The 72,089-nt window shown below is 36.9% G+C and overlaps 3 protein-coding genes across 7 annotated transcripts in view; 2 read left to right on the top strand and 1 right to left on the bottom strand.

The window, feature by feature from the left end:
* Window positions 1-31,863, top strand: part of quob (quattro b) — a 45,630-nt gene extending 13,767 nt beyond the window's left edge. The window contains exons 3-23 of one of the 5 annotated variants that reach the window (XM_079882934.1): window positions 18-1,932; window positions 2,750-2,905; window positions 4,498-4,621; window positions 5,510-5,603; window positions 5,707-5,793; window positions 6,727-6,843; window positions 7,407-7,502; window positions 8,614-8,762; window positions 9,793-9,931; window positions 11,735-11,857; window positions 12,164-12,358; window positions 13,290-14,299; window positions 15,413-15,662; window positions 17,867-17,956; window positions 20,104-20,334; window positions 25,368-25,538; window positions 25,620-25,797; window positions 28,999-29,115; window positions 29,934-30,140; window positions 31,161-31,351; window positions 31,504-31,863. In XM_079882934.1, the coding sequence (XP_079739060.1) occupies window positions 18-1,932; window positions 2,750-2,905; window positions 4,498-4,621; window positions 5,510-5,603; window positions 5,707-5,793; window positions 6,727-6,843; window positions 7,407-7,502; window positions 8,614-8,762; window positions 9,793-9,931; window positions 11,735-11,857; window positions 12,164-12,358; window positions 13,290-14,299; window positions 15,413-15,662; window positions 17,867-17,956; window positions 20,104-20,334; window positions 25,368-25,538; window positions 25,620-25,797; window positions 28,999-29,115; window positions 29,934-30,140; window positions 31,161-31,351; window positions 31,504-31,545 (5,682 nt within the window). In that variant the 3' untranslated portion in view covers window positions 31,546-31,863. Of the gene's footprint in view, window positions 1-17; window positions 1,933-2,746; window positions 2,906-4,497; window positions 4,622-5,509; window positions 5,604-5,706; window positions 5,794-6,726; window positions 6,844-7,406; window positions 7,503-8,613; window positions 8,763-9,792; window positions 9,932-11,734; window positions 11,858-12,163; window positions 12,359-13,289; window positions 14,300-15,412; window positions 15,663-17,866; window positions 17,957-20,103; window positions 20,335-25,367; window positions 25,539-25,619; window positions 25,798-28,998; window positions 29,116-29,933; window positions 30,141-31,160; window positions 31,352-31,503 lie in introns of all 5 variants that reach the window. The other 4 variants (XM_079882935.1, XM_079882933.1, XM_079882936.1 and 1 more) reach the window with 4 other exon arrangements.
* A 1,714-nt stretch (window positions 31,864-33,577) lies between these two features.
* On the top strand, window positions 33,578-55,996 carry tgm2b (transglutaminase 2b). Its single transcript, XM_079882954.1, has 13 exons — window positions 33,578-33,689; window positions 38,990-39,169; window positions 42,999-43,217; window positions 43,321-43,439; window positions 44,951-45,079; window positions 45,445-45,625; window positions 46,913-47,051; window positions 47,209-47,312; window positions 49,733-49,972; window positions 50,048-50,323; window positions 51,090-51,250; window positions 52,101-52,237; window positions 53,850-55,996. The coding sequence occupies exons 1-13, from the start codon at window positions 33,686-33,688 to the stop codon at window positions 53,998-54,000; spliced, it is 2,040 nt and encodes a 679-aa protein (XP_079739080.1). The 5' UTR covers window positions 33,578-33,685; the 3' UTR covers window positions 54,001-55,996.
* Window positions 55,997-58,896: 2,900 nt separating this feature from the next.
* On the bottom strand, window positions 58,897-71,762 carry vstm2lb (V-set and transmembrane domain containing 2 like b). The gene is made up of 4 exons (XM_079882969.1): window positions 71,556-71,762; window positions 64,043-64,209; window positions 62,012-62,059; window positions 58,897-60,762 (listed from the first exon to the last, which is right to left on the bottom strand). Exons 1-4 carry the CDS (start codon window positions 71,653-71,655, stop codon window positions 60,544-60,546), a joined length of 534 nt encoding a protein of 177 aa, XP_079739095.1. The 5' UTR covers window positions 71,656-71,762; the 3' UTR covers window positions 58,897-60,543.
* Window positions 71,763-72,089: the final 327 nt, after the last annotated feature.

The raw sequence follows: 72,089 nt of genomic DNA, 5'->3' as shown, positions 1-72,089 counted from the left end.
TCTCTCTCTCCCACTAGGCTGCATACTCCGATGTCCTATTCCGGTGTGAGGGTTGGCCATTGTGCTTGAGAGATCGTGTGGTGATCCAACTCGCCCCCATCAACCCTTTACTGCTCCGACCTGGAGATTTCTACTTGCAGGTGGAGTCTTTTGGAGAACAGTCAGCCCGAATTGTCCTCAAAAGTCTTCTTTTGGAGGAAGACCTTCTGGGGCAGGATAATCTGGTACTGCAAGCAGGTTCCAGGGTGCTGGATGGTCCTGCGATTGAGGGGACGCCAATCCCGGAGACATCCTATCCATGCATATTCACTGAGTCTTGGCTAAGGGAAATAAATGAAGGACGTCACGGAAATCCTCTATGTCAGTGTGTGCTTTCCTCTGACCAGGGTGTTGTAAAGGTACCTTGGACTGAAATTGCAAACCCAGAATTCCTTGACAGGCCCAAATCTAATATCTGGCCTGAAACAAAGACATGCTCAATTGCGACTCTCCGTGTGACAGATCTTAAAACTGAGATTTCAGAGAACGAGTCACAGTCACAGGTACCTGTGGACTTCTTACCACTTGACATGGAAACTAGGATCCTTCCAGCAAAAGATGGGATGGTGGTTTCTGTTCAGTTGGTGGAGGGTGGTAGCAGACTGGTGAAGGTTGATCAAGGACATCCAATCAGCAGTTTTGCTGGAAAACCTGTTGGCTGGGTCTCCCCTAATACCTGGGACAACAGGCACAACGGAGAGCTGGAAGGAGAATATGTGGATCTGTTGGAGTTTAACAAGGAGAAAGAGACTTTGGACCTCAACAAAATAGCAATCCCTACAAAACCATCAGGTTTCAAGCTAGTCAGGACAGCTCAACCTGCCTCAAAAAGCAACGGTAACCTGTATGGTGAGGACTGCAATCCTTGCATGCAAAACAAACAGCCATTTGAGATAATGCAAAACGATCCAGAATCCAAATGCAGGTATCGTCAATCTTATGTGGCAGCTCTCCGAAACCCAGTGAATTTTGAGAGATCAAGTATGCTGCCTTCTCTAGATGAAACAAGGACAGATGTAGAGGAGCCAAGCTGTGAGGGATATGGAGTTGGCCATAGACTTAAACCTTTGAGTTGTACATTTGGCCAGACACCAAACCAAGCAGACAGAAACCCGATGCAATTCTTTGAGAACTCAGCCCAACAAAAGCAAAGCACAAAGAACTCAACCCAGCCAAGTCAAAGTGTACCTCATGACTGTATTTCAAGGGAGAACGCAGAGTCTCTTGACCAACATATGACCCAACAGATCCCTAGCATGGTCCCAGCGAGACAACAACACAAGTCATTCCTCACTGGGCAACAGGATCAACATCAGACTGCACTAGGGACTAAGGCTTTTCCCGACAAAAGACTTTACTGTCTGAACAACTCTTTTAGACAAGATTCATTTCAGATGCGGATTAGCAGCCAGAAGCACGCCAAAACCCAACACTTACCCAAAATGGGACTCAGGGCTTTACCTGACCACAGTGGTCACAGACAAGATGCTAATCAATGTTTGCATGGTTTCAATCCAATTCAGCATTCACAAAACCAGCTAACACAGGCCTATGAGCAAACACCTGCTCTATTTCAGCCCCAGTGCAGTCAGATCCTTTTCCAAAATGAGAACAGGCATTTGGATCGCAAAGTCCCCTGTGATAACAGACATTGTGGAAGAGGCCCAGGTTCACCTGCACAGGTGATCAAAGGTAAAAGCAGGTCTAAATCCCGCTCATGCTCTTCAGTCTCGGAAACAACCAGAGAGTGTCTGCAATCACACAAGCCGACCAACAGAAGTCGCAGTGATGTCTATCCAGAGATCATCCCCATGTTGCCTGCTATCCAGGGAATAAAACACACAGCTAATTTGGTGTCCCCAAAGTTAAACAGACAACAAGAAACAAGAAAGGGTAAGTTGAGTCAGACCGCTGCATGTGAAAAGAACTTGTGCCTGTGATTTGTTACAAGCATTTAGAAGAGACGAATAAGGAGAAATATTCAAAAAATTCTATGTGTGGTTCCTTGCTGTGTGTCAACTAATTGCATACAGATTTTTACCCCACATCCCACTTTGTTGTTAAAAGAACATCTGAAGCAACATGATGTCTGGCCAACATGCTGTGTCTTAGATCTTTATCCTTAAATGAAAAGCTTGTTCAAACATGACTGATATGAAGTCATTTACAAAAAACGACTACTACAATGAGGCCATGTCTAGTTTCCGCATGCTATGACACATATCGACTGATTTACAGACGACCTTGACCCTGGTCCTCTGCTGAGGAGAAAATATACCATTCTGAAAGGTCATCTTAAAAGGGTGCAATGTGACACTGGCTAAAGGTCAGGAGCGTGCACAGCGTTCCACAGCGGAATTTCTGCAGTCCTTCATCTGATCTCTTTCTTCAGCAGAACAGAAAGAAAGCATTCATGAGGACCAAGAGCAAGGGCAGGGAACAGAAATAACTACATGCCCCCCGTTTATGGGGAAGCTGTTAGATGTCTTTGTAAATGGGAAGAGGAGGATCATGGCTTTAGCTTACAAATCATTTTTCCTAAAGTTTTTCTAAAGGGCAGATCAACAGCTCCATCTAGCTGTGACGCACATCTTAGATTTTCACTCACTGCAGTAAGTTCAAGAAAAGGTCCAAAAAGTTGAATTAGGCTTTTGTGTTGTAATATTTACCAATGTTGAAAATTAAAGTAAATTCTCCTCTTTTTAAGAAGTCTCCCCCTCTGGACAAGCTGGATCACCGGTTGTTAATGGAGTAGAGCTTCAGAAATCACACGCTGATCAATCTGAGAACAGAGTTCAGGAAACTCTACTTTCCCAGGACCCCACAATCAAGAGCCTTCTCCAGCTAGGCATCATCTGTCTACCAGGTATGCCTGTTAATCAACTTTTAATTATGAACAGTTGTGGTGTAGGCTAGTGGTTAAAGCTCAGGGATATGACTGACCCATGCAGACTAATCTAAGTCTAAGATAACTGTGCCCTTGAGCAGGACAGTACAGCAAGAACTGTTCATTGGAAAAACAAATTGTCATGTTTACTCAGTCTCATCAACAACAAGATCACCATGATTTTGCCAAGTAAGATATGTTCCTGGATCAACATCTTTTGTTGATCCTGGAACAACATACCTGTCTGAAAATGTAGTCCTAAACCTATCCCTACCCCTAAACCTAATCCTAACCATAACTTATTCCTAAAATCAGAGTGAAATGATAGATGAATAACTCTAATGTAGAAGCACCTAACCCTTGTTTTAAACCTAAACTTAGCATAAACTTGTTCCTCAAATCTGATTGGTTGATTGGAATGTTGTTCCAAAATAATCAAAGATGTTTATCCAGGAACATGTTGCATTTTGTGAAATCACATTCACCCAACAGTAAATAAATAAAAAATAATCCATATGTCTTCTGAAGACACGTGATACAGTAACTTTGTTTGAGGATCAGACACAAGAGAACCAAAAGTGCCATTGTTTAATTCAATACCAGCCTGAATAATATTTGAGAGCTCTGGTTGAAAAGAAGATCATCAGTGACTAATGTTTGAATGTAAGTCTGTTCAGAGACCATATGACTTGGAATATCACACAAACTGTGTGGACTACTGTTATCATGCTTTTTTACTCAAGCCTGACAATCATCATGCACTTCCATTGCATTTGAAAAGAGCACTTTGAAAATTCTGCCTAACATTTAATTTTGTGTTCAACTAAACAAGACAAAAAATACAGGTTATAAATAAGATGAGGGTACAGAAGAAAACAACTTAATGAGAAAACAACATAATAAAAGTCTTAACATAAAATTTGTTTTCTTTTCTATGTAGCTACTGCTAAATAATGATTAAGCAAATGCATTTTACTATGACCAGAGAAATGGTGAGCAACAGGCTTTTTCACACAGAAACTGAGGAAAAGCAACTAATGTTATGTTTAGGTCACCAAAAACAATTACATTACGCACGCACAAACACACACAGGATGATAATGCAAGGCCCTTTAAGGGCTTCTGTATGAGGGTGAGTAAATTATTCGTATTTGAGTGAGGTAATCTTTTAACACCCTGATTCATGAACCTATAATGTGAATCCTATATATCCTAGTTACTTTTGATAAAATTACCATGCTGCTAACTTTTTACATGCACTTTAACCGTACAGTAGGTTGCATATTCCACTCTAGATAAAGCTAAATGCATCAAATGTAAATGCTGTTGTCAGTAAAAAGGAAAAGTTAATTGTTTGAGTTCTCCTTCTCATTAATTATAGCGGTTAGCATCATGCAGCCATTTTCAATCCCAATACAGAACATACACAATTTTTGTGTCTGAATGTCTATATTTATCTGTTTGTTTTTGCTATTTTATGTTCGTTGCCAAAATTACAGAGCTATTTCACATTTAGGCGCACAACAGTGATTTTTTTTTTTTAACCCATTCTGTTCTCTTACCAACACAAGGCAGTCGTGACCGCGCTGGCCGGGCCGTGGTGGAGGTGTATGGCAGCAGGAAAGGCTGGGCCTCCTCTCAACTCTCTCCTCTGGAGTTTTGCAGACTTCTGCTTTTCCTACACTCCATTCCCAGGTACCAGTAGAGATCAGTCTGCTCAATCACCACAAGAGGGCAGTAAGAGACTATGTAATTTGGACATGAAGTATCAGTACCAAATACCCAGCGATGTGAAACAAGCGTCAGTAGGCTTGTGAATGTGTGCACTAGGCTATTTAGAATCGTATAATTAGTCAAATTTAATAATAAAAAAATTGAGTTGAATATGATAAACATACATTATAGGCTATATGGTTTTCATTCTAAGACCAAATTGAAATCCAAACATTTTCATCTGTATTTTAAACAAGCAGTTTTGCCGACTTGTATATCAGTCCGCTCATCCTGGTAAAATGAACCGGCGCTACTTTCATGTCTTTCGTATTAAACCTCTCATTTTGATACAAACGCAAACAGTTTATTTATTTGGTAAGTAGCTGTAATAAGGCCAGTCAGTCGGTCATTATAAACCATAGCAGGGTAATCAGTAAAATTATTTCTAAATGATAAATTAGGCTATAGCCTAGGCTATCAAGTAGCTATTTCGGCTATTTTTCCTCACATTTTCCTCAATAATTCTGAAAATGGCAGAATCTTATTTGTCAGTGCTGAAAAACCTACATACTTACATAATACATACAATACTTCTGTGGTTATAGCTCAATAATATATTTTAACAACAGATTTTTAATGCCAATATTTATTTCTGTAAGTATGAAAACCATGTGCTTGACATGTTGAATTTCTAAATTTCTGCATGTCAGAATTAAAATCTGCTTAATTGTTTTGACAGTATTAGTGCACTACAATTTAGTACAGTTGGTTATTTCATTCTCCTGCTCTTTCATTGCTCTGTATGTTTAAATATGACTAATTACTCTTCAACTTTTCGTTTTATATGTAATTTTTCCTCTTCTTCTCCAGGGCTGAGGTCCGAGAGCTGGGACTTACGGTAGTGATTGACAGCCGGAAGTGTCCTCTGCCCTCTGTGTTCTTCAGATCACTGCTCATGGTTCAGGTGAGGACACAGAAAACTAATCATCACCTCCAACATCTATACAAACCTGAACACATCCTTCATACTGTGTGTGTGTGTGTGTGTGTGTGTGTGTGTGATACAGGAGCAGGCCCTTCATGCAGTGCACACTATCTTGATGCTGGTTGATAAAGACGCTAATCCTCGCCCAGAAAAACATCCTGGTCTACAGGTAATTAACACCCCCAAACACACTCGTGCTACCCAGCAATTACACCTTCATGGAAACATGCAACCCTTTAATTAACACCTGGAATGTCTGCTCTCACTGACTTCAGTTATCCACGTCTGATGTCTGCCGGAACTAAGGGTTCTGGGAGACATCTTTTCCGGCAGACAACTTTGGCAAATCGTCATATTAGAATGATTTCTGAAGGATCATGTGACTCTGAAGACTGGAGTAATGATGCTGAAAATTCAGCTTTGATCACAGGAATAAATTACATTTTAAGAGTAATTAACAGCAGAAGAGACTTTTCAAAACATAAAAAAATCGTACGGACCGCAAACTTTTGAACAGTATTGTTTAATATCAGTGCTTGGGTCTCACACACACTTGTACAGTACGGTATGTTAGAGTGCATGATCATTTCTTTTAGATAGATGTTGTGACGACACTAAAAGCTCGTCATAAGACAACAAATACTGTTATTCATCAAGGATGCATTAAAATCAAAAGTGACAGTAAAGTTAAAAAATATAATATTATATGTTATATAAACATAATATGTTTTATGCTGTTCTTTTGAATGTTCTATTCATCAAAGAATCCGGAGGGAAAAGTGTATCGTGGTTTCCACACACACAAAAAAACTGTTTTCAACATTGATAATAATCATAAATGTTTCTTGAGCATCAAATCATCATATTAGAATGATTTTCAAAGGATCATGTGACACTGAAGACTGGAGTAATGATGCTGAAAATTCAAATGTGAAATATTTCACATTTTGTACTGTATTTCTGATTAAATAAATGCAGCCTTGGTGAGCAGAGGAGACGTACCGACTGCAAACTTTTGAACAGTATTGTTTAACATCAGTGCTTGGGTCTCACACACACTTGTACAGTACGGTATTTTAAAGTGCATGTTCATTTCCTTTAGATTGATGTTGTGACAACACTAAAAGCTCTTCATAAGACAGTTGACGGACAGCAGTTGACCTCTGACCTTGGCGGGACCTTCCCTTACAGTCATGAAGACTGGCTGCAGTTTCACCAGGTACTGCGTCACACAAACACCCAGTAACATCACCCTTCTCATGGGTGTCTGCAGCGTTTCAATGACACTGACGCTGTTAATGTGAAGGTTTAAGCAGGGATTATATTTCATGTTGATTCACAGGTTAAAAGTGCATCAAGATTACAGTTAAAGGTGTTGTCATGCCACTTGCTCACTCATGGTCACACATTTTTGTTTGGTTTCTATATAAGAACATGATCTTGTGTAATCAATCCTCTCAAACCATAAGGATACAGCTGTTAAAACACTTTTAAACAGATAAGTCAACTTGCACAATCAGTTCTAGTGAAGTAGACCACACATTTCTGACATCAACAAATGTCCTTTTTGTCTCTTTAACATCTGATAGACCCCGAAGGCACTTTAACTTACACATGCAACAATGCAACTTTTCCTGCACTTACGAGAATTGATTATAAACTACATTTCAACTTGATGACTTGCAGTTGAGTCTGGACACATGCTTTATATCCGTTCTGTTGAATCACATAGTATGATGAGTATCTAACGTGTGTTTTTGCATATATGTGTGTCTTTTTTAGAAACTTTCCCTCTTTCAACTCGACCTTCAAGCATCTTCTTCATTACTACAGACAGCAATCAGGAGACTTGATGTTAAAAAAACAGACACTGCAAAGGTCATTTTCATTTCTGAAACTTTCCGAGAATACAGTACACTTTTGTATCCCATTAAATTAAATATTTTCAGTGATATGATAAGGCGGTAATTATTTACATGTTATGGCAGACTACTGATAAATGGCTGATATTAAATTCTGTTATAAAAATAAAACACTACACACAATCATTGTAGTTGCTACAAATGAATGTAGGAATCAAAACTTAATGTACAGGATAAAAAATTAAATTACTTCTGAAATTTGGTAAAGATTGCATTTAACATTATTAGAGTTTTTAAATATTAACTTTAAGTAAGCATAAGGTGATGGAAAAGGTGATCTAAATCGAAAAATAGGGGAAATTAAGTTATATTGTACAGTTATATTGTGCATCCCTAATTAAAGGTACAATGGCATGTTTTTGTAATGAGAACTATTAGATATGTTTGATAAACTATTATGTAACAGAAAATGAACATAAATGTTGGCAGTAGGCTACATTAAATTTGCTTTCAATTTGGATACCACATGATTACCCCATAATAAAAAAAGTATGTGTATATATATATATATGTGTGTATGTATGTATATATGTATATATATGTATATATATTAAATGTTGATGTTTATTTAATGTATATAATAATATTAAAATGTATATAAAAATTATATAAAATGTATTAATGTAGAAATTTTAATGTAGGCAGTACATTAAATTTGCTTTCAATTTGGATAACACATGATTTCCCCCCTTTATAATTTAAAAAATAATAGTAATAATAATTATATATATATTTATATATATAAAATGTTGATGTTTATTTAATGTATATATTAACATAAAATTGATAAACAATTTATATAAAATATATTAATATTTAATATATTAATATAATATATAATATATATATTAATGCAAAAATTGCAAACCTCATTTGAAATAAATGCAAAATAAAACGTTTTACGTAACACAGAATGAGCATACATGTAGGCGGTACATTGCTCTCATTAAATTTGCTCTCAGTCCAGATACCGCATGATTTCCCCCCATTAAAAATAAAAAATCTCATTTATTTAATTTGACCTCTTGAGGAATGCTGCTCCTAAACTAACCAATCCAATCGTTCAGGATGTCCAGTCCTGCATCCAGGAGCAGAGGAGCTCCATGAAGATGGTGCTCGAGGACACCCGATTGGTCGCTCTCCAACGAGAGGGCGGGTCTATTCTCGCCAGGATGAGGAAGGAGGAGTCTCGATTCACTCAGTCTGAAGACTTCAGGTATTCCCCTCAGTGTGTTTGAGTCTCAGCATTGATCATGATTAGAGATGTTCGGTCCACGCTGATCCTGTTTACCCGACAGCAAGAGCCTTCATACACACAATGGACTCCAGTGGAGAACCAATGTATAATTTAAAGGGATAGTTCACCCAAAAATGAAAATTCTGTGATCACTTACTCACACACTCATGTTAGGGCAATTAATCGAATTTTAATCGAGATTACAATTACGAATGCCACAATTATGTAATTGTTCAAAGGTGCAATTACAAAAAAAAAATTCTGTGTGCTTAAGATGTGTTTTTTTCTTTCTACAGTTTATCTTAAGGTTTTTTTCTATTGTTTTCATTTTAGTCTTAGTATAACATTACAATACCATGCATATTTTTACTTTGGTTTGGTTTCTTTAAATAAAAAATAAAAAATAAAATATATATATATATATATATATTTGACATTTGAGACTTCAAGCTGTAGAAAAGCAATAAAAGTATTTCAGGAAGAGTGTTTTCAGCTTGTTGATTTTGATATTACAATATGGCATGCAGTCGCTTCAAACAATGGCATAAAGCTATTCAAAGCATCATTCAATGTAAATTGTGATAATCGTAATTAATAATCACAATTACAATTTCAAGGGAATAATCGACAATTATGATTTTTTTTTCATAATCGTGCAGCCCTACCTCATGTTGTTCCAAATATGATTCCTGTATGAATTTCTTTCTTCTGCTTAACACAAAAGAAGATATTTTGAAGATTGTTTGTAACCAAACAGTTGATTTTTTTCAATACTAGGAAGTCAATGGTGTTCATCAACTGTTTGCTTATACCCATATTCTTCCAAATATCTTCTTTTGTGTTCGACAGAAGAAAGTGTAGAGAATAGGTTTTCACCAGCCTGCAATACTCAATATTTACCATAAATGAAGTAAAATCTGTAAAAGGTGTTATATTACAGTATCTGCATGTGTGGTTTTTGCAGGCGCTGAGAGCACACACACTTATATGTGTCCTTTCTCTCGTGCAGGGACTCTCTGGAGTGTGTGACGTGTCTGTATAACCAGGTGGAGGAGGCCGTTCACACGCTTGTGATGAAATCCAACCAGTCCCTGCGACATCTCGAGCACGTTCTCCTGCTGAGGGAAACAGAAGACTCGCTCGGCACAGTATGCATTACATCCCATCACTGAACGTGTGTTTATGACAGATAATGAGCACAGCCCACAGAAAGCACTGAAAATAACTCAAGACAAACATTGTGAAGTGAAACGTGTCTGCTGTAGAGAATAGTCTCAACCTTCACAGAGAAACATAACATCACTGCGCTAAATAAAGTGAGCGCAATTCTTCCGCTGTTAAAAGAGACCAGCAAATTTAGTTGCAAATGCATTTGCCACAGAAAATAACTTACTAACTCTTCCCTTAGTGAAAGTAAAGGGCAAGCCAAGGCAATACATGTTAAAATGCACATTTAAGTTAAATTATATTCAACCATGCAAATCCGGGAAAGATGGCAACTGTGGCATCAAATGCATAAGGATAGCAGAAAGGAATGCAATCCATTGAGTATTGTTTACATGTAGCAAACTCTACCCATAGGAATAATGTCTCTTAGATGTCCATCAGCAAAGAAAAGGAGATCCACTTTTTAAAAAATTATGAATAATTTATTTAAGCTTCACATTTGTGCTTTTAAACTCTCAAAGTGCACAGTCCCATTCACTTCCATTGTGCGTAACCATGATTTTTGTGTTTTATTGGTAACACTTTACAATAGTTAAGCATTAGTTAATGCATTCCCTTGTGAAAAAGAAGTGTGCTTTATTGTATTGAATGTGTACTTTTAGTGTACTTCAAATTTTTTAAAAAGTGGTACTTGCAGATAATGTAATATTGTTAAAATTAAAGGCCACTTAAGTGTCCTTAAAGAAAGTACACTTTCATGACTATGTTTCTTAACACACTTTTTAAAAATTCACTTTGTAATAATGTCTAATTAAGTTTTACTTAAAAATACATTTTAAATAATGTTTTTCTAGTGCTTTAAAGACTTAAACTTATTTTGATGTATTGACTAATAAACTAAAGCACATGTAAAATAAATGATTTTAATTCCAACTGAAGTGTGTTGTCAAAAATTACATTTGTTAATAATGTGTATATTATATATGTGTGCAAAACTTGAATATACTTGCTTATACAGTATAATCCAGTAAAACTTGGTAAGTTTCGATAGAGAAACCCTTTTGATCTATTAAATATGTCAACATGAACTAGTAATGAGAAATATATTTTTAAACCATTTATTAACCTAACGATAGTTAGTAAAAATATTGACAGTGCATTAACAGATACAACTTTTGATTTTAAAAAAGTATTGATATTAACATTAACTAAGATTAATAACCCGTTCTGCTAATGTTCCCATTAAGTTATGAAAACATTATTTCTGTATGTTCTCTGAACGTTCAAAACATCAAGTTACATTTTGTTTTTTAACATTTCATTTTATCATTTTGCAAACATTATGGGAATGTTACTTTTGAATGTTTACTGAACGTTCTGAGACTAGTAACATTTAAACAAACGTTTAACGAATTTCCAACTAATATATTTCAGAAATAAAACGTTCCTTTTTTCTTGCTTTTCTTTCCTTTTTTTTCTGCTAATGTTTTGAGAACATTATTAAAGACCGGATAATTCTGAACAAACGTTTTATTAAAGCTACTGGACGAATGTTGCTCATCATAACTTTAAGAGAACGTTCTGAGAACATTCACTTTATATATTATATATTTTATATATGTATAATATATATGTATTTAAATAGTTTTGTATTTTCCTCATTGTAGCAAAGATGCTGAGCTAAAGAAGAGATCTGGCGGAGTCAGCAGGATCTTCTCTGTGCATTAATAGCATAAATTCAGCTCTTGAATCTTGTTTATGATTATTGTTTATGTTTTTCACAGATCCAAACATGGTGTGATGAAGAGGAAGAGTCATGGCAGAAGGACAAAGACGGCACAGAGAAAAGCCTGCTGAAAATAGAGCAGAGACTCCAGGACATTCAGTCTGTTCTTACACAAGCAAAGGTAACAAATCCTCAAGACATTCACTCAAATATATTACCAAAAGAAGATGGATGGTCCAGAATATGAATCTTAAAATGCCTGAATGTTATCAGACTTGGATTGTGTAATGGATTTATGTGGACTGTTGAGTTCAAATTAATCAAAAAGTAATAAAAATACCAGAGTTCTTCTGATAATGAATATGGTTCAGGAATGTGCGTCTCTTAAATAATGATAAGAGCTAAAGGGTTCATGAGGTTTCAGACAGTTTTGATATTCTGCATAATGTGTACAGGGAAAAGAACATATGTTTGTTTGTTTTTCTAGGAGAAAAAGGTCAAAGGGATGATGTTGATAAAGGAAGTGGAGAGTAAAAGCAAAGGAATGCATTATCCTGAAAGTGACGTTTTTCGTCGCAACACCGTCACTTTCAAAACCAACATGACCGGGTTTCTCCTGAAAGCTGAGGAGCGTAAATCTGAGCTGGAGGCGTCTCTGGATCTGTGTCGTTTCTGTGAAGAGGTTCGTCAACGCACATTAACATGGACATTTTACTTATGCAATGTGATGTATTACTCTGTGAAACAAGATATTGCAAAAGTAAATAAATATAGTAATTAGCAATTAGACCATGGGGTCATGGGAAGCCATCAGGGAATTTTTAAACTGTGTTCTCCAGAAACTAATCAAATCTTAAAGCGAATATAATTTTTATAGTTAATAAACAAAAATTGTGCAGAGCAGTAAAATATTTTATTTGCATGATATTGCTCTTGGGAAAAACAAAACTTGCCATAACTTGCAAACCATAGATAACATATATATATATATATATATATATATATATATATATATATATATATATATATATATATATATATATATAATTATTATTATTATTATTATTTATTTATTTATTTTTGTGAGTGAATCATTCTTTTGAGTCGATTCTTTTCAGTGAATCAGTCAAACCAGCTCTTAAATTATTTGATAGTGCATATGTCTGAAGCAAAATTAAAAAAAAAAAAAACTGGAAAAAGTCTTGGCATTTCATCGGTTAAAGATTGTGAGAGCACCAATAAAAACTGAGCAGCAAATCATCATATTAGAGTGATTTCTGAAGGATTATGTGACACTGAAGACTGGAGTAAATTCAGCTTTGATCACAGGAATAAATTACATTTGAACATATATTCACATAGAAAACAGCTGTTTTACATTGTAATAATATCTCACTGTTTTTACTGTATTTTTGATGAGCAGAAGAGACTTATTTTAAAAACATTAAAAAAAAAAATATTTCAAACTTTTTGACCAATGGTGTATATATAAAATGAACTTATATAAATAATATACCCATATTGTGATATATATATATATATATAATGCCCACCTCTTCTATTGCATAAATATTTAATAGCCTTGAAATGACTTTTATCTCTTTGTTTTCCAGGCCTCATCTCTTGTTAAAGAGTGTATGGAGTATTTAGATCACATAAAGACCACAAATCCTCCCATGTGTGCCTGCTTGAGCACACTGAAGGCTTTTGAGGAGCGTTTGAAGGACTTCTCCCCCCAACACTTTCAGGACAGGAGCACTGCACAGCTGGAGAGGCTCCCGGACGGGATATGGATGTGGAATGCAGTCCGGGCTCAATGCCGAGAAGTCAGACAGAGGCTCGCGGAGATACTGCAGGCCTCTTATAGAAGTCAAAACCCTCCGGGAACGCCAGGAAAGGAAAGCGAGGCCCACTTGAAAGGTCCGACCCGGAGCGTAATTAGCACTAGCCTTAGAGAAAATGAAGGCGACCCTCAAACAAACCCTGTTGGCGGTCATATGAAGACCAGAAATAGTTATGATAATGAGACAGTGACGCATTTCGAGCCTGTTAGGAGAAACACATCATCAAATTGCGATCCGATAATGAGTGAAAACACACACAAAGAATCCACACCGACTGAACTGCAAGGTCAGCTCAAAGAGGAAGGAAGAAGTCAGCATTTCCACCAAAGCGAAGGCGAAGTTTCCTCATCACACAATGGCCCGATCAAAAAATTAAGTAGGCGTCCTTGGATATACTCTCACAGCGACAGTGATCTCAGAAAGTCAGGCCATGTCAATAAGTACGACCGCTCGCCACGTTATGAAGCCCTGGTGCGCTCGCACAGCGAAGGCTCTTGCTCACGATCCACTAGTTATGATTCCATGAGCAAAAGCAATGCTGCGATCAAGCATGTGCGTGAGAAGACATCTGCAGATTCCTGTCAGGAGAGGATCAGGGTCACTGGCTCAGACAGAGCATCATGGGACGAACAGAGCTCGCACCTCGACAGCATCTGCTCAAGCCAAAGCGACATACATGAGAAGTTCAGCAGTGACAGCAAATCTGACGACGTTTCAGCAGCAACACACTCGGATAATCCAGAGTCTGTGCGGATACTGGACACCAGCAGCACTGTACTGTGAGTCCAATATACCACCAATATACCATACAACATTATTCTAATGAGAGTCATGAGAATCATAATGTGAAGATACTGAGAAAGAACTGATCATACAGAGCAGGGCCGGTTTCACAAAGACAGACTTTGACTATGGCTTAGATATAGTAGATAGTCAGACTTCAGATAGACATCTAAATCAGACCGTTGCACAAAGCACTGAAGACTCTGACTATGTTAAGTAGGACTACACTGCAATGCATTCTGGGTAAAATAAGACACTTTTCAAAACAAAAAACATGGCGGATCGAGTAAGCGCATTCAACCGCTCAGTGCAGTTTACCCCAGCGGATAATATGTGTTTGTTGGAGGAGTGTAACAGTTACAAGGACATTTTACTTGGGATAATTTAATTATCCAAAAATATAGTTTCCATTATAAATTAAAAATAAAGTAATCATTACCATTTTTTTTACCACAACTATTATTTCATATAGTTGTATAGATCTGTTTGTCTGCTATATGTATTTGTAATAGTAAAAGATGTCAGTAAACAGAGATCAGTGTGTGTTGTGTGTGTTGTGTTCTGTCAGTAAACTGCATCAGTGTGTGTGTGTGTGTGTGTGTGTGTGTGTGAGTGTGAGTGTGTGTGTGTGTTCTGACAGTAAACTGCATCAGTGTGTGTTGTGTTCTGACAGTGTGTGTTGTGTTCTGACAGTGTGTGTGTGTGTGTGTGTGTGTGTGTGTGTGTGTGTGTGTGTGTGTGTGTGTTTTGACAGTAAACTGCATCAGTGTGTGTGCGTGTGTGTGTGTGTTGTGTTCTGACAGTAAACTGCATCAGTGTGTGTTGTGTTCTGACAGTGTGTGTGTGTTGTGTTCTGACAGTAAACTGCATCAGTGTGTGTTGTGTTCTGACAGTGTGTGTGTGTTGTGTTCTGACAGTAAACTGCATCAATGTGTGTGTTGTGTTCTGACAGTAAACTGCATCAGTGTGTGTTGTGTTCTGACAGTGTGTGTGTGTTGTGTTCTGACAGTAAACTGCATCAGTGTGTGTGTGTGTGTGTTGTGTTCTGACAGTAAACTGCATCAGTGTGTGTTGTGTTCTGACAGTGTGTGTGTGTTGTGTTCTGACAGTAAACTGCAGCGCATCATGGAGGAGCTGCTCCAGACGGAGAGAGAGTATGTGCGAGCGCTGGGATACGTGGTGGATCACTACATCCCTCAGCTGGAGCGTCCCGACGTGCCTCAGGACCTGCGGGGACAGAGAGGGAGCATCTTCGGGAACCTGGAGAAGCTGCGAGACTTCCACCAGCATCACTTTCTTCAGGAACTGGAGCTGTGTCTGGAGGAGCCCTTCTGTGTCGGACGCTGCTTCTTAAAACACGTGAGCTTTACAGCCTGAGCTTAAGATGTTTAATGTGCTGCTGCTTCACACCTGAGCTTTCCCTTTAAACCCCCGATTTAAAGATTTCTAATGTGCTTCAGAGAACCTAGAAACTAGCGATAATGAAAGAACCATACAACTCAAAAAACAAAACATGTCCATGTCACATTTCACATTTCACCCCCAAATTGTATCAAATAAATCAATAATATTTTGCATAAAGGAAATTAAGCCTTTATTTAAGCCTTTAATTAAGTGACCCTGGCCTAATATTTAGGATATCATAATATTTTTATGATCATTAATATTTTTTTTGATTGTGACATGTTTTTCATGACAGTTAAGAACATTCCCTCCCCCAAATTCTTATTATTGTAGTGCAAAAACCAAAACTAATGTATTATTTAAATTGCATCATTATATAATTTGTTATACAGCCTTTAATTTATTCTGCTTTAGATAAAAACTGTTCTTCTTTAAATAACAACAGCATCTATCATTGGGAATAATAAATGTTACAACAACAACAAAAAAAGATAAAAATAAAGTGAAATGTTTGGATGTATTACAGTAATAAGAAATTGAGGGGAAAATGTGTTCATTTGTCAAAATTCACCCTAATTTTTATTTTTATAAATATAAAATATCTTGTATACATATACTGTATATCTTGTTTTGTTTTTGTTTGGAAAAGCTAACAGAAATATGTTCTAAGAACGTTTGGCCAACATTGCCATTAAGTTATGAAAATGTTATTTCTGAATGTTCTCTGGACGTTCTAAAAAAGTTTTTTTCTCGGTTATATGTATGTTAAGGGAACATTCCATTTTACAAGTTTGCAAACATTATGGGAATTTTACTTTTGAATGTTACTTTTGAATGTTACTTTTGAACGTTCTGAAATGAGAAGTAACATTTAAAAAAATGTTTGACAAACATCACTAAAAATGTTTCAGAAAAAACATCCCACAATTTTTCTGTGCTATCATTTTGAGAACATTATTAAAGACCAGAAAACTTTGAACAAACGTTCTATTACCGTTACTTAGAACCTTTGCAGAACCTCAGCCAAAGCTCTGAGGACGTTCCCTGTTAGCTGGGAATCTCCTTTATGACACGTTAATGTCTTCACACAAAGATTCTGAAAGCACAGTATATTAAACGAACCATGTTTCTAACATCTAACCTTACTTCCCTTTCAGGCCTAACAAAACTAACACTCGGAAACACAATGTCTGAATGTATGTGTGTCTTTTGGAGGAAAACTCATGACTTTGTGTTCGTGTGTGTGTATAAATAACAAAACGGGGAAATTAAAATGACAGATGACTAGTTCTCAAACCTGCTGTGCCAGTGACAGAGGGAGAAGGTCGGGGCTTTTGAACCAATTGAACCAATCTTATTGATGGTGACATGTTAGTCATGATAATCTTATTTGTTGTCTCGATTCTATAAAAACTGTTGTATCTGTGTTTGCTTCCTGGGATTCTCAATGGAATTTTTCTGAGATCCTCTGGCCTTGCTTCCTGGGAGAGATTCCCTGAGAACTGCTCGGGAAGATCTCCTGGCCGTGATTAAAGCATTTAAAGGACATTTGCTTGAGTCTGTTTATCGATTATTCCTGCGCAGGAAGCTAGTTTAGGAAGCTAGTCTAGGACGCTAGTTTAGGAAGCTAGTTTAGGGAGCTAGTTAAGGAAGGAAGCTAGTTAAGGAAGCTAGTTTAGGAAGCTAGTTAAGGAAGCTAGTTTAGGAAGGAAGCTAGTTTAGGAAGGAAGCTAGTTTAGGGGAACAGGTTAGTTAGGTGACTGTTATTGAATGGGGACGTCGATTTGTAGACGTGACCCAGAAAGTTAGGTTTTAGGGAAAAATCTACCACAACATGCAAAAAGTCCACTGTGTGAAACCATTGATTCTACAGGTGAAACTCGAAAAATTAGAATATTGTGCAAAAGTTTGTGTATTTCAGTAATTCAAATTAAAAGGTGAAACTAATATATTTAGTATATATAACTATATACATATGCATGATTATACTCTTCAGAGGGCTGACATTTCTGTATTTAAAATCCTTTTTTGATTGATTTCATGTAATATTCTAATTTTCTTTTCATAAGCTGTAAGCCATAATCATCAAAATTATAACTTTAGCACGATATTCTCATTTTTCGAGTTTCACCTGTATGCATTTCGTCTCTCAAATTCAGAAAGAAAACTTCGGCCTGTACGCATTATACAGCAAGAACAAGCCTCGCTCAGAGAGGATGCTCATCGATCACGGGAAGGAGTTCTTTAAGGTGAGTCCTTCCTCCGTTTACTCACTTTTCTGTCATAAGTGACACAAATTTGATATCTTAAGGCAAACACGTTAGTATTCATCCGAATTTGAATGTATGTTTTACATTTAGACTGACATTTCAACATATAGCTTCTATATGAACGCTTGTATGCAGTGTAAGAAAAAGTGACGCTATGTTTCCATCCGCCTGATTTTATGCACATTTTGAGATATCGCATGTATGTGCAGTAATCCTAAAAAAGGATGTTTTGAAGGTACGCAGACCTCTCAAAAGATCAAGACAAATTTGATTTCTCATTTCATGACCCCTTTATTACAAATGCAATAAAATCAATCTATGAATTCAATATTCTATGACTAAAAAACTAAAGATTTGTAAGCATTTGTATGTCTCTAAAGCACTACACTGTGTATGTGAAGGATCTCCTTTCTGTTGCACAATAATAGGAAGTTTACAGTGAGATTATGAAAGAGTGTATATGTTATTACCACATAAACTCTTTCATAATCTTACTGTACACTCCCATAATGGTAATGCAATTTTTCACACATCTGATCAAAGCTAAAGTAATGCCCATACGTACTGGAACAGGCCTCATTGAGACATGTTGCTGCCATTCTGCTAAAAATTCTGATGAAGCTTTCATTCGCCAGAAATGTGATTGTACTTGGAATGAGAAGCATTAAATATGATTAGGGCAAAAAAACATGTCAGAATACACCATCTGCGTAATAACTGTGCACTTTTCCAGACAGGACACGTCTATAACCCAAACTCAACATGGAAAATTACCTTGTCAGATAATTATGATACAAATAATAATGACAAATATTTGGGTAACACTTTATAATAACTGCACACTATTAATGATTAGTTAAGCATTAGTAAACAGCTGATTCGTAATTTATAAAGCATAAATAGACATTAATAAGCAGTTTATAAATACAGTTATAAATGCTTTGTTCTTGATTTCAAAGCATATCTATAATGTGTTTAATAATTTTGTATTTTCATACTTTATTAATGATCAATTTATCATTTCTAAATGAAGTATTGCATTATTTACAAACCGGTTATTCAGGAGTTGTCAGTGGTTCATAAGATCACTTAGAAAGTGTAAGTAAAGGATTAATAAACTGTTTAAATACATATTTTTATTCAGACATATAGTAATAGTTACTTAGTGTGTTAATAAATGCTTTATTAACATGTATTTCTACTGTAATTCAGGGTTAATTCAGGGAGTTATAAAGCATTTAGTAGTGGTCAGTGAGCTTATCTAAAGTGAGGACTAGTTATGCCTTGTAAAGCGTTTATAAAGGAGATTTAAAGACTGTTAATATTTCCATGTTCTGTATCACTGTGTGTGTTTGTTTCCTTTTTCTGTTTAGAAGATAAATGAGCCTTTAAATCTCCTTTCTAAATTATTTAAAAGGCATAACTAGTCCTCACTTTAGATGAGCTCACAAACATAATGAACTGACCACTACTAAACGCTTTATAACTCCCTGAATCTACTACATTTACTTACAATTTCTAAGTGATCTTATTAATCAATGACAACACCTGGTTTGTAAATAATGGTAAATAATGTAACTGGTTTGTAAATAATGCAATGCTTCATTTAGAAATGATAAATTGATCATTAATAAAGTATGAAAATACAATTATTAAACGCATTATAGATATGCTTATAAATCAAGAATAAAGCATTTATAGCTGTATATTTATAAACTGCTTATTAATGTCCATTAATGCTTTATAAATTATGAATTAACTGTTTAGTAATGCTTAACTAATGATTAATAGCATGCAGTTATTATAAAGTGTTAACTCATGCAATTAAAAACAAACTTGATGTACTAAAATAAGTAAACCTGAAATAAAAATGTATATAACCTATATAGACATTTTTGACACAAAGGCTTATAAAAATGACAAAAACTCCACAAAATGACTAAAACTTTAACTAAAAACAGAAAATATTTAAATAAAAACGAATTCAAAATATTAGCAAACACTATAATAGTGTCTCAGTGATACTACAATAACACTGATGTACATAAATGTCCTCTTTCGGACCATTATTGCTGAGTTCTGTGAGATGCTGTTGTTCATGACAGTGATATGGTCTGGTTTAACAGCAGAAGCAGCAGCTGTTGTGCGACGCGATGGATCTGTCCTCGTACCTGCTGAAGCCCGTGCAGCGCATCAGTAAGTACAGTCTTCTGCTTCAGGAGCTCCTGCGGGAGACCGAGTCCGGTGCGCATGCGGCCCGACACCGGCAGGAGATCCAGACCGCGCTCCACATCGTCCAGTTCCAGCTGCGCCACGGGAACGATCTGCTCGCCATGGACGACATTCAGGACTGTGATGTGAGTCACACAGAGATGTTATGTAAGGGATAATGTAGAGCGAGGCGGTTGTTATAGCGAATACAACCCCGACAGGCTGATCAGGACCCCGACGCGAAGCGGAGGCTGAAGGGGTTGTATTCGCTATAACAACCGCCTCGCTCTACATTATCTCGCTTATTACATGGCTACCTACCAAATAAATCAATAATTTGACACAAAAATTTGATTTAAAAAGGAGTTTATTGATTTAAAAATGATTGCTTTTGCTTCCGCTAAAGAAAATAGTCCGTTCCGTCTCTACAGTTAGAATCCTGCGTCCATAGCAACGCTCTGTTTTTCATGGCAACGCATTCCACATTAGAATTCAACCAAGCCATGTAATAATCTTAAATAAAACTCATAAAACGTTAATTGATTTTTTTAAAAGTTAAAGTACATTTTAAAAAATATACACTATACGTGTAGTCAGTAAGGTTTTTGAAAGAAGTCTCTTCTGATCACCAAGGCTGCATTTATTTGTACCAGAAAGACTGTAAAAACAACTGTAATATTGTTGAATATTATTACAATTTAAAATAGCTGTTTTTTTATGTGCATATGTTCCTGTTATATTCCTGTTATCAAAGCTGAATTTTCAGCATCAATCTCTGGGATTCTTTGAAAGTTCAAAAGAACATCTTCATTTGAAATCTTTTGTGACATTATTAATGTCTTAAAAATAAAGGTTCCTAAAGGTGGTTTTCACGGTGATGCCGTAGAAGAAACATTTGTTGGTCCCGGAAAGATTCTTTCAGCGAACAGTTCTTAAAAGAACCTGGTGTTTTAAAAATCTAAAGAACTTTTTTCCACTATAAAGAACCTTTTGTGGAATGGAAAGATTCCATGGATGTTAAAGTTTCTTCATGGAACCATCAATGCCAATAAAATCTTTTTTTTTTTATAGAGTGTACTGTCACTTTTGATCAATTTAATGCACCCTTGTGTCACGTAACGTGTAGGACAAAGCTCATGGAGGCGAGGAATATGTAGAAATAACATTTAAAAACCAAACGCTCAGGGGAAACACCAAACACTCACGCTTACATTGAGGATAACAGACCAAGGCTGAAGGAGAACACGAGTTATAAATACACAGGGACTAACAAGATAACTAATGAGGTGATTGACAATGCAGAGGTGATAGACATGACTAATTAACACTAGGAAACAGGACTGAACCAAAAACACAATGAAGGGGGGAAACACAGATCATACATTTAACACTTTTCTTTAAAAAATAATACATAAATAAAAAACGTACTGACCTCAAACATTTGACCGGTAGTGTAAATATTTAATAAAAAATAAATAAAAAAACCGAAAATTAGATATGTTGCAACAACCTGAAATAAATAAGTTGAAGCTGAAAAATATTAAAACTAATTATACTACAGGGCCGTTGAATGCTTGAATCTGATTGGTTGACGAACGTTCTAAGGTGTGCATTATTTTCAGGGAAACGCACGGCTAAAGTAGTTCCAGGCAGGTCTTGACCGCATTACAGTTCCATATCACTTCGCGTAGTTAACTGTAATAACGGAAAACAGGATACAATTCATAACAAGAAATAACATGCAGCCCCATGCGCTTGATCTGCAATTTTCAATGTCTAGCTTCACAATCAATAGAAACATGCAGTTTAATTTTAATAAATAAACTATATAGTCCTATTTATATTATAACCAATAGAAAATTAAACTGAATATAGGCTAAATAAATGGATAGTCCTGCAGTACGGATTTTTATTGCAGATAATAACAAATAAATAATTATTGATAGGGCTACTTGTTAAAAGGGCTTTGTGTTTCATTTATTTGGCTAGTCTACTGTCATCTGTCAATGAAAAAAAAAAAGAATGAACGAATTAATTAAAACGAATTAAATTAATAAATAAATAAATAATAATATTGACGCACATGCTTTTCTGTCTCATTATTGCAACATCTCTCTCTAATAACTGCATAAAGCCGAGCCGAGGACACACTTTAAGGCCGGTTATGAATGTAATTTGATGACTGATCATGCCCAAACGCGTGTTCAGCGCGTTCAGTCTGTGTTCAAAGTCGGTGTTTAAAATCTGCTGTGATGAAAACAGTCAGAGAATGTGTCAGCTAGTGTGTGTCCCAGCATTAGTCTGCTATCAGCGGCTCAAACCTCCATTACTAACTCTAAAATGACGTTTTGGAATTAGCAACGGAGGCATTGGACGATGCGTAAGTAATTAGACCTACATACAAGAGCGTTTTAATGACAAAAACTTTACAAACGTCTTGAAATACATAATCTGAACAATGTTTCGAGGTGTGGTAACTGTAGTATAAGCGGAATAATTGACTTCAGGCCGTTGAATTATTAGAAAAATAATGAATAAACTCCGCTTCGCGTCGTGACCGCATTACCACCTCGGGTGTGCATTATTTTTCTAATAATTCAACGGCCTGTCGTCAATTATTCCTTACTTAAATTAGCTTTATAAAATTCAAGCTAAATAGAAATATTAACTGATCAAAAGAATTAAAGCACATAACAGTATTACTAAATGAAAGCTGTTTAATATAAAAAAACAAGCTCAATTTAAATATTAATAAATTCTATAAAGCTATATAAATAATAATAAAATAACATGAGTGAGAGAGATGAGATTACAACATCACAGAAACCCCCCAAATCCATTTTAGTTTACTCTAGAATCAGAAAAGCATGTTATGACAAGCGTCACTATTGCTGTTGCACACACTGAGGATAAGTGACTGGAACAAAAGATGCATTGCACTGAAGAAGCGACCCGAGTCATATCTAGAGACCAGAATATCACACAGACTTGAGCGCTTGACACATTCACTCAAGTCAGTTCGGGAACACTTTATTTTGATGGTCCACTTTAGACATTCTAACTTTGCAACTATATGTCAACTAACTCTCATTAGAGTATTAGTAGACTGTCTGTTTAATATCACTTTATTTTGATGCTCCTCAATAGACATTATACGGTCTACTTGTTCTACTAACCCTAACCTAACAGTGTAAATACTCTAATGAGATTTAGTTGACATGTAGTTACAAAGTTACTTATAGTCAGTAGAATATTTAAAGTGGACCATCAAAATAAAGTGTAACCGTTGATACTTTTGTCCAGTAATAAACCACAATAGCAATACTAAAATCCACTAAAACATCTGAGAAACAGCTTAGCATTTTGCACAGGCAAACATTATTCCTAATTTCATCATAATCTGTTGTTTTGCATAATAAGGCAAATATATAATGTGTGTAAACTAAATGTTGACTAAAATAAAGAGTATATTTTTGTAAAAGAGGAAGGTCAGGCGTGAGGTGAACGCGAGTTTTGCCCACATCACACACTGTCTGTAATTAGAACGATAAACTCCTTCATATTTCATGCACTTATTTTCAGACGCAGGCTTTAAAAAGAAGAGAAGCTCAGTGGGTAGAGAGGATAAAAGATAACTAGCAGGCCTAGACTCCCTCCACCTGCACATCAGCGCAGAGAGAAGTTACTGTACGCTTATGTCATCTGAGACTCTTTTTAGAAGGCCACTTTCCTCATCGCAGAGACTTGCCAAAAATATGATCGTATTCAATTTATGGCTTGAAATGTCTGCCAAATTCTGCTTAACGGATCGCATGCAGGTGAAAGAGACGGCGCTGACATCGCTCCTCATCTCATCTGTGACACATTCACTCAAGTATTATAGTTCTGTCACTCAAAATGATTTGTGTTTTAAGTAACTTTTTCCGAGTAGATCTCTGGCATTCATTTGATCAAAACAGTAAAGACAGTAACTGTTACAATTTAACTCTTTCCCCTCCAGCACTTCATAAAAAGTTGCAAGCCACCGCCAGCATTTTTGATCATTTTCACAAAACTTTCATGGCCCCCAGAATATATATATATATATTTTTTTTTGTATGGATATCTGAACATGCAATATATCAAAAGAAAGAACAGATCCTCTGCTTTATAAAACAACAACGAGAAAGATTTTATTCTAACTTCATGCATTCTTGAAGCTTAAATGTGGGTACGCTTCATAAAAAAAAGCAACATTTTGAACAAAAAACTGAGAAAATCGTGTGTTTGTCAAAGACTTTGTCCGGACGGGATTCAGAGCGATGATCAGAACACAGATGGAGTCGATCGAGTCCATCAACACCTCAAAGCTTCACAGTCGTTTCCTCTTCATGGGTTCAACATTTCATTCAGTTTTGATTTATATGTCGTTTAATGTTTGATGATCGCGTTATTTTACATGTGCGTCAGCAATGCTTTTATCGCTTGTTTCTGCTTCTACTTCTCCTGTGTTTTGATCAGGAGCTTCTCTACTCTTTCAGAAGATGCGTAATAGCGCCCCCTACCGTATAACTGAGAAAATATGAATTACCGGACAATTCTGTCAATGGCGGGGAAAGAGTTAAAAACAGCTGTTTTCTATGTGAATATATGTTCAAATGTAATTTATTCCTGTGATCAAAGCTGAGTTTTCTACATCATTACTCCAGTCTTCAGTGTCACATGATCCTTCAGAAATCATTCTGATATGATTTGCTGCTCAATTTTTATCAAATAATTTTCAAGAATGTATTTTAGCACTATCAATGTTGAAAACAGTTTTTGGAAACAGATAATCAGGATGAATAGAAAGTTCAAATGAACAGCTTTGCATCACAGGAATAAATTATATTTTACTGTATTTTTGATCTAATAAATGCAGCCTTGGTGAGCAGAAGAGACTTTTAAAAACATAATTATTTCAAACTTTTGACCGCTATTGTTTATAGTGAAGTCTCTCGATACAAACTTGATCATGTTTTTTAATATCATAGACATCTAAAAATACCTTGGATGTAATATAAGTCGATTTGTATGAAAGCGTCTGCCAAATGCATAAAGGTAGGCCGGATCTGGAGGTCAGATTTGCTCCAGTAATGTGAAAGCGTCGTTGATCAGGCGTGTGAGATTGATGTCGTGTTGATTTGTTCATGTTGTGCAGGTGAATCTGAAGGAACAGGGCCAGCTGATCCGTCAGGATGAGTTCCTGTTGACCTTCAGGAAGAAGAAATGCTACCGTCACATTTTTCTCTTCCAAGATCTCATACTCTTCAGCAAGACACGCAGAACTGACATCGGGAATGACACGTACGTCTACAAACAATCCTTCAAGGTAAACCACCGCGCGAACCGTCCGTGAACAGGTCAAGCTCTTTGTGTCTTGGACCTTGACGTCTCTTCCGTCCTCTCTCAGACCTCAGACATCGGCATGACCCATAACTCTGGTGACAGCGGCCTGTGCTTTGAGATCTGGTTTCGGAGAAGGAAGTCGCAGGACACGTACGTACTTCAGGCACAGAGTCGAGAAGTGAAGGAAAACTGGACCAGAGACCTGGAGAGGATCCTGTGGGAACAAGCCGTTCACAACAGAGGTGAGCAGAACAATGAGTTCAGACTGTATATATTCAAGTATAATGGCATATATTTATCAAATTAAAAAAATGCTGGTATAGTATTGAGACAGTAAGCATGAATGCTGGATATGAGGCATCAGTGTGAATTAAATTAAGAAGAGTTTAAAGGTAATCCGAGATTACTACAAATTAGTAATTAAATCTTTAACCTGTGATTAGATGTGATTGCTTACTCTGGGAACTCTTTCATTTCCCCTCAATCCATTGAAAAATAACTTTTTTGGAGATCTAAACCATTTAAAAGTGAGTTTTAAATCTGTAAAAGGATTAGAGTACTGTAAAACCTTGATTTAATGTGTGTTTAAGATTTATTCTCATTGGTGCAACGTGCAATTACTGACATTCCCGTTACCTCATATTTATGATTATGAAATTAAAACCTTAAACCTGAATGTTCTTGGGTGTATCAAGCATCATGAACTGCTGAGAAGTGATCTTGTGTATTGAGGAATGTGAGAAAGATAAATGACAGAAGCTGAACTCCTACACACAGCTGCATTCATTCATGACTCTTACCTCGGGCCTTGAAGCTGATGTTTAGATGTTTTGTATCTGTATTTTTCCTTTTTGGAATTGTCTGCCCTGTAGATGTGCGGGAATAAAGATAAGCAAAAATCAATCTATTATGCAACACCGTATAAATGAAACATTTTCAGCAGTTTCACTGTAAATCAAGTCGTCAATTTTTTAGACAATTTAAAAGATAAATATTCTGAATGTTCTGATCCAGTCTGACTTCTGACCTGTCATTTTTTACAACAAAAAATGAACAATCACTGAACTTACTTAAGCTGGACTGTGACGCTATTTTCTTCTGGAAACAAACTTTGTTGCATTCATTTCTTGTTATCTCTGTAAAGCTGCTATATAAATAAAGATGACTTGACTTGACAATCACAAAACATCACAGAATTCATCAAATAAATAGATAATGCTCACTGATTTTGTGTTGTAGATTTCCCTGCAAATGTACTTAACTGCTCACCAAGGCTGCATTTATTTGATCAAAAATACAGTATAAACAGTAATATTGTAAAAATATTATTGCAAATTAAAATAACTGATTTCTATTTGAATATATTGTAAACCGTAATTTATGTATCAAAGCTGAATTTTCAGCATCATCACTCCAGTCTTCAGTGTCACGTGATCCTTCAGAAATCATTCTAATATGATGATTTGCTGCTTAAGAAACATTTCTGATTATTATCAATGTTGAAAACAGTCGTGCTGCTTCATATTTTTGTGGTAGCCGTGACTTTTTTTTTTCAGGATTTCTTTTATGAATAGAACATTTTTAAACATTATAAATGCATGTACTGTATTGAATCAATTTAATGCATCCTTGCTTAATAAAAATATTAATTTCTATACCTAAACTTTAGAGCAGTAGTGTAATTTAAAACAAATGATCAACAAGGGTTTTCTTACCTTAAGGGGTTTGATGCAACCTTCTGCTGTTTGGTATTGTAATAAACTAAGATGATTTATATCTTAAAACATTGTGGCCTGGTTCGACAGACAGGGTTTAGATTAAGCCAGACTGAGACCTTAGTTCAGTTAGGACATTTAAGTCGCTTTTATAAACATGCCTTTGAAAAAAACATTGCTGGTGTGCATCTTGAGACAAAACAATGCAAGTTACTTTCAGTTAAAACAGCTCAAACATGCATGTTAGTCTGGGACTAGCTTAAGCCTTGTCTGTGAAACCGGGGGTGTGAGTTTTATATTTTAACCATAACTTCATAACTTGTATTAATACATAAGGGAGGAATGGTGGCTCAGAAGGTCCATGGTTCAAGTCTGCTGAAGTTCCCCCACAATCCCATAGATGTTTGAGTGAGTGTGTGAGAGCCGTGTGATGGACTGGCCACATGTCCAGGGAGTTTACTGGGATACCGGGATAGGCTCCAGCCCTGTGACCCTTCAGGAACTTCGTAAGGAAGTGAGAGAGAGAGAGAGAGAGATTACTATGGGTACATGAAAATACTATAGCAGGGATGACCCATGTATTAGTAATTACCAGGGCTTGACACTAACACTCACCAAAATTTGCTCCGGATGAATATTGTTGGTGTTACAGGGCTTGAATTTGGTGAGTGATTGCACGTATTGCGCATAATTTTACTCATTCCCACGAGTATTCAGTCAGTTATGTTTTAAATGAATGTAAACAGTTGAGAAAGAAAACGCATGTCCGACAGTATAATGGATCTGTGCGTCAGATCTTAAAGTGACAGCAGCCTAATAAACCTGCCAAATTATGAGATAATATTAAGAATATATATATGGCAGTTTTTCCTCATGGTATCAATGTCAAAATTGTGACCAGTGAAAATGTGTGGCTGGTAACTTTGGAAAACCACTAGCCACAGTACCTGGTGACAGGGGCGGATCTACCGGGGTGGCAAATGCCACCCTAAATAAAGCCTTGCCACCCCTGCTGGCACCCCTGCTGGCAGCAACGAATTAAAAGTTATGGTCAATTTAACTGTGATTAAATTCAGTATATATATGTCTGCCATATGTTGCCAACCCTCAAAAATTCCTGCCCTCCTCTCGCCATGCACCCACTGATCTATATAATGACTGGATAGCTCATGACGTTCTAAACTGCCACTAGGCAGTGAAGCCACCGGAAGTGTTCGAGCGGCCATCTTACGATTCTCTACCAGCAGAGGGCTCCAACGCCCGTTATACAGAGATTGGTAGCTCCGACGGCACTTTTAAGATGACCCGCTGTGCAGTAAACAAGTGTAAAACGACGTTCACAAAAGGATGTAGAAAAACTGCCCAAAGGTTGTAATTCAAGCCCTTTAAGTAATAATTTATATGCAAAATTGTCGCTATGCCCGTGTTGTTTTCTCCGAGGCAAGAGTAATGCTGCTGCTTCTTCAGAAAAAAACGATAAAACAGTCAACAGTAGCCTATAAGAAACCTCAGGGCAGCAATAATCACAATTACGGTAAGTGTCCAATAGCGACACCATTTGACAGCTTCACTGTTTATGACGTCATGAGCTATCCAGTCATTCTATATAGATCAGTGCATGCACCCATAAATATTTTTCTAGATCCGCCCCTGCCTGGTGAACAAAAAGAGTTAATGTCAAGCCTAATAACCCCATAACGCTGAGGGTCTGTGCTGATCTTCACACAGAGATCCGGATGCAGGAGAGGGTGTTCATGGGAATCGGACATAAACCCTTCATGGATATCCAGCCCAGTGAGATGGCCATCAATGACCGAGCCATCAACTGTGCTCTGACAGGACGAGGTGAAACACCAGTCATTAGGGGCTCTCGCACCGGAGGAACCTTTTCACAGTTCCTAGAACTATTGGCGGAAGTACCCACATTTTGGCGCGTTCGCACCACAGGAATGAGGAACGATGTTAGTTCTAGGAACTCTTTGGAGGAACTAATTTAGCTCCTACATCAGAGTCGGGTCTAAACCAGCACTACAGGAACTATCCGTAACGTTAGTGAACGCTGATTGGCCGAACATATGCGAAACACCAGCACCCCCCATTTAAAAAAAGAAGAAGCTGTGAACTAAAGCCTATATATTTACTCCACAAACGAACTCTGCGTACATGGAAAACAGTGATAGATGGGCATCTTATAATCTTTACGCTGAGGAGAAAATCCAACGCAACTATGAGGGGACCAAGAGAAACATGATTAACTTATGTATTTCTGCTCAGCTAGTGACACTGGACATCAACTTTCATTACTGTCTACTTTCTATGTATAACAGTTCTATCTAATAACGTATTAGACAGGACCGTTATAGACAGATCGTAAACTAATGAACACGGAGAATGCGAGCGCTGTGTGCTCCTTCTCTGCTGTTCTCAGCGCCGTCAAAATAAAGGTCCACCTCGCCGTCAAAATAGTCACAACATAAACTTCAGAGTTCCAACTGGTGGTGCAAATGCAACCAGGAAAAAGTTCCTAGGGGAACCATTAGTTCTCAGGGAACCAACTTGGCGGCTAGTTCCTAAAACTAACTGGTGCGAAAGCCCCTACAGTTAAACACTGACCATATCCCAGCTTTGACTATAGCCTTATTAAGCTCTGTGTAATATTCTAGGTGTTCCTGTTCTCCGGTTGAACTCTGTTGGCTCGACCAGCTGTACGTCCTCCTCTGGGAGCCACTCGTCCTCCTCCTCTGGGTGGGGATCCCCGTCTCCCGTGGGCCGTCCTGGCAGTGGAGATGTTGTCCGGTATGTACACGGGACTTCAGGGATCCTGGAGGAAGATGATTTAGACCAGGAGAGTGGAAACCAGAGTGCACTTGGTACGTCCTACTTCACAATGTCTGTTTTGAAAGTAGTTCACTCAAAATATGATTTGCAATGTCTTAAATTTGTGATCATTAGAAGTGCAATTTAAAATTTACCTTGTTTCATAATACAGATTTTGGTCTTAAAAATTCCATCCATCCTTCCTTCCTTTTTCCCATCCATCCATCCACCCTTCCTTCCTTCCTTCATCCCATTCGTTCGTTCATCCATCCATCCATCCATCGTTCTGTCTCTGTCTGTCTGTCCATCTATCATCCATCTATTATTCCATCCATCGATCCATCCATCCTTCTGTCTCTGTCTGTCTGTCTGTCCATCTATCCATCCATCCATTAATCCATCCATCCATCCATCCATCCATCCATCCATCTATCGCTCTGTCTCTGTCTTTGTCCATCCATCCATCCATCCATCCATCCATCCATCCATCCATCCATCCATCCATCCATCCTTCCATCCATCCTTCCATCCATCCATCCATCCATCCATCTATCGCTCTGTCTCTGTCTTTGTCCATCCATCCATCCATCCATCCATCCATCCATCCATCCATCCATCCATCCATCCATCCATCCATCCATCCATCCATCCATCCATCCATCCATCCATCCATCCATCCATCCTTCCAGTGGCCAAAGGTTTTATTTATTTATTCACGTCAGATAATGGAATAAAAAATGATTGCACGCAGCAACCCTTGACCAAGATTTGTCATTTACATTTATGCATTTGGCAGACGCTTTTATCCTAAGCGACTTACATTGCATTTCAAGGTACACATTTACAGTTTTATCAGTTCTTGCTTTCCCTGGGAATCAAACCCATGACCTTGGTGTTTCAAACGCCAACGCTCTACTGTTTGAGCTACAAACTTATTAATGTTGTGAGCCGTGAACTTAATGAAAAGGATGTATATGTTCTGTCAAATAAAAAAATCAATCCTCAGGAGCACATATTGAAATATGTATGCAGTATATATTTCTAACTGCGTTTTTTAATGTGTTGTGTTTCAGTGGAGAGTTCAGAGTCCTCAGGAGAAAGTGTGAGCTGCTTCAGTAGTTCTGGCCACAGCTGCCCGTCTGTGATTGGTGGAGACTGTGAACACGCCCCCTCCCAGGTGCTCGTCATTGGCCCGAAAAAACAGGAATGCAACGTTGAACCCACTAACCAACCAGTCCAAACCAGGGACCAGCCATGCGCTAACGTACGGGCCTACAATATTAATCTGCTTTGCTATTATTTCTGAAACATTGACATTGTGCATTTTGTAAAACATTGCCATTTTTGACATACCGGTAATCAAGATTTGGATTATTCTGGTTATTCATATTTTAATTTCCTCTTTGTTCTTCACAGGTTCAAGGGACAGGCATCATAGGAAAGTCCACTGAAGTATAGCCCATCATGTATGTTTATGCTGTAATCATGCATTTTACCTTATCATGCATTATATATGGAACACTATCAATCCTGTGGAACTCTAAAATAAAGTTTATTTTTATTTATTTATTTTGGTGGGACTGAGTAACATTGGTTCATTCAACTAACTCTTAATGGTCTAAAAAACCTGTGTTTTGTTGTTTTTTTCTTTTTTTTTACTCATTTTTCTGTTTCTAATTAGCTTTGTTGTAGAGGCAATAAAACAAAAACAGATGTGTAATCTTTAAAGAAAAGTGCTTTGATAAAATAAATGTCTGGTCTTCATGAAATAATGCGAATGGCTCTCAGTGGAATGATTCTAAATGACGTTTTATTAACAAGGTTCGGGAGGAGCACGTTCAGATAATTAACACAGGTGGAGAGCACTCAGCAATCAATGGTAAGAGGTGTATATATACTCAGCAGTCTCACCTCATTTCATTGACAGTTTTTGCAGCATCCCTCCACCACCCCTTCTCCACGCTTCTAGTCCTAAACACTTACATACGGGGGGAGTACTCTGGGTTCGGGCCGAACTCCAAGCTCGGAGCCCTCCCTCCGGACAGCACGCCAAATACGCATTAAACTTTACCCCTTCAAAATTATATGTAAGTGTGAACTCGTGAAATGAATTGTTTTATAATAAGAAAGTGATGAATCCAGTTAGTGTGACATATGCTACAGCTGCAGAAACAGACAGACATGTTGTGGTTTTGACACTTTTAGAACAAAGACAGCAAGCAAGCGTTTTCTAAAATACCATATCTTACATCTTACATCTTAAACATTTGCCTTGAGCTACCAATTGTCAGTGTCAGTGTCAGTGTTACACAAGCAGTAGCTGGAACACGTCCACAGTGGAAACGAGCCAGATACAGTATATCTCTTAAAGTATATGAACAAATGAATACAAGTGGATAGCAAATAAAATAAAGGATAAACATAAATGAACTAAATACTTGAAAATATGATGGAGGTCATATGCATGGAATTAAAGGAATAGTTCACTTAAAAATGAAAATTCTGTCATCTCACCTTTTTAAGTTGTTTCAAGCCTGTATGAATTTCTTTCTTCTGCTGCACACAAAATAAGATATTTTGAGGAATGTCGTAACCAGATTTGATGAACCCCTTTAACTTCCATAGTAGGAAAAAAATACTTCTACTACTACATTCTTCCAAATATCTTCTTTTGTGTTCAGCAGAAGAAAGAAATTCATACAGATTTGAAACAACTTGAGGGTGAGTAATTGATGGCAGAATTTTCATTTTTACGTGAACTATTCCTTTAATAAAGAGAAAAATCATATGCATAAGAAAATATGAATGAAGAAAATCATCATCACAATCAATGACTGTTTGGATACACCAAGTAGCAAAAAGAATCAAACTCATTCTGTAAACTTTGAATGAAAGTGAACTAATCCCATTGAAAAACAGAGCAAATATTGCAAAACATCCTGTGAAAACCACAGAAGGAATATGTAAGAACTGACCTGTCTGTCTGTTTGATCTCAAGATTTCACATTCCTCAATCCTTACGGATGTTTGTGCTGCTGCTTGCCCACCAAAATCACATCATTTCTTGAGGATTTTCTCATTAAAGGACTAGCTTTTCCTTGTTAAAGGGATTTTACAACAACAACAACAACAACAAACAAAAATGCAGGATTGAAAGTGGGGACAGAGAAATGCATCCCAAATTACAAAACAAAAAACAAAAACAAAAAAACACTTGAAATAAAGTTTAGTTAATCCAATTTTCTTTGTAAGTTTTTCATTGTAGCAGCAGGAGTAATGACAAAACAAGCATCCCCTCTAACCAAAGCAGAACAATGATTTACAATTTACTTAATTGTCATTTTGATTAAAGTTTTAAAATAATATTATTTAAAAACGATAAAATAGTGAGGTTAATACAGAATGATTGAGCTGTATGTACGGGTATGTGTGTTACTGTCCGCGAGCTCTTACACGCGCGTGGGCGTGACCCTCTGACGCGTCGCGCCGGACAATAAAGACGCGCGTGTCTGAGAGCGCGCACATAGTGACTATCACTGACTGAACACACACACACACACCGCTGGAACACAGAACAACTCTACACTACAGTATTAACATGGGTAAGTGCGTTTCACACTCTATTCATGTTTATAAATTTTAAGATTCTATGAATGAAGTAATATTTGTTTGATATTTTTCCCACATGCATCGAGCCTATAAGAAATATGTTTTGCATGACACTATAAAAAGTTAACTTGTGCAGCAGTTGCCATATGAATTTATTTGATCTGATCTGGCCTTTTAAACTTTTAGAGTGCAACCTAACGTAGGCTAATGCAAAATAATTATGTAATATTAAAGAATATATTTGAATAAAGCCAGTAAATTTGATGTTACCACCATTTTAGGTTACCTTATGTTTACATGGAGTTCATGTGTTTGACAGATTTAAATGCATTTGTACTTTCATTAATTCTCATTCATTTATTCGTTCATTAACTGTGTGTGCGTGTGCGCGCTCCATGATGGGTCAATGCACATGTTGATTGTTTACAACAACTACAGTAATTATTTGCAGTCTTTTCATACCATATAATGAAGCAGAGATATTCATTTAAGCATCTCTGCTCTGTGTGAATAGTGCATTGTGATTAGTTTTACACTCTGTGGTTTATATAGGCTATGTCATGAGTGGCGGGTGTGGTGTCTGTTTTCCTGTTTGCTGTGTACTGTAGTTTCCACTGTATGTAAACGTCTCTGCTGCTGAATGAGGTTCTGTAGGACACACACACATGATGTCTTCAGATCTACACACAGCTGTTTACAGGCACTCCACTAAAAATATTTACCAAGGGTCATAATGATTAAAATAGTACACCAGTGACCGAACCATAAATGGAAAATTACAGCAAAGAATTTAATAAGGGAGGAGAGTCAAAGATTCATTATTTCTCTCAGCTGCTTATAAAATCTTCTTTCACTTGTTTGTTGTTCCGCTCTTCGTCCGGTCACTTGTTCATTGAAATGCGGGCAGATATTTTTGAGGCTCGCTATAGTTTATTCTGGCAGACAGTTCAGTCTACAATACACTCAGAATATCACCAGCATCACCCTGAAAGCTAAACAGAGGCGTGTAAGCCAGCGATGACACACACACACACACATACACACACACACACACACACACACACACACACACACACACACACACACACACACACACACACACACACACACACTGATGGAGACGGCATCTCTTTAGACCAGGATTAAAGATGTGGTAAAGATTACGACAGAGGGTTTACTGAGAGAAAGCAGAGAACACCCCACTGCGCACATACCCCATTAAACACAGACACACGCACACACACACACACACACACACACACACACACACACACACACACACACACACTGATGGAGACGGCATCTCTTTAGACCAGGATTAAAGATGTGGTAAAGATTACGACAGAGGGTTTACTGAGAGAAAGCAGAGAACACCCCACTGCACACATACCTCATTAAACACAGGCACACACACACACACACACACACACACACACACACACACACACACACACACACACACACACACACACACACACACACACACACACACACACACACACACACACACACACACACACACACACACACACACTTTCTTTCTGGTCTGAGACTAATTTTCTCACCGCAGGGTTGGTTTACAACACACTAAAGAAAGAAACTTGATCCGCATTCCCATGAGTCTCCATGAACCTTCCTCTTTCTGTCTCCTTTCAGATGGATCGATAGATAGATAGACAAAGACTCCCCAAACTTTCCATTAATATCACGTTACCCAGATGTTTAATAAAGACCAATCACAATATTGTAGGTATTATAACGATGTCATTGCAGAAATTCCATCTCATTATTGCACTATTTTATTGCACCCCAAAACACTGCAGGGCACAAATTACACACTATTTAATGACATTTTGAAGGCATCTTGAAGCCAAAAAACTAGGGACAAAAAAAGGTTAGTTTATCTGAACAAGACCTTAATATCAAACAGGACAAACATTGATTAAGACTCTTAATTTTTTTTTTTTTTGTGCTGAAAAGTCTCACATTTAATGTATTAATTATAAATACAATTTCATTAAATTAAAACGTGAAAAGCATCAGGAAAGGATGAATGAGAAATGATAGGCTACATTGAGAGAGTTCAAAGTTCAGACATGTCTCAGTGTCCTTGAAGACGGCATCTGTTAAACATCAACATGCTTCACATGAGCTGTGCATTCTTCACCAATGCTCTTATTAGAAACAGTCATGCATCTCAGTCTCAGCAGACCTGAAGCACACAGGACAGATCTGTGCGTTGTGCAAAAACTTCACTTTATAATCACATTAGACGAGAGGTTCCCAGATCCACTGAATCATGGCCTGATTTTAGTGCTTTTTTATTTGTTTGCTTGTAACTGACACACTTATTGTGACTTTTATTCAAAGCACATGCAGCAGGGAAAGTAAGTGAAAGTCCATTTTCCCCCCAGTGTGTTTCCCCCCTTAACTTCACCTTTAATGCAGTTAAACCTCATCTTCCTAAAATAGATGTGCAGAATGTAAACAGAGCAAATAGGGAATTTAAGCTCCTAAATGTCTCCTAAATGCTGTGAATGACATGGTGGTCAGCGGGAGGTCAAGCAGTTTGCTCTAAATCTGGTCACTAACGAGTGCAGACACAAGGCGACAAGGTTTGTATTTTTAGAAGAACCTTGGCGTGCCATGCATAATGGGAGTGCTAATATATATATATATATATATATATATATATATATATATATATATATATATATATATATATATGCTCTTCACAACCCCTTTTACCTCTGTAATTTTATAGGTCATAGTAAAACTGGATATTTAAAGAGACATGTAGGATGAGACTTAATTGAATCCATTGGGAATTGATTAGATGTGATGAAATGTGTCGCTATAAATAAGGGTTTGATGGTGTCAACTAGAGCTGCATGATTCTGGATAAATTGAGAATCCTGATTTTTCTTTGCTTAGAATGGAGATCGCAGGATTCTCTCACGACACTGAAAAATGTTCACTTCATGTTATTTACACTATACAAAATGATATACACTCACCTAAAGGATTATTAGGAACACCTGTTCAATTTCTCATTAATGCAATTATCTAATCAACCAATCACATGGCAGTTGCTTCAGTGCATTTAGGGGTATGGTCCTGGTAGGGGTGTGACGGTTAGTATATAACCGTTATAGTTATAGTCGAACACCGTCATTAGATCTCTATAACCGCCAAAACCGTGTTATTAAAATATTTTTACAAACATTTTTTATCATAGAGAATGTTTAAACTAATTAAAAACAATTGTTAACAGTCTGTGTCATTAATGGTCTACGTCGTTTCCAACTGTATTTGATTCTTTGCCAACTACCAACGCAAGTTTTGTTTTGTAAATCGTCAGACATAATTTTTACCACTTCATTAAGTTTTTCTTTAGAAAGCCTTTCTTTAAAGCGAATTTCGTTTTGTATAAATTGTATATTAATTTTAATAAATGTTTCATCAACCAATTGCATGTATTTCTATTTAATAAATAAAAAGCAAATATAGACAATATAATAACCGTGACATTGAGGCGACAGCGCGCCGCATTGTGAACTAGAGCGCGTCTCGTCGTAAATGAATGAAACTCAGCGGAGGCATATGCCTCATACATTAGCATTAAATATTTTTGCTGCATCCTTTCTAGAACAGACAAGGGCTTTCTTGCGGCTCGCATCAGCAGAGCATTGCATCGTCCATAGACCGCAAAACAATCAGCGGATGGCGGGCGGGTGCGGCTTTGAAATTTGGTCAAAAAACGTTGGTGCGGATGATGAGTTTTGTGATGCGGTTGCGGACGAAATAATGCCCCATCCGCGTATCTCTATCGATAACAACATTGAACACTATGCAAATATAATTTTTTTTTTTTTTTTTTAATTTAGGCGATCAAATAGCTAATCAGTGTCTGCTCGTTTATTCAAACTAAGTTGTCCTATAACAGACGAACACTGTTATAGGCGTTCCCCCCCATACCCCACGCCCCTCCCCCCCCGACCAATTCTGAAACCGGCACACACCTAGGTCCTGGTCAAGACAATCTCCTGAACTCCAAACTGAATGTCAGAATCGGAAAGAAAGGTGATTTAAGCAATTTTGAGCGTGGCATGGTTGTTGGTGCCAGACGGGCCGGTCTGAGTATTTCACAATCTGCTCAGTTACTGGGATTTTCTCACACAACCATTTCTAGGGTTTACAAAGAATGGTGTGAAAAGGGAAAAACATCCAGTATGCGGCAGTCCTGTGGGCGAAAATGCCTTGTTGATGCTAGAGGTCAGAGGAGAATGGGCCGACTGATTCAAGCTGATAGAAGAGCAACTTTGACTGAAAAAACCACTCATTACAACCGAGGTATGCAGCAAAGCATTTGTGAAGCCACAACACGCACAACCTTGAGGCGGATGGGCTACAACAGCAGAAGACCCCACTGGGTACCACTCATCTCCACTACAAATAGGAAAAAGAGGCTACAATTTGCACAAGCTCACCAAAATTGGACAGTTGAAGACTGGAAAAATGTTGCCTGGTCTGATGAGTCTCGATTTCTGTTGAGACATTCAGATGGTAGAGTCAGAATTTGGCGTAAACAGAATGAGAACATGGATCCATCATGCCTTGTTACCACTGTGCAGGCTGGTGGTGGTGGTGTAATGGTGTGGGGGATGTTTTCTTGGCACACTTTAGGCCCCTTAGTGCCAATTGGGCATTGTTTAAATGCCACGGCCTACCTGAGCATTGTTTCTGACCATGTCCATCCCTTTATGACCACCATGTACCCATCCTCTGATGGCTACTTCCAGCAGGATAATGCACCATGTCACAAAGCTCGAATCATTTCAAATTGGTTTCTTGAACATGACAATGAGTTCACTGTACTAAAATGGCCCCCACAGTCACCAGATCTCAACCCGATAATAATTAATAATCCTTTAGGTGAGTGTATAATTCAAGTCATTTGTTTCATTTAATGAATCTGCAATTTTTGAATGAATGGGTTGAATGAATGATTCAATGACAAGCTGTTGAACGATTGAGACTCATGTATAAATACAGTACAGTATCTTATCGCTACTTACTGGCAAAACGATTTAACATGCAAAAAGAGTCACTGTAAAATCCACAACACTAATAAACAGATGGACAGTTTGTCTTGAGCAAACATCAGATTGGAGGATTGTTGTATAAACTTGTATAATGATCATTTATTTATGGATAAAGTCCCGGATTTTGATGTGTGTGGTCATGTTCATGCATGGAGAGCTGTAAAGATCTCTGTCCTCTGTTCATTCAGCTCTAGACATCGGCACCTGGGATCTGGCGTGTAAGTTTAACAACACGGACCACCACACGGAGCTGAACGGCACGGATCGGCTGATCGTACGGCGAGGACAGGCCTTCACCATTAGCCTGTATCTGAACTCTGGCTCTTACCAGCCTGGATCCAGTCAGATGCGCATCACTGCAGAGACAGGTAATGCAGCGGCTCAGGTGTGTGTGTTTACAGAGGCCGAGGAATTTAGAGTGTGTTTTTGAAGTCAGGTTTGCTGACATCTGCCTTAAACCCTATAGCCTAAAGTGGTTTCCCATCTTAGCTGGTTTCAGCAAGCATGACCAAGTGGTCAAAACACCTTGAAAACCATCAGTGTAGAGACGTTTGGCCAGTTAAAGCTTTTTGTTAGTGCCAGGGATGACTTATATAATCTTTTTACTATAATTAAAGCACGATAAGTCAAGTCAAGATAAGTGACTATTTTGGTAAGCTATTATTTTTAAATTATTATTATTTAATGTACTTAATGTTGACAGTCTTGTCAGGGGTCTACTTAATTAACCCAATTTTTTTTAGAATTTCTGAAACTCATTTTCGTTTAACTCAGACTCACTTTAACACTCAGGATCATCGCTTTTTTAAAAAGCCTGAGATAGCAATATGAAAAAGACACCAATGTTTCTGAAATAGTTGTTTGTCATAATAATCCATTCTTCCCTATCTCCACATCCCCATACTATATTATGTAGGAAGGAATTCTTTCAGAAGCAATTGTTCAACAGTTTTATTTTCCAAAGAGATCAAGTTCCTTCTTTATTGAAGATCAAGAAGTTGATGTTGAGGATGTCCGGGATCTTGTTGGACTTTTCCATGTAATAGATTCTGCCGTGTTAGAGCTGAGAGGAGGTGCTGGAACAAGAGATAACAAAGACATCACTGAGACCGCAGTGTGTAACCGACAGGAAAAACTCTGCTCAGACTCAGATAACTCTGATGTCAAGAAAACAAGACCTTCTGGCTCGCTCAACGGAATTTGTGACGAGATATCACCCATGTAAATCCCTTAGAAGTTATCATCAGTGTCAAGTACAGAACTATTTGTTTTGGTGAACATTCAGAAAACTCTCTTTGTCTTTCTTAGTTGCATGGGCCAATGTATATATAAAAATCTAGTTCTAATAAGTTTAATAAGCACAAACATGTCTTTTGCATGCAGTGACACTTCCGAACCAGGTGTGACTCTGTCTGATCAGAACTATGACACAGTCAGCCAATCAGAAGATTATTTGTTTAATGTACAGGGGACGATTTCAGAGTGGGCGGGGCTATCCATCATGATACTGCAGAAACCAATCAGAATGCACCGTTTCACTTGGTTTTGAATAAAGTTTCAGATTGATGTGATATTAAAGTCGAGAAGAAACAGAAGTCGCACTAGTATTTTCTTCTCTGTTGTGACGTATATTTGAGTGAACAAGAACAAATGTGGGCGGGGCTTGATTGTGTCTGTGAGGATTTGATTGGATGGTTGTGGTTTGCTATTGGTGGATCTTGTGTGAGTGACAGGTTGCCCCGCCCTCGTCATCAGAGAAGAGATTTCGCTGTTGTTTTGATTAAAGATTACGAGGCACATGAATTTACAACAATAATGATGTGCACAGATAAATCATTTAGAATAAAAACTGCAATGTTCCATAAAAAACACAAGAATTGTTGATTTTGATTTCATGGTAACTTTAAAGAGGTCATCAGACAAGCATTAATTGTTACACCCAGACAAACTGGGTGTCCCCAGTTCTTTCCCGAAAAAGATCAACAGATTCGCTGACACTGTTGTTTAAGATACGCTGTTGTATTGATGGGAAATGTGGAGCGAGGGGGGCTTATCTGGAATACTTCCAAGTCTGAGCACACAATTCCAGTGTGTGCCCTTTAAACGCAGGGTCATAGACTCAGTGAGATGTGAGATTCAGAGACTGATGCCGTAGACACATTCCTGACTGTCTTTAGGATCAAAATAAGGGGAATTTTGGTGGGAACATTGAGAAACATTCTTGTTCAAACCGCCAATTGTATCTGTGAATATCTTTAAGTTTGGAACAATGTGAACTTTGTGCCAACCGGAGAGGCCTAATGAACTAAAGACTAAACACTGCATCCCTTCCCTATGGACTCCTTCACGCTGATTGTGGAAAGTCTGTCGTGCCGCGAAGCGACATTATAGCAGCTGCATTTTCAGAGGATACTTTTAAGATCCCAGCTAACAGTAATCGTTCTCAGAACATCCCTGAGGCTCTGACAAGATTCTGTCAAATGCTCGTCCAGTAACGGTAATAGAACATTCGTTCAAAGTTATCTGGTCTTTAATTCTAAATATTAGCACAAAAACATAATACATCATTCATGGAACTTTTTTTTTCTGAAATGTTTTAGTTGGAGGTTCGTCTAACATTTTTAAATCTTACTTCTTATTTCAGAACATTTGAAAGTAACGTTCCCATAATGTTTGAAGAATGGAATGTTTCCTTAACGTTTACATAAGCAAGGACTTAAAAAAAAAACATTTTAAAAACTGGACTTTTTTAATGTTCAGGGAACAATCAGAAATAACGTTTACATAACTTAATATAAACGTTAGCAAAAAATTCATAGAACATATTTTTGTTGGCTGGGATTCACCATCAAATAGATGATTTTGATGATTTTGTTCCACTGAGCTTGTTGTAATTGTGTAATATTATTACAATTTAAAATCAATGTTTTCTGTGTTGTTAAAATGTAATTTATTCCTGTGATCAAAGCTGAATTTTATCATTACTCCAATATTCAGTGTCACATGATCCTTCAGAAATCATTCTAATATAATCTCTGATTATTATCAATGTTGAAAACAGTTGTGTTGCTTCATATTATTGTGGAAACCGTGATACATTAGATTTTTTTAGGATTCTTTGATGACTAGAAAGTAAAAAAAAAAAACGACATTTATTTGAAATATAAATGTTTTGTAACATTATAAATTTAATTTTCTCAATATATATATATATATTTAAATTTGAAAAAAAAAAAAATTTTATATCTTCCCTGGTCACTTTTATAAGTGAGGCAACAGCATTGAATATTTTTGGGGGGAATTTCCATAAAATTGCATTTGAAAATATCCAAACACACCCCAGTAAACAATTACCGTTGTTCAACGTTGAAATATGGTTGAAAATAAGTCGGTCCGCCTTGGACTGGTTTACGACGTGATTTCAACAAAGTAGTTTCGGCCGGACTGTTTGACTGCGTGTTTTCAACTGATCATCTAAGACAGGATGAGTCTGTTAAACATGCTAAAATAACGGAGAAAAACAAACTACCAAACCATGTTCATTATTATCTCAAATAAATGTAAAGAGTTTTACATATTCCATCAAGACGTTGAAGATCGACCTGTTTTCAACGTTGAAAAGTCGTAATTAGACGTTGAAGATTTACGTCTTTTCAACATCTAATAGACTTTTTGCTAGCTGCGACAGATCTTCCTTAAACTTACATCAGAAAAGCCATTTTAAAATAACGTACACCTACACTAAACCCCAAACCTACTCGATAGTGTTAACAAAAGCAAAAAGTACATTTCTATACCAGCTGAGCTACAGAGCAAGCTTAGTACATCAGTAAAACGTGAAGATATGGAGCTGGTTAAGTGATGCAAGCTCCAAAATATTCGTTTACAAGTCATGCACTATGGTAAAAAGTGTTTTGAGGTCATAACATAATAGTGTATAGAACCGCGTGAAAATAAGTCTTTATTAATCCCTAATCTGCCCCTGTAATCATAATTGTGTGTGAAACCGGTTAATGCTTGCTGTTTTACTGCCTCTAGTGTTCATTACTGTCACTGCGTGATATGTACGTATCGGTACGTATTTTACGTTTTGCAAAAATGTTGCAACAGGCATGTTTTTCCAATGCGCCTGTGTTGGCAGTTCTGTAAAGAAAAGAGCAGGATCGGTCAGTCAGTAATGTGTTTGTGATGGTGTAGGCCCTCAGCCGGTGGAGCAGTACGGGACCAGGGCCGTGTTCGGTCTCAGTGACGAGATCGACAGCTCGTGTTGGAGCGCTGCAGTGACCAGTCCTCCCGCAGACACCGTGTGTCTGTCTGTGTGTCCCGCGCCCGACGCTCCCATCGGCCGATACGTCCTGACGCTAGATGAGCGCGTCCAGTTTGAGTTCATACTGCTGTTCAATCCCTGGTGTCCGAGTGAGTACAAACAGATGCACACACGCCTTAGGGTTATAGGCACAGATATCCTGTTCCTTATGAGTAAGATCTCTGCGTGCTCAACCCATAATCTGACTCACAGGAGATGTGGTGTACATGGACAGCGAGGAGAAACTGGCGGAGTATGTTTTGGCCCAGGATGGCATCATCTTCAGGGGCGATACCAATTACCCCATCCCGTTAGCCTGGTATTTTGGACAGGTACCAACATGCACGATTACATGTGTTCATAATCTCATGATCTCGCCAACTAAATGAGCTCTAAAGACCGTCTAACAGAGACAGTCATTCAAAAAAAATAAGCTGTTAAACAAACTTAATTAAATTAAGGAAAACTTTTCCACGAAATTAAATTACATCTTTACAACAAATTCTAATTAGTTTGAAATTATTTGTTGTAATCTTGTTGTATGAACTTAAAATCAATTAGTCAAAAAGACTACTAAAACAAATGGTCATTTCCTAAAGCTTTGACATTGCTAATAGAGAAAATGTTGTCATGTTAACTACATTTAAATTTTATCGCACCTAGATTAAATTGCAAATATTGTCATTTTATCTACCTTGACTCTACAGTTACTTCCAATGACAGTGAAATACTTGTGTTCAATTAATTAAAACTACTTTTTACATTGTAACAATAAATATATGAGGTTTAATAGATATATAGTTCCAGGTACCCAAGCCTAAACACAGTCACCACTCTTCTGCATAATGCTAACCACAAAATTGAAAAACATTACAGAAAGTCCTCTAAGTTTCTAACATAACTGAACATGAAATGCTAACATTAACTAACAACATCTTTCCATTTACTGAAAAACATAAAATAACACTTTAATCCCTAAATTTACCCTCCTAATGCAGTCCCTTGCAAAGCATGCTGGGAACTACAGATCCACTGTCCAGCTAGTTGTCAGCAAAAATTATTCATGTAGTTTTCACACATATCACGTTTTAAATATGTTAGGTTGATTGAACACAATGAAATTAAGTTGTAACAAAATATTAAAAATCATGTTACTTTAGCTTATTTGAATTAATTAAATTGAACAAGTTGCAAAAATTACATTGTAATTTTTCATTGCGAACTTGGCATTGATAAAGGTCACGTGATCGAAACGTTTGTCTCATTTTTCAGTAAAATCATTGATTTTATCTCGCTTTTTTGACATTTCTTGTCTTTGGGGGAGTGTGCGGACTCTCTTGAAGTGCCTCTCCAATTTTATTTCTGTTAACATTCATTTATATTTCAATTAATGTAACTTGACATAAAAAGTTTTAGCTAACGATAATCCAAGTCACCCAAAAAAAAAAAAATAAAGCCTGTTTTTGCTTGAAGATGAAGATTTGCATTGTAAATATGGCACATTAATTCATGTGGATCATTGAAAGAATACTCTGAGAAATGTTGGGAAATGTTAATATTGAGATCTCTGGTTTTTAAATGCAGAAGTTTGAGGCATTGTTGAAATCTCTTCTGAGAATTTGGAACACATGCATGATTACCTCATTTCCGTCTTTTCCTCTGGCAAAACATCTGGAAGCAGGAGTTTCAGAATGTGCTTAGCCATTTAATCTTAATTGCTCGCTGGATCTCAGATTTCCTTTTTCCTACAGGCATTTTAGGAAAAAAATGACCATTAGTGCATGACAAGAGTGCATTATTTGCACATGTTTTAATTGTGTCTCTGTTGCGTTTTGTCCTATAGTTCGAGGAAGGCATACTGGACACCTGTTTAAGAATCCTTGACATGAACCCCAAACACAAAAGGAACCCTGGGAAGGACTGTTCTGGGCGCAGAAACGTCATCTATGTCACACGAGTGCTCAGTGCTATGGTCAGTGCACATAAACATAAACATAAAAATATATATTAATCATCTTTAGGGGCTTTGTAGTTTTCAGCATTGATGTTTCAACGTTGAAATGTTTCTTGAACATCAAATCCGCATATTAGAATGATTCTTTGCTGCCTTGGAATTTGGCCAAAACAATATATTTTATAATGCATTTTATATATTTTATAATTTTATAATATTTTATAATTTATATCATCAACGTTTGCATCATCAGATGTCTTGCTAGGCAGCTCACTAGTTTCTGGAACAAAATTATAAATGTTTTTCCATGATAAAATTATTTCATGTGATTTTCTGTAAATTACAAGACAGTGGACGGATTAGGATGATTTTTTCCTCCCCAGATTAACAGTAACGACAGGGACGATGGTGTCCTGGAGGGCTGCTGGAACAACACGTTTGAAGGAGGCGTGAGTCCCATGTTCTGGAGGGGAAGCGTTCAGATCCTGAGGAATTGGTACAACAGCTCCTGTATGGGGGTGAAATATGGACAGTGCTGGGTCTTTGCAGCCATCAATTGTACAGGTATTATGTTATCCTATTAGCTGATGTAGTGCTTCTCAATTGGTTGCCCACTGTAACCTACGGAGCCCCTAAAGTGACTTCACAAGTTCACACTTACATATAATCAGATATAGGATAAAAAATAAGTGTTTGACGTGCTGGGCTCCAAGCTCTGAATTTGGGAATTAGGAATAATGGAGATGCTGGAAAAACTGTGATGGAAGGTAAGCCGGATCTGTATGAAAGCCTCTTCTCGCGCTGACTGGGTAGATTATATCTGAACGTGCTCCTGCAGATCTTTGTTAATGAAACATAGTATGGTGTAGAAAAAAATTTGAGATGGCAGGAAAAATATTTTTTCAATGCATTTGCGTTCTTTTGCAATTTTCTTTCTTTCTCCTAAGAAACTTTATGTTCGCTCGCAAAATGTTTGTGTTCCCCCGAGAAGCTTTGCGTTCAGAAAAATGTTGCATTTGCAAAGATCGGTAATTTGCAAACATTTTGCGAGCAAACTTAAAGTTTCTTGGGGGAATGCAGACATCATGCAAGTGAATGCAAAGTTTCTCAGGGGAACGCAAAATGCTCACAAAATGCCTGCTTTCCCCTGACAAACTTTGCATTCCATCGCATCTCATATTTTTTTCCTTCACCGTGTCCCTTTAGGGGCTCCGTAGATTCCAGCAAAAGTACCAGGAATATCTTAGCCTCCAAAGTGGAGGGGCAAAATTGTATGGATGGCAAGTTGATCTGGTGATATTTTTAACCATATTACCAAATGACAACAACAAAAAAGACAGTTTTCACTAAAATGGTAATTTAGTATAATACAGTATTTGACTCAGTGTTTGGATGGTAAATCACTGTTTCCGTATGCATCTACAAAAGTGCAAATGTTCCTATTCTGGCATGGTAATAATGGTAACATGCACTTTGTTTTCACGTTACATATAGTTTCTATAGTAATAATTGCTATAAATTATGCATAATTACATGCAACTAACTCTAAACTAAATCTAATCCTAAACCTAACCCTATAGTAAGTACATGTAGTTAATTAATATTACTCGGTACTTAAATGCATAATTACACTGTAACAAAATTTTGCATGTTGTTGGGCCTGTGCCGTTCATTATTTTGTTTCATTCTAAGGACAGTTTTGTTAGTTTTGTACAATAAACAGTTTTGGTTCAGCATTAGGCCTCCAGTCAATGTCTAAAGGAAAAGCAGTTGAGATGCAGTGCATTATACTGTGTAAAACGAGAGAAATGAGGAACAGATGAAGCAGGTTCTTGTTGTGTTTGTCCTCAGTGTCTCGCGCTCTGGGAATCCCATGCAGGGTGGTTACAAACTACTATTCTGCCCATGATACCAACAGCAACCTTGTGATCGAGCGTTTCTTCAACGAGAAAGGTGAACTAGACCGCAGCAGCACCAAAGATATGATATGGTATGACTTCTATTAAAACACTTTTATATAAATAACTCATGCAGAACGTGATTTGTCAATCAAAATTTACAGTTTCTAGATATAAAACCTCAAAAATGAGGTTAAAAAGCGCATATTTGGACACTTCAGGACATTTTTAAAACATGTTCTGCTGTAGGAACTACCACTGCTGGGTTGAGAGCTGGATGACCCGACCCGATCTCCCTCCAGGATTCGACGGCTGGCAGGCGAGTGACCCGACGCCACAGGAGAAAAGTGAAGGTGTGTAGACTCTCTTCTTCCTGTCATACAGGAAATCCAACTTTCTCAAACTTTAAGGGATACTTCACCAAAAATGAACATTCTGCACTGCAAAATTTTTATATTTTTGATTTGTTTTCAGTACAAATATCAAAACGCTCTTGAATCAAGATACATCTAGCAAAATGACTTGAGTCTTGTTTTATGAAATATTTATCAAAATTAAGCGTGTTTATGCAAAAAACAAGAAAAATATGTCAGTGGTGTAAGAAAAATTACTTCAACTTAATTCAAAGGGAAAACGAGATTATTTTTCTGACCTCAATGGCAGATACTTGTTCTTGTTTTAAGCAAAAACACTTAATTTTTTAAAAAAGAATCAGGAAACAAAATGTAATATATTTTGTAATTTTGCTACTCAAGTAAATGTATCTTGATTTAAGAATGTTTAGATATTTGTACTGGAAAACAAGACAAAAATATTGAGTAAAAAAATCTTTTTGTGCAGTCTGTCATCATCTACTCACCCTCATGTCGTTCAAAACCCGTAAGACTTTAAATCTTCTAAACTTAAATGAACATTTTTTTTAATGAAACCTAAAAGGATTCTGTCCCTCCCTTTAATCCAGGAAACCAAATCTTTTTTTATACTGTGTCAACAAGTATAGAACCAAAAAAATATATATCTATGTAGAATGATAGAACGATAGATAGATTGATAGATAGAACGATAGATAGATAGATAGATAGATAGATAGATAGATAGATAGATAGATAGATAGATAGATAGATAGATAGATAGATAGATAGATAGATAGATAGATAGATAGATAGAATGATAGATAGAATAATAGATAGAATAATAGATAGAATAATAGATAGATAGATAGATAGATAGATAGATAGATAGATAGATAGAGAGAGATAGATAGAGAGATAGATATAGATAGAGAGATAGATAGAGAGATAGATAGATAGATAGATGATAGATAGATAGATAGATAGATAGAACGATAGAATGATAGATAGAATAATAGATAGATAGATAGATAGAACGATAGATAGAATAATAGATAGATAGATAGATAGATAGATAGATAGATAGATAGATAGATAGATAGATAGATAGATAGATAGATAGAACGATAGAACGATAGAATGATAGATAGAATAATAGATAGATAGATAGATAGATAGATAGATAGATAGAACGATAGATAGATAGATAGATAGATAGATAGATAGATAGATAGATAGATAGATAGATAGATAGATAGATAGATAGATAGATAGATAGACAGATAGATAGATAGATAGAATGATAGATAGAATAATAGATAGAATAATAGATAGATAGATAGATAGATAGATAGATAGATAGATAGATAGAACGATAGATAGAACGATAGATAGATTGATAGATAGAACGATAGATAGATAGATAGATAGATAGATAGATAGATAGATAGATAGATAGATAGATAGATAGATAGATAGATAGATAGATAGATAGACAGATAGATAGATAGATAGAATGATAGATAGAATAATAGATAGAATAATAGATAGATAGATAGATAGATAGATAGATAGATAGATAGAGAGAGATAGATAGAGAGATAGATATAGATAGAGAGATAGATAGAGAGATAGATAGATAGATAGATGATAGATAGATAGAGAGATAGATAGATAGATAGATGATAGATAGATAGATAGATAGATAGATAGATAGATAGAACGATAGAATGATAGATAGAATAATAGATAGATAGATAGATAGAACGATAGATAGAATAATAGATAGATAGATAGATAGATAGATAGATAGATAGATAGATAGATAGATAGATAGATAGATAGAACGATAGAATGATAGATAGAATAATAGATAGATAGATAGATAGATAGATAGATAGATAGATAGATAGATAGATAGATAGAACGATAGATAGAACGATAGATAGATAGATAGATAGATAGATAGATAGATAGATAGATAGATAGATAGATAGATAGATAGATAGATAGATAGATAGATACATAGATAGTTTAATTTGATAAAATTCTGTATCAAAAATGTTAAGGCCAGACAAGTAGTTTTTTAAGGCTTAGCCTATAATGCGCATGTGCACGCCATCAGCGTTCTCACAGGTTTCGCGTTTAAAGTCTGTGTAGAGTTTCCTGTTAAAACGGTGTCGTGTTAGCGGCCCCTAAGTTAATAAAATCAAACTAACTTTAGCTGGAAAATAACTTTATTCAAGAACTGCTATAAAGCCAAAACAATCTCTGTTACTTTAAACTATCCTTGTATCTCTGGACAGCCGCTTTGGAACAATCTACATTGTTAAAAGCGCTATATAAATGAAGATGACTTGACTTGACATTATTCCTAGTCTTGTGAACAGATTTAGCCTCATCTGAAATGTGTGTTCTCTCAGGTGTGTTCTGCTGCGGGCCGGTTCCTGTGCGGGCCATTAAAGAGGGAGAGCTCACCTTTAAATACGACGCTGCGTTTGTGTTCGCGGAGGTGAACGCAGACTTAGTGCAATATCTGAGGTATAAAGATGGGAACACAAGAAAAATCGTGAATGACCAAACAGTGGGACAGAAGATCAGCACCAAGAGCGTGGGCCGAGATGAGCGAGAAGACATCACACACCTGTACAAATATCCTGAAGGTAGGGATAAACAAACAAGTGCACTTCCTTTCAGTATCGCAACATAAGGAGACTTATTTCAACAACCTCTTCCAGGCTCTGAGGAGGAGAGGCGGGTTTTTGAGAAAGCAAACCACCAGAACAAGTTGCAGCAGCAGCAAGCGAACACTGGGCTTCACATCAGCATCAAGCTGTCCTCGGGGATCAGGAAGGGCTGCGACTTTGACGTGTTTGCGATAGCGACGAATAACACCGAGGAGGATAAGAAGTGCCGTCTGGTGTTTGCGTCGCGTGCCGTGTCTTATAACGGAGTCGTGGGCCGAGAGTGTGGCTTTAAAGACCTGCTCAATGTGGAGCTGGCTCCTGGAGGAGGTGCGCTTTCATTACTGATGTGTGAATGTGTGACTGATGTACAGAATGCAAAGCCAAATGCATCTGATGAAAACTCTTGCCTCAAGTGCATTAGCAATGCATTGGCCAAGCATTTACATACATGTGCATATGCATAACGTATTGTAATGTTTACGGTATTGTAATGGTAAAGTGATTGTAATGCATAGCTTGGAGTTATGGCTTTTATAGAACAGAAGGAATGGCTATTTTTAATAAAATGTTCTTATATAGTTATCCAATATTCAATAAATTTGATTTTTTATTGTTATTAGTATTAGTATTAGTAGTAATAGCAATTTTTGGTTATACTTGATTTTAAGGTGTCCATGTTACAGTGTTATTATACATTTAAGTGCTGAGTAATATTAACTTACTACATGTACTTACTATAGGGTTAGGTTTTGGTTTAGGGTTAGTTGCATGTAATTATGCATAATTTATAGTTATTACTATAGTAACTACATGTGACGTGTTACAAGGATACTATAAAATAAAGTATATTAATTATATTATATATTGAAATAATATTAAACAGAATTGATACTGACTTTCCGTTTATATGATACTACTGACTTTTTACCTGTCATTTGTGTACATGCTTTAATTATTATTATTAGCAGTAGTAGTAATAACAATTTATTTATTTATTTATTATTATATGTATATAATATTAACCATAATTGATATTGACTTTCCATTTAATATTATTGAGTTAGTGTTTGATTATGTTGTGTGTTTGTTCCAGAGAGGAAGGTTCCTCTGAGGCTGAACTACAGTAAGTACTGTGATAATCTAATGGAGGATAACCTCATCCGCCTGGGCGCTCTGCTGATGGACTACGGCACCAGGGAAGCCGTGATGGCCATGCGGGACATCGTGCTGGACGAGCCCGAGATCAAAATCAGGGTACGACCACGTTCACCTCCGTCACAAGTGGACATGACGACGCCAGGCGTGCACAAGCTATCAGATGCATGTTGATGTGTGTGTGTGTGTGTGTGTGTGTGTGTGTGTGTGTTGATGTATGTTGATGTATGTGTATGTTGATATATGTGTATGTTGATGTATGTATATATGTGTATGTTGGTGTGTGTGTATGTTGATGTGTGTGTATGTTGATGTATGTATATGTTGATGTATGTATATGTTGATGTATGTGTATGTGTGTGTATGTATGTTGATGTTGATGTATGTGTATGTTGATGTCTGTGTGTGTGTGTGTGTGTGTGTGTGTGTGTGTGTGTGTGTGTGTATGTTGATGTATGTGTATGTTGATGTGTGTGTGTGTGTTGATGTGTGTGTGTGTTGATGTGTGTGTATGTTGATGTTGATGTATGTGTTGATGTTGTACCACTTGTGGTGGTTGAGGAGATGAACCCATATAAATGGGTTCCACTTTATTTCGATGGTCCACTTTAGACATTCTACTGATTATAAATAACTTTGCAACTACATGTGAACTAACTCTCATTAGAGTATTAGTAGACTGTCAGTAGACTGTTATGGTTAGGGTTCGGGTTAGTAAAATAAGTTGACTTGTAGTTGCCAAGTTACTTATAGTCAGTAGAATGTCTGTTTGTGAACCATCAAAATAAAGTGTTAGCAGATATTAAGCAGACCATCTACTAATACTCTAATGAGAGTTAGTTAGAGTTAGTTGCAAAGTTACTTATAGTTAGAAGAATGTCTAAAGTGGACTATCGAAATAAAGTGTTACCTATAAATGTCTCATTCATTCATTAATGTGTCGTTCTAGATTCTGGGAGAACCCAAAGAGAACCGTAAGCTGGCGGCAGAACTGACCTTACAGAACCCGCTGCCCGAACCCTTGCAAAGCTGTTGCTTCACCATAGAGGGCGCCAACCTCACGGGCGGCAGCAGCATCACCGAGAAGTAAGAACACAAACTGTCTTTAGTAGAATGAGAAAATGCAATAGAGAGTGAGAAACAATGGCTACAAACACACTGCAGAGTTTGGGTAATCATCTTAAAGTGTCCTTATTGTGGTTTTTCAGATATTCCCTTTCATGTAGTGTGTAATAGAGCTGTTTGTGAATGTAAAAGCTGTGAACAGTTTTAAAGATTAAAGTGCAGATAAATGGAGTTATTGTCTCCCAAAAGAAAGAAGTGATTCTGAACTGAAACGAGTTGTCAGTAATTCCAGTCTCACTTCCTGATGATCCTGTAGGTTTGGAACTAATTTGCATAATTCCAGCCTCTGGTCTTGATTGGGTGATCAGTGTCTCTTTGCCCCGCCCTCAAACACTGTAGTTTATCTGAGACTGGAAGAGTTTGGTTCGTGTTGTTCATGTCGAGAAGACAGAGATTGAGATTGATACGGTAAAACCCACGCCATCATTACTGTTCGTATCACTGTGATCAAGAGCTGAGATTCAGATATGATAATGAGCGTTTGCTTTCTGACCAATCAGAGCAGACTGGGCCGTCTGACTAAACAGAGCAGAGCAGCACTCAGAGAGGCGGGGTTTAGAGAGACTGAATCTTCGATCAAACCATTTCAGACGATGCTGATGCTGCAGTGGATATTATGAGAAAATTAAAGTGTATGTAAATCTGTTGTAGGAGACTCCAAAACAATTAGGAGCCATTAAAATAGCATAATAGGGCCACTTTTAATAAATTATAAATTAATTAATAATAAATTATTGTTTGTGTGTGATATACACAAGTCACTAGCCTGGAGCTTCCATTCACATATTGTATGCACATTTTTGGATATCACCTGAATAAATACTGTATAGAAGCACCAAGATGCAAATGCAGTTCACAAAATGCACGTAAACTTACAGTGTACTTACCTAAGAACATGGTGAGTAATATAAGGCAACTACATGGGTGGTTCAGAGACCTACTAATTATCTAATTTTTTTAATAATTAATAGAAAATTTGGGTGTAGAAATGCTAGAAATTGCAAGTAAATTCGGCAAGTAACACACTGAATTAAACATGACATTTTGAAGTAAAAAGACTGAAATAGTATTTTCTTAAAGAAAAACATACTCCGTCTTTGTTTTAGTTACAACTTCAAAAAAAGGTGTTTTTTTCAGCGTATGTATACGTGGAAAAGAACTGTAAAATGAAGTGCTAGCCATAAACTTATATGCTTGCTTGCTTGTGATGGAACATTTTTATTCGGATATGCATAAACTACGACAAAAACACATTTAACTAATACATTTGTAGATGTGCATCCAAAAAGTCTTTACCTCAACAAATCATGTGACTAAATAATTCACCATCAGACTTTTATCATCACATTGCATTCTGTTTAACTTTTTTTCAAAACTCCTCAAAATCCCAGATTTTCAAAGTGCTCTCAGACTTTTCGAACCGGCTGAACCTTCAAACACAGCGAGGAAACATCGCACACTGCTCTTTGCTAGTGTCTAATAGTTTATATTTGAATAAACACTATTGAGACTAGAGATATGAATAGAGGAGAATCTGTGAGATTTCTAACGTGTAAATATTTGTTCGTCTCAGGTTGGAGTCCACCATCGAACCTGGGCAGGAGGCCAAAGTTAAAATCTACTTCACTCCCACTCAGTCCGGCCTGCGCAAACTCGTGGTGGATTTTGACAGTGACAAGCTGGGCCACGTTAGAGGATACAGGAACGTCATCATCGGAAAATGAGAGTCTTCGCTGGAGATAAACGGATCTATTTTCCTTCTACTTCTCATTATTCAGAGAGTATTACACAATCTTTTATATACTGTATTTTTTTCTAAGAATGTGAAAAGCCACACTATGTTTCTGGCTTCTTAGCAGCACATACTCTACACGCACCGCATGTTTTTAAGCAGAGAACATGTGCAATCTTTTCATTTTTAGGACACGGAAGCATGCACATTTCTGGATGTGTGTTTGGAGCCACACTGCATATTATACTTTAAAAAACAAAAGAATGAAAATGATGCATTGAAGAGACGGCAATGTGGCATTGAGATTTTTAGATGCGAGACTAAACATTTTACATGCATCTTTATGTTTTTGCTTCAAATATATTTTTATATTCAGCTGTTACTTTTTCATTAAAAAAAATATGCTATAATCTTGGATGGAGTGTTTTTAGTCTCAGAAGAATTTTTTTAAATTCTAAGTATAAAAAAATGCAGTTCTTAAAACTATAAGCAGCCAAATCTATTCTCAAAAGTGAAAATGTATGATGATGCCTATTGAGTGAGCAGAAGCTGGGTTCGTCCACATATGACTGAAATATGGTCCTTAATTTTAATCGCATTGTTTTATTCCTAAAATAATGACCCTATTAAAAGGTTTCTTCAGTTTAATCACTGTACAGACTTGCACCTGTTTGATCTACTTCAAATGATGACCAGAAGGGTGTTATCAGCATAAACACTAGTACATTACCTCAGCACATTACAATTCATGTGCCGACAGAGGAAGTCTTTCCCAAACACTGTTGCTATAGAGCATATAAACATTTACATGCAGCATTACAGACTAATCTGATATTTTCCATTGTTTTCTGACAACATTCACTGTTTCATAACAAGTAATAAATAAACTCACCATTACAATGAATCCTTGTATTTCCTATACAGCAGAAGTACAGGAGATGGATGAGAGTGAACTGTATTTATTTTTAAAATGTAATTAAACTTCATCATTGACCCATATGTTTAAGTGGAATTTGCAAAGAAAATGTAACTTTTAAAAGGTGAAAACAGATGATAACTGATGATAATCTTACGCACTCCTGTGTTAAAGTCATCCCTCAGGCGATGTGTTTTCATGACAAATGTCCTCTGTGACACACCCTAGATACTCAACAACATGCGATTGTGTTCCCTACTGGCAGCTCTTCACCTCGATATCACTGCTATATATCAATATCAATCCAAAATACACATTACACATCATTTATTAGGCATAGTTCACTGGACTTGTAATGTCTCTAACCACCATTCAAACAATTCCTCATTTCCTCCACCTATTTAACCCTAAGCTCTTCGCATCATTTCAATGAAAGGAATGTACTACTATATTTTAGTTTGATAATGTTTTTTATTTAATATTTTGTATTTTTTTATGGGATTTTATGGTGCTATATTATATTTACGGAGTAGTTATTATCCATTTATTCACGTTTTGAGCATAAAATATTCAAGATTTACGACTAAATTTAATTTCATTTTCAGGTCTAAAGCACAGACTCAAGTTTGATCTCTTTTTAAAGATGACACTTGGCAAATTATTGCTGATGTGAAAAAAGTTTTAAAAAAGTGAACTTAAAAAAGTTACAGAATTTTACGTTTATAGTTATGAAAAATGCAAAAAAAAATTTTTAATATGAAATCTATATTTTTTACTCTAAAACTACAAGAAAATCAAAACCATAAATCTAAACAAGTTGTGTTCCAAATTTGAGCTTGAGAAATGAGCTTTCAGTGAGATTTTGTTTGGCCGCAGTACCAAAAGATTTCACTAGATGAAATCTGTCTCCCATTTATTTCCAATGTACTCATTTTTGGCCGCGAGGAGCACAAATGTGACTGTTTTTTTCAGGACCATTTAACCTTTTTGAATCATGTCCGTGATTTTTTTTGTGTGTGTGTGTGTGTGTGTTCACATAGCAAGTGCCAAAACCTTTACCAAGTTTCGCACCATTCCGAAGAAGTAAAAAAAAAACATAATAAACATTAAATTTCCCAGTCAAAAAGCACCAGAGCACTTGAAGAGCACCAGACAGGTGCAGTAAGCGATTTCTGAGAAAGTGGATCAGACTGAACACTTTATTCTTTAACACTTTATCATTTTGTTTTGGTGATTTCAAATATCAACAGCATGGCTGCATCCGAAATCAAATACTCTCTTGAGTAGGTACTTGAATTAGTAATTACGGTAACACTTTATTTGGATGGTCCCTTTAGAACATTCAGTTAACTATAAGTAACTTTGCAGCTGCATGTCAACTAACTCTCACTAGAGTATTAGTGGAATATCTGCTTAATATCTGCAAACTCTTTATTGTGATGGTCACCAACAGACACTCTACTGACTATAAGTAACTTTGCAACTACATGTCAGCTTATTCTAACCCTAACCCTACTAGTAGCCTATACTCATACTCTAATGAGAGTTAGTAGACATGTAGGTGCAATCAATGTCACTTATAGACAACAGAATGTGTTAAAGGGACCATCAAAATAAAGTGAAACCGTAATTGCTTCACAACTGCTAAAAAGTATGTTCTATATAGTATGAGTGAATAGTATGAATGTAATTCATTCGCCATGTTATCATTATCATGTGACACTATCAATGTCAGCCATTTCACTGCCATTCATAAATCCTGTCCCATGGCCTCATGGGATAGTAAAGTGTCCATATGCACACTTCATAATCTCACCTGAAGAAGTAGCCTAAGTCATCTTTTTGCCTGTATACTGTGATTTAGGAGGACATACTTTTTTGCCTACTATATAGTAGGGAATTGTGCGATCACATAGAAATCGCATAGCATACTGCACCTTTAAAGCATTGAAAGTTAAAAGAGAGAGAGAGAGAGAGAGAGAGAGAGAGAGAGAGAGAGAGAGAGAGAGAGAGAGAGAGAGAGAGAGAGAGAGAGAGAGAGAGAGAGAGAGAGAATCTTTTGTTTCCCATTTTACACCAGAGTTTTCATAAAGTGTTTGTATTTTATAAGTCTTCACCAGAAAATCCAATTGTTTTGGGTTACATTTTAAAAAGATTGTGCTATGTAAGACATGTATGAGTAAATCATAACAGAAAGTGTTTTTTTCTTCTTGTGTAATTATACAGCTTTTCATTGTATAAACATTCCCAAGTGGTCATTTCATTCCACACTAGCTGACAACTGAATCACATTTATCTTCAATGCCTGAAGGTGCAAAAAGAAAACTTCCATGGACAAAAACCCTTTTCATTGATGTAGGTTATGGTGTGTGTCCCTGGGTTTTAAAAGACATGATGGTGAGTAAATAATGACAGGGTTTTGATTTTGTGGTGAACTATCCTTTTATGAATTTTGAAGTTAATGTCATTATGTGAGTAGTGAATACTGACCTCTGTTGGTCAAATGGAGAAATTAATCGAAAATTAGAAATAAAGACACCAGTTCAGCTATTTTGTTTCTTCATTCATTATCCTTTCCCTCCAAAACATACAGACCCTTTCCAAAAAATTTGAATATCATGGAAAAGTTTATTTATTTCCATAATTCCATTCAAAATGTTAAACTTCCATAAATGTATTGATGCCCACAACTTAAACGATTTCAAGTATTTAGTTGTTTATTTGTACATAATTTGGGCTTCCAGCTCATAAAACCCACGAAAACAGGATTTCAAAAAATTAGAATATTACATGAAATCACACAGTAATTACACAGTGATACCATGGTTATTGAACCAGGTTTTGGTTCTTTTGGCAGTGTGGGCCGGTGCAAATCCTGCTGGAAAATGAAGTCAGCATCTCCATAAAGCTTGTCTGCTGAAGGAAGCATGAAGTGCTCTGGAAATGTCCTGGTAGACGGCTGCGTTGACTCTGGATTTAATAAAGCACAGTGGACCAAAGTCCTCTTTTCTGATGAGAGCAAATTTTGCATCTCATTTGGAAACCAAGGTCCCGGAGTCTGGAGGAAGAATGGAGAGGCACACAATCCAAGATGCTTGAAATCCAGTGTGAAGTTTCCACAGTCTGTGTTGGTTTGGGGAGCCATGTCATCGGCTGGTGTTGGTCCACTGTGCCGTCCACTCAACGCAGCCGTCTACCAGGACATTTCCAGAGCACTTCATGCTTCCTTCAGCAGACAAGCTTTATGGAGATGCTGACTTCATTTTCCAGCAGGATTTGTACCAGCCCACACTGCCAAAATAACCAAAACCTGGTTCAATGACCATGGTATCACTAATTACTGTGTGATTTCATGTAATATTCTAATTTTTTTAAATCCTGTTTTTGTGGGTTTTATGAGCTGGAAGCCCAAATCATGTACAAATAAACAACTAAATACTTGAAATCGTTTAAGTTGTGGGCCCTGAATCTATAATCTATGGAAGTTTAACGTTTTGAATGGAATTATGGAAATAAATAAACTTTTCCATGATATTCTAATTTTTTGGAAAGGGTCTGTATATGTACATTTATACCACTTAACTTAGTGATTGACACCAATATGTGGAGAGTCTTTCAACCGGCATAACAAAAAATGTTCCTGGAGCTAATCATCCTTCTTTAAACTGTTTTGATATTAAAGTAATTATGTCCTTTGAAACGAGGCACATTTGAGGGTCATTTAAATGACATTTTAAAGTTTGAAACCTAAAATGCATCTGAAGAGTCCAGGTTTATCCTGAAGGTGTCAGTGTCGCTTCTTGCTAGATTCAGAGAACAGACTCATATGAAACAAACACACAATACAACACACAAACATGCATCATATTTCTGAACACAAGACAATAAATCAAGCGCTGAAAAGCCTTTTTAGACATTATAAAATACAATTACAAATAACCCATCAGAGTTGAGCATTTTGTAATTCTTTTTAATAGGTTAAATGAATTATTTAGGCTAACTGAAACAAGTGATGTCCTCAGAAATTACAGAAAGTTACACAACTCAAACATCTAATTCCATAAGTAACATTAAAGCAGAACTAAGTAGATATACAGAAGATGCATCATTAAAATCACTTCAACATTAGAAAACTGCAGTAAGCTACATCTGTCGAACATTCATGTAAAAGCGCATTTAGAAACAGCTCTATTATAAAACACACACACACACACACACACGTTGAGTTTTCATGTTTTATGGGGACTCTCCATAGACAAAATGATTTCTATACAGTACAAACGGTATATTCTGTCCCCTTACACTAAACCTTCCCCTAAACCTATACCCATCACAAAACTTTCTGCATTTTTACATTTAAAAAAAAACATCACTTAGTATCATTTATAAGCTGTTTTCCTCATGGGGACCAAAATGTCCATATTGCCATCTTTGTGGGGACATTTTGTATTTTATTTTGACATTCTACACAATAATGTTTTTGCTGAGCCGAGGTCTTTTAAGATCACCGCAGTGGCTTTTCAGAGTTCAACAAGTGAGTATATTCAGCTAATACATTATTTAAAGGGGTGGTTGATTATGATTTGACTTTTCTAACTTTAGTTAGTGTGTAATGTTGCTGTTTGAGCATAAACAACATCTGCAAAGTTACAACGCTCAAAGTTCAAAGCAAAGGGAGATATTTGCTTTTAAAGAAATCGCTTTTTAAGGACTACAACAAACGGCTGATAGAGACTACACCACATTCCTCCCGGGTTAGTGACATCACCAACCCTAGAATTGACATAAACCCCACCCCCTGAACACGATTTATAGATTATCAAGACAGAATATGTTAATCAATGACTAGAAGATAACGTCACATAAGCTACATAAATTCATCAACTAACCATTCAGAAATGTTGTCTACATGTTGTCACTTCTTCTTGAGTCTCTCCATCTTTCTGACTGCGGTTTGAACATAAAAGGCTATTTTTTTTTTAAATTTTCAGTGCATGTCTGTTTGAGGTAAAAATGACACAAGCTGTTGTAGCTCCGCCCTCTGTGCCGGGAGCAGCAGCTCATTTGTCTTTAAAGGAACAGACACAAAAACGGTGCGTTTTGACAATTTTAACATGCTATTTAAAAATATCTGTGGGGTATTTTGAACTAAAACTTCACATACACACTCTGGAGACATCAGAGACTTATTTTACATCTTGTGAGAAGGGCATTATACCACCCCTTTAAGTCACTTTCTCAGAAACTCATACAGGTTTCACATTACATGAGGGTGAGAAAATGACATAATTTGAACTATCGCTTTAAATCCACACATTGCTGGTTCCTTTCCTTATAATAGAAAAAGCTCAAATCACAACGATGCCAGTTTAAAAGTTATTTACAACAATCAAACTAAAGCTAGGACTAATTATCTGGACAAACTCGGTCAGGACACGAGGATTGTAAAATCAGGACTGTCCTAGTTTCATCTCCACTCCTCTTTACAGTGTGCAGTTTTCATCAGGACAGTCACTGTGTCTCTGACTGGTGTTTGTTTCCCGCTCTGGTCTCGTTCCTCTCGTGATGATGATGAACCCGACGGGCCGCTTCTTCCTCATGCTGGATCATCTGATGGTCTTAAGGACCTGCGTTCTGCTCTGATGTCTTCTTATCTTCTTCTTTCTGCTCATTGATATGAATCTTCTGTTGTACCTGCAGATAGGCCCGAACTCTGTGCCGCTGGGTTTGGCTCTCACTGAAGTCAATGACTCGACACTCGTACGTCCCCTCGTCTGATGGCTTGACGCTAGATAGACGGAGCTTATGTGAGATGTTGCTGCCAACCACTTTTACCACCTTAAAGCAAATATAAAATATGGTTATTGCACATTCACATTTAGCTAATTAAGTTTGGAAATTAAAGGGGCTGTATGTAGAATTCAGAAACCCTTGTTATAGTGACACCGGTGGCCGTTAGAGTGAACTGCAGTCAGTGACTTACAGTTCGTGCTCACGTAACGCACACAAGACTGAACGTGATTTAAGGCCTTAATATACTCATGACGAAAATCTTTTTCATTCTTTGCGTATTGCAGCGATATACAGTTATCGAACATCCAGACACGTCCACACAGCGAACAACGCTTAGATGAATCTGTAAATATGTGCTTCACGCTTTCCTCTCAAGAATAAACACACAAAACTGCCAGCGGTGAGAAAACAGCGGTTCAGAAATCATCTGATCATAGAGATGTGGATCTGAGATTCACCGGCATCATGACGACAGATGAGCTCATTAATATTACACGGTTATGATAGTTTGATAGTATATTTTAGACTATAGATTATATGTGAGACTAGTTTTAATTAATCCCTTTTCCTTGCATGACACATTGACATTACAGTACAGAATGGCTCTTTCGCTTTTCCTTGCATGACACATTGACATTACAGTACAGAATGGCTCTTTCGGCATAATCCTGAACATTTTAAGAATTAATTTCATGTGTGAATGATAGAGAGGCTCTCGGGAGCGTAACCGTCGCATGCTTTTGATTTTCCCGCCAAAAACGTCCCGAATCCTTCAAATAAAAATCAGTCTACAGGCTTTCATAGACAAACTGAGTCAGGGAAGGTCTCGGTTACAAACTGTTCACACATTAGCAATAAAAAAGTGATTAATACATGAAAATTCGTACATATAGCCCCTTTAAGAAAACGTGAATTGCAGAGAGATGCCATACAATGAACATGTTTATGAGCACTGATTAATATCTATTGAAGAAATTCCTTCTCACAAGAGGTATAATTAATGAACATAAATCAATATACAGGAACGCAAAAGCACCACATAGCAGAAATTACTGTGCAGAATTACTAAAAAAACTATTTAAAGAATAGGCAAGAGTGACTATCAGTATTTCAACAAGAAAAGCAAAATATATTAGTTTGGTATCTCTCTCTCTCTCTTATATATAAATATAGCCTATATATATAGCATCGTACAATTTCAGAATAAAGCAACATGTAATAAATCAGAAAATAATGCATATGGAAACCTGAACATTAAGTCAAATTAAGAGAAATTTCTAAATGCAAAACTCACACTTATTTTATTCGCCCCCATTGGTGTGTTTTCCTGTGGAATCACCTGTAGACACATCAACATATCAAAACTAAAGCTAAGACTGATTATCTGGACAAACTGTGTCCAACTCTGTCTCAGGACACGCCAGGACATGGTTCGTAAAATCGGCACATGATTTAAAAAAACCAAAACATAGCAACATATAATGGTTAAAATATTTCTTGTTTTTTAGAAATTTTATTATACTTTATAACTGGTATTGAATAAATTATAATTATATTTATTAAAGGTATTAATGGTCAAAAAATCATAATACGGTAGCCTACACTGGCTGCTTGGTAAAATTTATAACAATGTTGGGTAGTGTTTACAAAGCATTCAAAACTGTGCTACAGTGCGATTTCTTTTCTTCAGAAACAAACTGCTTGATAATCTACCAAATCTATTTGAAAGAATAAGTATTCATCTTTAAAGCTGCAGTCTGCCGTTTTTCCTCTTTTGCACAGCGCGGATGAATCCAATGTTTTGAGGAGAATGTACGGCTGTCAGCCGGTGTGCATTCGCAATCACAGATTCTACTTTTTGGAAGTATGACCAACATACGAATTTTCACTGGAAAATGTCGTCTGAACAAGTAACATCCACGTTTGTTCTGACCAACTAAGGGGAAAAAAGCATTGCAGTAAATCGCGCCGATTAAATCTAACGATCGCTTATCATATCACGTCAAACCGTGCAAATTATACTTTGTTCTCAAATTGTTAATGCTAACAACATCAGCATTGCGTGATGTTTAATGCGCTTCCGATATTTATCCTTGTTTTCGCATGGGCCAGTTGCAGTCTCTTTTTTTCTCCGAAGTCCGAAGTCTCGCGTTTTACAACGGGTGAATCTCCAGTTGTCACTGGTGATTGTCGTTTGAACCAGGGCCGGAGTGGGGCCACTTTTCAGCCGGGAGTTTCAGGCCCAAGACGGGCGCACTTTTTCCATGGAGGAATTCCAAATTAGCACTTTTTCTAAATTGGATAAATGAAGCAACATTTCAGCTCTTACTATTGTGTAGTTTGTATTAATACCATGGTTCAACAAATAATGTAAAGGTTAAATAATAATTCACTTAGACTTTATAAGAAGCAATTGCGACTTTATTTCACGCAATTCTGACTTTATATCTTGCAATTCTGACTTTATAACACGCAATTGCGACTTTATTTCACGCAATTCTGACTTTATATCTCGCAATTCTGAGAAATAAAGTCAGAATTGCGAGATGTAAACTCGCAATTGTGAGATAAAAAGTCGCAATTATCTTTTAAAATGTTTTATTCTGTGGCGGAAACAAGCTTCCATACCCCCTGGCCTCTTCCTCCCATCCATCCTCCCTGACGCGTACCGTTACTATAGGGCCGGCCCAGCTATCGGTAGGCGCCGGCGGTGGACCCAACCAACTCTATAGGATGGGAGGGGAGAACTCCCTCACATGGTACAACCCATGCAGAGGCTGCGCGCTGCGGTGTCCGAATGCGGAACGTGTGTAGCCTAATGTAACTAACGTGACAAATATGAAAAAAAAATAAAAATTCTCGACCGGCCCAAAAGTGAAGCGGCCCACCGGGAATTCTCCCGCTTCTCCCGCTTACCCACCCCGGGCCTGGTTTGAACCTTTCTGGATCCGCCATCAAATTGATAAGTTTAATTATATCAAGTGCTGTGAGAAAAGGCTATAAACCTCCACCTCCAACATCCTCACACTCATAGCCTACTAGCCGAGAGTCTTCTTTATGTGTACAGATGTGACGTGATGACGCAAAGATGTGCTCGAATTTCCCGCAGAAATCCACCAGTACCACTGGAGTTAAAAACATTAAAGCTTACCGTTTTGAATCGAGCGATGGCAAACAGAGTTTTGAACACTGGCTGGTTATGTACTCGCTCAAAAAATTATTTTGGATCATTTTTAACCCAAAAAAGCTACGGACTGCAGCTTTAATAGATGAAAACAACGTAAAAACATTCGAACAAATCAAAGGTGAGTTTGCGGCTTTCCTGATTGGTTGTGGACGCGTGTGGCTCCGCCCAGTCTCTGCTGTGTCTGGTGTACCACCACTGGATCTCCAAAGAGACTGAGGATGAAGAAGCTCCTCTGAAGGAGCAGGACATCTCCACGTCATCTCCAGCCTGAGACACCACGTCACGAGGAACCTCGGTGAAAAGAGCTGAGGAGAAGGAGATTAAAACCATTATTGGTCATCCTGCTCTCTATAGATATAATCATACTGGTTCTGCGAATCTCTTCACACAGATGCTTTCAGTCGTGTGTATGAGTGTGCGTGTGTGTTTAGAGGTCTGACAGTCCAAAGCTCAAGAAAACTAATTGCAAACAGGACTGGAGATAATTAAGGAGATACATTTGAGGACAAACAATATAATTAATTCATTAGTATAAAACACACACACACACACACACACACACACACACACACACACACACACACACACACACACACACACAGTCTGATGGCCTAAAGGGACTCTGCCGTTCTCCATTTCTTCATTCAATTCTGCTATTTATTTCTCACTGGACTATTGTTCAGGTCTTTCAAATTAGTGAATATTAATCGATAAGCTTCCCCTATATTCATACTTTGTCTGAAAAGGCAATGAAAGCTGTAAACTGCAGTGAATTGTATATATAGGTACGTTTTTGGAGTTTTGCAAAAACATATGTAGTTGCGAAAAATAAATAATATAAAATAATTAAGGAATAACGATCACAGACAATTATATTATTAAATATTAGCCTCATGCAAACCCCAAGATGTTGAGCACAGCATTTATTTCAAGATTTGCATTTTTATTTGCTTAGAAGAGAGCTCTCTAGGGGACATTTTTCACTATATTTGCCTGGCATAAAAAAATCTTTGAAGATCTTTGATATCCTGGGAATTTAGCAGTGATCTGAAACTATTGCACTCAACAAACCTCAAGATAGCACATGTGGCAATGCCAGCATTTTGAGTCTGTGCAACATTAGTAACACGCACACACACACACACACTGTCAACATCTTTTCCCTTTGCATCTTTGTAATTACTCCCTGATTTCTGCTCTTTGTCTCTGTAATGAGAGTGTACAGTGTGGCCATCTGTTGTCTTTGTTTGGAGAGAGAAAGACAGTTTCTCTTGTCATTAATATGCACAGTCTCTATCCGGCTGGTATAAAGGTTATTACCCAGAGTCTAAGATGGTGCAGCGTTACAGTCTGAGAGCTGATCTGACCAGTGCTAACACTCATATTTAACAGATCTTGATTGAAAAAGCTGTATGCTCATCAGAGCCAGAGCATTTACAGGATCACCAGTGGCAGAAGTTACAGTCATCTCTCTTTTAACTGTTTATAAGCACTGCACATCTTCACACTGCTTTTCTGATTGATCTTTTTATCACTCAAATGGGATGAATTTCCAATGCAAGTGAAAATATGTCCTTTTCTTCTCTGCATTTCTCCTCTGCTGTAGCTCGAGCCATTTCCTAATCTAGCTTTCTAATAAACCTGGCATTGTACACAACAAATATTTTTGGCTCTGTGACAAATTGCTTATGTTCCTCTAGGATAAAAGCGTCTGATGCATGCATAAATGTAAATGCACATTTTCTTTATGTGTGAAATACATGAACGACCTAAAATGTTTAACTACAAGTTCTTCTGCATTCAGCAAAAACATCTTTAATTTAGAACAGCTGCATTTGATTTGTTTTTTTTTCTTCTTATAATCTGTATATTTTATTTTGTTGATGCCTTTTTGCATAATACTGTATTATTTTTTGTACTGTATATTATGTATAATATTTGGTATTTTTCTTTTCTTCTTGCCTTAAGAATCTACCTTTAAATAAACTATATTCACATAAAATTACTATTATAATTATTATTTTATTTTTATAGTGAAAAATGCAAGGTAACTTTTTCCAGGATTAATAGAAATATTGAAATATAGCATGATATTTTTAGAATATTTAAGTAATATTACATGAGCAAGAGGAATAACAGTATGCTTGTAATGCTTTAGAAATCATCCTGAATATTTTTTCCATGGAAATGCACTAATGTAATTTAATGAGTTTAATTGCATGCTAGCGCAATCAAATCAAGTTAATTATGCATTCAATAATTGTATTATTTTTAATGAATTCAGTGAAATTAATTACATTTTAACTCTAATATTACAGTCAACATTGTTCTGCGTTAAATACATAATTGCTCTCTAACCCAAAGGCTGAATGCTTGTTATTTGTGCGTGCTTTATTTCTTACCGTTTTTGATAAATTAAGAAATAAGTTACAAGAGGTCTTGCAATATTGTGAGAAGTCACAGTTATAGACTGCAGAAGAGTGCCTATATACACAGTAGCTGTTAGTATAATGTGTATTTTAGGATGACAGGAACACTGTATTGACCAATCAGAATTACTGTGGACTAAAACTCAGTGTCTGAAACCTAGCAGCCTTGCTTACCATTCTGTCAATGACTTAATAGGCAGCGTTTGCATGAAGGCACCGACTAAACTGCTTCAAAAACTGGCGACAAAGGCGTATTTAAAGATTGGATTCTGACATGCATTGTTGCCTTCCTATCTCTATATATGGCGATGTTTTTCAGATTTCAGATACAGCCAGCTTTAAAAACCTCATTTTTTGGGCTTTTACTGCACCAGTGAATGACATGCAATGTTACGATAGATCTCTCTACCTACAGAGAAGTTAGCATTAACTACAGCAATTCTCAAAAGGTGTACCACTGAATGACAGAAGTGAGTGTGAGTGTAGGAAGGCAAGAAAAAGAAATAATAAATGACAAACAAGAAAGCTGCAGACAACCAGCATGATATTTGTTCCCTCGCCTCAACAAAGGGTTCATGGTTTAATCTCAGCTGGAGGAAGACCTCCACACAGATGAAGACAGACAGCATAGGTCACGAAACCCCCTGTAGTCATTATTAAACCAGCTCATGCTGACCTGAGGAACGGAGACAAATCACAGCTGGACATGATATGGCAAAGTCTGTGAAGCAAATGCTCCCATGTTTCAATATACCGGCTTTAAAATGGAAATGATGTTAGTTTATATTAAATATTCCAATTAAGAACATTTGTTCGTGTTTGTCTGAGTGCTGCACTAACTTCTGCAATGATAAACTGACAATTTAATCAGATATATTCCAGCTGTGTCTTCATTTTTTCTTTCTCTAATGTAAAAAATTATCATCGTGATTTTAACAGTAAAAGACTGTAAAAATGCTACTGTGAAAAACTGTTAATTGTTAATAACAGAAAGTTTCCTTACTACTGTATATACGGTAAATAACTGTGAAATATCTAATGGTACATTTAATGTAATTTTACTGCAAAATTAATACCGTTACATTTACAGTTTTTGGAAGTGAAAATGAACAAGTCATTGTATAATTTACAGTGAAAAATCGTAAATTGACATTCCCACAATTCCCTTCGTGACACTTCACAATTTATGTATTTTTGTTGAAATAACTGTTTCTTCATAGTTTTCTTAGTTTTTTTCTAATCAGCTATGTACGTTAGGGTTTTATGTTACATTTAATGTTGTTAAATTAATGTTTATTGAATTTTTAAAATTTCATGTGTGTTACCATGATGGTGTTTAATGTTTGTGTGAATGACACTCATTACTGCTATGATTGTTGGTTGTATATTAATACTTCAACAGGTCGGTAAATTAACATTATATCAGATAATGAAATACGGTTTATTACTGTACATTTTAAGTTAAATCTGTAAAACCTAAAATGTTGCTACCATATTTTTTATAGGAAATTTCTAGTAACCACAGCTGCCAGTTTTTTTCCGTAAATGTTTTTTTTACATTTTTTTTTACAGTGTAGTCAACTTATGTTTTTCAATATACTCAATATAGCTTTACAGAAGGCTAACATGATGGAAAATCTATTGCAACTAACAAAAGCCAGTTTCAAAATGACATCATCATACAGAAAATCTTTTTTGAAGGAAGCAAGTAAGGTCAAACGGTTTGATGAATTCTGTGATGTTTTGTGGTGCTAGTCCGCTACAGTTACTTCCTTAAAGCAGAACATGAGAGTGAATTTTCACAGAACTCATCGGATCGTTCACTCAGCTTGTGTACTTCACTGAAACACAAAACCGTATTTGAGGACGAACTTTAACTTTTAATTGACTCCCAGTGGAGAGGCTGGTAATCTAACCTGAGAGATTCACAGTAGCCATTAGCCGATCAATAATCCGCTCATTCACAGCTCTCTCTTTATATTGATCAAAGACAGATTAACAGATCAAAAATACACAGCATTAATCACACAACACAGGAGAACAAAGCAGGGGAAGCACAGTTACAAAACCCTGAGAGTGACTGAATTACTGTAAAAGATGGCCATGAAACTATTTCCATTCAAGGAAATGATTGCCCACTGTTCTTTTTACACCATTGAAAACTGAGAACAGAATGAAAAACTATGATCATTTTGCAAGAAATTGAATCTGTCTGTTCAATACTGACTGTACTGTCAAAATTTACGAATGAAGTTCCTAACGGATAAATAAAGTTCTTTGAATTGAATTGAATTGAAAATTCAATATATCTACATCAGTTGCCATGACTCAAAGGTCCACTGAAGTGCCTAAACACGCAGCATTCTTCAGTGTGTTGATATAAAGTCCACTGAAACAGGAAACAGCTCCTCCACTTTTTAAAATGACGAATAGCATTTAGTTTATATCACCGCTCGGCCAGAGCCGCTGAGCTTGAGTCGTTAAAGGGGTCATATAATGCTACATGCACTTTTACAAGTTGGTTGTACTGAAATGTGTGTTGGCAGTGCCTGTACACAACCATCATAAAATGATACAAATCCATCCAGTGTTTTTTTTTTTTATCTTCTTATATGTTTCCCCCCTGTCTCAAATCAAGCCGCTCGATTTTGTGAAGTCACACGGTCGGACGCCCCCCCACGATTGTTGATTGACAGCAGCGTTTCAACACAGACCCACCCTCGCTCGTGAGCGAGCTGTCATCATAGTCCGCGTGGAGCACTGTCTATGAGCATAATGGCTTCTAAGCGATTGTGGTGTTCTGTTCTTGGGTGTAATAACGAACACAGCATCATTTTGATGTTCCTAAATCCGAACCGCTGAAGACGCAGTGGCTGAGTTTGTTTTCGAAGGGAATATTCCCCACGATCAACGTCAATGCTTTCATGTTTGCGCGAATCATTTCACACACCAGACTGCTTTACAAACGAGGGTCAGTATAAAGCTGGTTTTACTAAGAAGCTGCTCTTGAAAAAAGGATCGGTACCACTTATTCGTGTTCCTGCTGTACCTCCAGAAGAACTGAAGTGAGTGTAACGTTTTATTAATCTTTATATTAATCTTTGCAAATCGCTAGCATGCTTCACGTCACGATAAATGCGCCTGTTTACACTCAGGGTACATTACGGCATGTTTTCTATGTACAACATTCTCAATATAATTCATAATCCCACGTTTATAATGAACAACGCGTTATGGTTATTGTGTTACAAACGGTGTACGCACAGAACAGAGGGGCGGGGTGAGCAAAGCTCATTATCATTTAAAGACACATGCACTTAAACGGCGTGCTGAAAACAGACCTGTTTTTGACCAGGTAAAATGAGTGTTTTCTTACAATACTAATGAGAATTTTTAATTAAAGTATATTACAAACTTTTAATTTAAACCCTAAAGAATCATATTAGCTTGTACAAAAATGGCATTATATGACCCCTTTAAAGCCACAGTTTCCTGTTAATCTCAAACTGTTTCTCCTCCATATCGCTTTAAAATATAGTATTCTGTGCAGAACTCAGTCGGGTCCGATACGTTTTCTGGTCTGTGGGACTCGATCGTACGATCCGCTCTGTGTGTCGTGTCTCTGGACCGGAGCTGTGTGACACTGACGTGAAACCAGACTTTATTCGCCGCAATGGAAAGTATATTTACATTGTCTGAATCGTTCCCTATGCCCCATATAGTGCACTACGTGCCATTCACCATGTAGAAAATAATAAATGTGTGAAAAAGTGATTTCAGCTGCAGCTTCAGCATCTATTTATAATGCAGGGGGCGGGGCTTCAGATTCTAGAGAGCATTTGATTGGACAGAAAATCTGATGAGAAGCTGAAGTGCAGAGTGATGTCATCAAAATCATTGATCCATATTGGCGGGAGTGAGAGACTGTACATTTTTAATAATCTTCTAAATGTGAATATTGTCATTGTTTTGGAGCACACTAGCTTATAGATAACAGTAAAGCTAACATATGCATACTAAAAGCCAAAACCGTCAATTTGATTTCATAGGGACTTTAAGCATCAGTTCAATGTCTAGACACTAGCTGTCGGAAAAAGGAAAACTGGGAATTTTGTGCTGCTCAAGCCCATCATGTCACAACATTAGCGTCAGAGATGAAGGCTTGGAGAAGACGACCGTGGAAAACCCTTAGATCTTACACTTTATTTTCTGTCCAGCTGGTTACATCCTTGCAGGACTGCAATTCAGTTATGTTTGGACTAAATTTGACTAAAGACATATTGAATGGGTCTTAATTCTGTTTATGTCTGTTTGAAATTATAGATCAAAATATAGTTGAATATTTGTCGTTTCCACTGTTGGTGCGTGTTGCCTTTGGACCCTGCCATTAATAGAAGCTTTTTATTTTAATATAAACAGTTAAACATGTGGATGTAAATTAGCAATGTCGCTTTAATCCGGCTTGTATACATTTTGTATTTTAAAAATGTTCATTAACATGCATTGTACAAAACAATTATGAAACATCAAACAAAAAATGTAAAAGAAAACACACAAAAATATTTAACCTAAATGTATATATATTTTCAAACTTTCATTTACAGTAGTTGACTCATCTTAATGAATGCCAGCATGGTTTTATTAATTTGATACCCATACAAAAATTACAATAATGTGATTTTGGTTTTGAGGAGATGATTTACAAAAATTATTCTATTTAAGGCAGCTTAATTAACTAGGTGTAACCATCAAACAAAGCACTGCTAGAATAAGTCAATTTAGGCTAAATTATGTTTTAAACCAATAATAATACTTTATAGTTAGGCTACTGTGATATCTTTGATAATTTGCCCCAGTCTATGTCACATGTTTTAATCTGGTTTGAGTTTAAACTGCTTCATGACCTATGTCAGCTAATATCATCTATCATAAAACATCTTTTCTTTCCTAAGAAACTTTATATCAGCAGTTCATAAGAAACTTTCAAAAACAATGGTTTCAAGCTCTATTCATAAATGTTGAGTTAAATACTTAATTAAATCAACAACAGAAGAGCAAAACTTAATAAGCTGCCTATATCCAGACAGGATATATTTGCGTTCTGAATCAGTTCACGCATGTATGATGCCCCAGAAACGCAATCTAGGTTGGCAGCTCATTTGAGACACATCCCACGACACTCAATCCCGTTTCATTAGTTCCCGTTCCTCACTCACGCCTACCGTTTCCAGATACGTGGTTGTCCACCACCAAATTCGCGCTGATTTGGGCATAAATTCCCACCGAGTGTAAAATCCACAGCATCTCTCCAAACGAGCCCATGTCTGCTCTATGCACTCATCAGATCTTCCAGTGAACCGGCAGCCGAGCGCGTGTGTCGGTCGAGTGGGCGTCGGTGTCCCGGAGCGCGGAGGAACACACGCGGAGGGGCGCGTGTGTGTGATGAGGTCAGGTGAATTATCAATTAGGCGGAGGGATATAAACTGCTCGCACTATCAGGTATGCGACCGGTGCATTGAAAGTCACCTTCTAAATGTGCAAACTAAACAGTTCCACAATTATTGCACCGGAATACGACGACTTTTCATTCAATAATGGTGCATGATGTACAGATGATCAGTCATCATTTGTACGATTTGCACTTGCAGATCAGGCTAGTGGCCTTCTACAAAACAACCGTATGGTGTGTTCAAGTCATGTTGGAAAGAGTTGAACGCACATGAACAAACAGTGGGAAACTCAACTTTCTTTAGGCA

The sequence above is a fragment of the Squalius cephalus genome, assembly GCF_949319135.1.
Source record: "Squalius cephalus genome assembly, chromosome: 10".
Classification (NCBI taxonomy): Eukaryota; Metazoa; Chordata; class Actinopteri; order Cypriniformes; family Leuciscidae; genus Squalius; species Squalius cephalus.
Note: the sequence above shows the minus strand (reverse complement) of the source record. Positions and strands in the feature narration are given on the sequence as shown.

Coding starts and splice junctions, on each gene's coding strand:
- vstm2lb (XM_079882969.1), bottom strand. CDS start 71,655: ATGGGCTCGTTTGGAGAGATGCTGTGGATTTTACACTCGGTGGGAATT. Junction 62,060..64,042: donor CACACGCGTCCACAACCAAT/CAGGAAAGCCGC, acceptor TTGATGTGTCTA/CAGGTGATTCCACAGGAAAA. Junction 60,763..62,011: donor TGGGGGCGAATAAAATAAGT/GTGAGTTTTGCA, acceptor ATTTGCTTTAAG/GTGGTAAAAGTGGTTGGCAG.
- tgm2b (XM_079882954.1), top strand. Junction 47,052..47,208: donor AGCACCAAAGATATGATATG/GTATGACTTCTA, acceptor GTTCTGCTGTAG/GAACTACCACTGCTGGGTTG. Junction 49,973..50,047: donor CCTGTACAAATATCCTGAAG/GTAGGGATAAAC, acceptor AACCTCTTCCAG/GCTCTGAGGAGGAGAGGCGG.